At 36.4% G+C, this 51,846-nt stretch overlaps 4 protein-coding genes, 1 long non-coding RNA gene and 1 pseudogene across 7 annotated transcripts; 2 read left to right on the top strand and 4 right to left on the bottom strand.

The window, feature by feature from the left end:
- Positions 1-8,320: 8,320 nt before the first annotated feature.
- On the bottom strand, positions 8,321-9,857 carry LOC148689994 (glutamate dehydrogenase 1-like). Its single transcript, XM_088687154.1, has 5 exons — positions 9,735-9,857; positions 9,473-9,559; positions 9,141-9,356; positions 8,934-9,008; positions 8,321-8,781 (listed from the first exon to the last, which is right to left on the bottom strand). Exons 1-5 carry the CDS (start codon positions 9,855-9,857, stop codon positions 8,650-8,652), a joined length of 633 nt encoding a protein of 210 aa, XP_088543280.1. The 3' UTR covers positions 8,321-8,649.
- A 26-nt stretch (positions 9,858-9,883) lies between these two features.
- On the bottom strand, positions 9,884-10,368 carry LOC148689993 (uncharacterized). The gene is made up of 2 exons (XR_015957591.1): positions 10,046-10,368; positions 9,884-9,956 (listed from the first exon to the last, which is right to left on the bottom strand). It is a non-coding gene; the product is annotated as an uncharacterized LOC148689993 (long non-coding RNA).
- Positions 10,369-14,636: 4,268 nt separating this feature from the next.
- Positions 14,637-20,590, top strand: LOC137732304 (Protein kinase superfamily protein). Of its 2 annotated transcripts, XR_011068324.2 has the most exons (7): positions 14,666-15,916; positions 16,772-16,893; positions 17,129-17,337; positions 17,426-17,600; positions 19,045-19,179; positions 19,371-19,664; positions 20,214-20,590. XR_011068324.2 is itself a non-coding variant. In XM_068471610.2 (6 exons), exons 1-6 carry the CDS (start codon positions 15,544-15,546, stop codon positions 19,575-19,577), a joined length of 1,221 nt encoding a protein of 406 aa, XP_068327711.2. In that variant the 5' UTR covers positions 14,637-15,543; the 3' UTR covers positions 19,578-19,761. The 2 variants fall into 2 exon arrangements, 1 of the variants encoding a protein (XP_068327711.2); XM_068471610.2 differs by lacking the exon at positions 20,214-20,590 and having other exon boundaries at positions 14,637-15,916; positions 19,371-19,761.
- Positions 20,591-22,167: 1,577 nt separating this feature from the next.
- On the top strand, positions 22,168-25,095 carry LOC137731417 (LOW protein: PPR containing-like protein). Of its 2 annotated transcripts, none has more exons than XM_088687741.1 (2): positions 22,168-24,862; positions 24,962-25,095. In XM_088687741.1, the coding sequence occupies exon 1, from the start codon at positions 22,307-22,309 to the stop codon at positions 24,839-24,841; it is 2,535 nt and encodes an 844-aa protein (XP_088543867.1). In that variant the 5' UTR covers positions 22,168-22,306; the 3' UTR covers positions 24,842-24,862; positions 24,962-25,095. The 2 variants fall into 2 exon arrangements, with proteins under 2 accessions (XP_088543867.1, XP_088543868.1); XM_088687742.1 differs by having other exon boundaries at positions 24,958-25,080.
- Positions 25,096-25,346: 251 nt separating this feature from the next.
- On the bottom strand, positions 25,347-27,695 carry RDM1 (RNA-DIRECTED DNA METHYLATION 1). Its single transcript, XM_068470525.2, has 3 exons — positions 27,560-27,695; positions 26,490-26,668; positions 25,347-25,851 (listed from the first exon to the last, which is right to left on the bottom strand). The coding sequence occupies exons 2-3, from the start codon at positions 26,647-26,649 to the stop codon at positions 25,472-25,474; spliced, it is 540 nt and encodes a 179-aa protein (XP_068326626.1). The 5' UTR covers positions 26,650-26,668; positions 27,560-27,695; the 3' UTR covers positions 25,347-25,471.
- Positions 27,696-31,758: 4,063 nt separating this feature from the next.
- LOC137730669 (DExH-box ATP-dependent RNA helicase DExH16, mitochondrial-like) lies at positions 31,759-38,610 on the bottom strand (annotated as a pseudogene).
- Between the last annotated feature and the right edge of the window lie 13,236 nt (positions 38,611-51,846).

The following is a 51,846-nucleotide window of genomic DNA, read 5'->3' as shown; positions in this document are numbered from 1 at the left end:
TTAAGAAAAGCATTGTACATTTTGTTTGAGTATTATGGCCATTAATAAAAATTAAAAATTAAAAAAAAAAAAATCATCTCTACTATTGGTTTCCCAATGGTTATAAAAAAAAAAGGGAAGCTGCAGGAATGGCTACCAGGATTCAAGTGGGTGGGTTAAAAAAAAAACAAAAAAGAGAAGTTGTTGTGTAGCATTCCTGTGTGGGTGGCGTTTGTTTCCACTTAAAATCAATAGCGGGTAAGTTCTTATATATTGAGATACTTTGAAAACTTTTATTCCGACCCATTGGAAGCCTTTTGTCCCTATATTTAAGGATCATACTGTTGTAGGGACTCCATTTAAGATCTTCATTCAAGATGCTCTTATTTTTAGCTCAAAGTATAAGTGGATTGATTTTACCTTCATGAAACACACAAAGAACATGCCCATACACTGATCATTTCCATTGAGCACTTGCTTCTTCGCACTTAAAGTTTTGTTTAGCTCAAATCACCATTTCATATAGTTACGTACGCCTTTGTGTAGGCATGCATTGATCACTTGCTTCTTCGTGCTACAAGTTTTTGTTTTTCCTTTTGACTTGAGAGGAAGCACGGATTGTAGCCCTAAATGTAAGGACAAGTGCTTTACCACTAAAATTACAAGCATCCACTTTCAATTTATAGCTTAAAACCCATAAAAATTTGGACCCAGAATCCGGGCTAGCCTAAGCCAAATTACAATAGTAAACTTTGTTACAAAATTAGCTTATGGTTTATGAGATCAATGTTTGTTTTCTATTTTTTATTCTAAGGTTCTTTTTCTTACACTGTTGATGCATGTCTCTGGTCACCACCAACGAAGTCCAAACAACCTCGAGCACGGTTTGGTTCTATTACCCTTGTAACATGCACAAAGAAATACTGTTCACTAAGGTAATAATTGCCAATTGCCCAATAGTCCAGACAATTATCACCCTAAGGGGTGAGTTGCTTTTATGTTTACAAAATATTTTGGGGACAAGGAGTCATTGCTATATTAAGCATAATATTGGTCCAATCACATTTTTCTTATTGTGTTCCGAGTCTTCTGACTTCTGTGTGTGCTTCCCAATCTTTGTCATAGTTTCTTGTGGTTAATTAAGTCTTGAGCAATTTCATGCACCCAGAGCCAACATGAAATATAATACATTACTTGGTACTTTGCAGGCAATTGGTTTCAAGAGTCCAATGCATCACGTAGCAGTTGAACTTAGGACAACCATCAACCAACCGGTTTCTCACTTGGCTCTTATGAGTTTTCTGACAAAGTTTGCCAAAGATGCATTGGTTTGCTCTTAATATTTTGACATGTACACATTTGTTTTTCAACTAGTTCTTTATGTACTGTTGACATGTTGTTATAATGTTGTTTCTACATATGCCATTCTTGTAAGCATCCCATTGCATTATTTTAATCACCCGGTTTTCATTTGGGGATGGCATTGTAAGTTGATTCAGTACAAGTCATCAAGGATATGAAGCGAGTCTACATCGAAGAAGTACAACAATAGTTCAAGGTCTAAATGTATGTGATGATCCATATGACTGCGTCAAGAAGTTTTAAGATAAGACCTCATATTTCAGTTATATTGACTTAATACCACTGAGTGTATTGGGTTTGGATGGTTAAGAGGGGGACAATGTTGGTACATTGCTGGATATATATGTTTACACTCATGAAGCCCTTGATACAACGCTTAATGTGCATAAAATTAAGGTGGATGTCACATAGTTAAGAAGACTCCGACCCTCAATAGCAACTCAATTAAATTCCTAGACCAAAGGAAGAAAAATGTTGGGCTTGATACCATCCAAGATACTGAATTTAGATGATTAAACCTAAAACAACATCACAGCACGGTTAAATTTAGTGAGGAACACTTGTGGGCCTGTGCTGTGGCACAACAAAGTGCTTGATAAGGTTTAAGTTATAGTATTTTGGGCTTGGATGTCGCCGAGTGCAATGCACGTGACCTCAAGGCCAGGCCTTGACTGCCGCGCATATACACTGAAAATTTGAAAGCGGCAGGGGCTGTGCAAAGTAGCCCACCTACTTGGGGTTAGTAAGCTTATAGCTAAATTTATTTCTTAAGAAATACACATTAACAATTCATTAGTAAATTTCATTCCATTCCCAAAGCCACAATCTTTGGTCCGAGAAGGACTTTTATGAAACAGGTTCATCGTCATTTTAATATTTGATCTAATTACAATGTTTCGTTAAAGTCTTATTCCATATGACATTGTATTATTGAATTAGAATGCTACTGTAGCGGTGAACTCGTCTCATATAAATAGCTTTCATTGAGCCCACCCAAAGCCATTCAGACTCTCAATCTCATCCTCACTTGTGCTCATATATGCAATCAATTCATTCAAACATTTTAAGAACAATTTAGATACGTTTTTGCATGCGAATCCTTCACAGATCATAAATATCTGTATACTGCAAAAGTAACGAAAAAGTTTCATACTTTTACACAAAAAACTTCCTTTTACAGGTCCTCTTAAAATTGCTCCAGATTTGGTTATCATAAAGATTAACAACTTTCTTGTTACACACCATGCACGTATCAGTATAAAATCCAGACCACAACCTAGATTTTCAACATTCAACCTTCTCTCGTCACAATGAAAGGAAAAAAGAAGAAGCCTTCAAAACTCAAGGATAATAACATGAAGACCACATCCTACTACAATTTCATGCCAACCAAAGCTGAAGAGGATGAGGCAAGGCCCAGCGATTGCAAGCATCAAGTAAGAAGCACTCGTGTTCAAATCAAAGAGCTTTCACCGCAGCTAATAATTTTAGAGTCAAGCGATCCACATAACCTAAGAATGCCATCACAAACGAAGGACCTTCTTCCTTCTTAGAAGTTGAAGAGTATGAGTGCTGGTCTTTAACATGTTCAGCTAGTGGAGTTGAACTTTTATTTCTAGTTTTATATCGTTTGAGTTTCATGGATATTGGAATGTTTTCTCTTATATGAATAAAAAGTACTATTTTATGTTGTGTTTTTACTTAATTAATCAAACTTGACAAAACTTATCAGTAAAGACAAATTGAGCTGTTGTTGACACTCTTAAAAGAATTATCCTATATATACACAAACACACAGGTGCACTAATTACCTAATAAGATGGGTGCAAATTGACTATTTTGAGGTGCCAATAACACAACTCAAAAAGGATTATCTTATATATATATACGCGCACGCACACGCTAATTACTTATACAATTTTTTGGGAGATATTACTTATATATGGTGTGCCCTGTTTCTTTCGTAAGTCTCAAAAGATGTTTAACGAAGGACTTATAACTTAATTGGTCATGAGTATACACCATTGCATCGCAGGTACCGAGTGCGATCTCCCCTACTTGTTCGAATTAAAAAAAGTCCCCAAAGATTGTGTAATGGTTGTATATAAATCGTTGGCTTTGTTATTCAATAAATTATATGCCCCGTACATTTTATTAAAGGTAAAAGTAAACGTAGCAAGTGATGAATTATCTTGGTAGAAGTGGATTTTTTTTTTTTTTTTTTAACTCACTATGTCATGACTTTAAACCCTTCTCTTCCTTTTAGTGTAACGTAAAAAAAAATATATATATATATATATATGTATATATAAATATCGTTTGTAATAAAATAAGAGTGGTGCTATTCACATATTTATTTTTACCTCTCACACATGTAATGACCCGTCCCCAAAACTTACAGTCTTTATAATTTTTAAATGTGAATTTACGGAAATGCCCTTCGAGGCAAAGACGTTGACTTTTGTTGACCATATTGTCATGTCATGTAAGGTTCGTTTTCTTGGCGTATCCTAGTAGTATTCATCGCTACGAACGCGTGGGTGCAAACAGAATGCAATTTGGAGTTATAACGAAGAAATTATTAACGAATTAAGTCGAGAGCAAAATTGTAAATTTATTATTTCTGGATTGCTCCAGAATTTTGGAGCAAACTCTGGAAAGTCACGTGTGTGGCCCACATCAATACACTTTATGGCTTCATCACCTTTCAGGTGTCAACCAACACAGCTCGATTTGGAGTCCTAGTAGACATCCCAAGTCGGGGTGTGTCACACACATTTCTCAATTTACAGTTGTCGGATTAAATGAATTAAAGAAGATTAATTGACAAAAATTAACAAGGGTTGTGGGAAGTAAAAATAGGGGTGTGAATAGCACTACCCTAAAATAACACAAAAGATTTTTTTTTTTTGCTTAAGGTTATTTTAATTAAATTTCTTACTTATTTTAAGTCATTACTAGTTTATGCACACACACAAAAAAGTTTTATTTTTGTTTTAAAATTGAAGGAGAGAGGAAGCGATTAGAGAGAACGTGAGACTGAGGAGTAAGGGAGAGAGGTTTTATTTTTTTTTTTAATTTTTTAAAATTAAAGATGTTAAAATCACCTGTAGGTGATGCTTAAACAAAAACCATCAAAAATTTATTTGTAAAATTACGTTACTACCCTTTACTTTTTTGTTGTGATAGAAGATTAAATAAACTTTTCACCCTCTTTTGATTGACAAAGAGAATTCTATTAATATGTAGTTTGATTACATGATATACGTGTATTCGTAAACTTACCAATTAATCTTTTTTATATGCAATGATATTTTACACTAACAAGTGAAGCATATCAAATTCTCTATTAGTGGGTTTCAGAATCTAAGATGTTTCACTTGTAAGTGAAAAGAAATATCATTAAAATGTGCCATAGTGGCAAACATAAGATTTTAATATGCTATGTTTTAGTGAAATTTTGCAAACCACATCATTTGGTTTGCAAATTTGGTCTTCCTAGCATTACCTTGTTATTTAAGCTTGAGTTTTTGTTTCTAAATTTGGTTTACTTGACATTACTCTAAATATTATCCTTAAAAAATGAGAAATTTTTCGGTAGACCAGGTACACACATAAGCATAATAATGATGTTCCCAACTAATTACTGACTGACACCTCTAAAATAACAATTACAACAGAGATAAATCCTTCAAAAATGAATTGTTTTGATAAAAATGATAAAAAAAGAAAGTCATTTGTAGATTCCCCAGATCGACCCACCACCATTTCTCGTCTTTCCCCAGCCGCACCGACGACCATTTCCACCATTCCTCCCGTGGAACCATCCATCTCATCTTTACATTCTTAATAATGCTTAATCATTTTGTAGATCAACCAAATATAAAAAAAAATCGAAATAAATAAGAAAAACATGATTAACTGATGGGGATTTCGCTGACCTCACAAACCCTTCCATCGGAGGCCGGCGATAGCAGATTTGAGGATGCCGCCGACTATTTTTGGGTTACATGTCAACATAAGAGTGGGAGAGAAAAGAGGGAAGAGGAGAAAGAAAAGGAGGAAGAGAGAAGGGATTGGGCATCGTCGGTAGAGTCATAGGCCGGCGATTGAGGTGGGTAGTTACTGGTGTTGTGGCGTGGAAGGGGTAAATTTGGAATTAGATAGGGGTAAATTTGGAGATCAATTGACAAAAAATTCTGGTTATTTAACAAAATTCACTTAAATGACTTAAATGACAATGTGACAGTTTTTTTAACTTCAAAGCTAAGATATCAAAGTGTTATGATTTTATTCATTGAGAACTCCATGTCATTTCATGTTCTAGGTGCTTAGAAAACTTTCTCCTTAAAAAACAAAAATTGTTATAAATATGTGAAAGTTAGAGAGATAACCTTTATTAGTGACAGGAGCGAAACATGTGTAAAATATCACACTGTAACTATAATATAAGGGGATGACAAATAAAAGAGGGACGGATAGATGATGATGTTATTTATCTTTCATTTTCTCTGTATTTTGATAGTACACGGAGCGCTCTATTTATATAGCAACTTCAGCACACACCTTTTGAAAATACGATCTCCTTCATTTCCAAAGTCCACATTACTGTGTGGGTATTGAAATCTGTGTGGGCATTCATTAATCTGCCAAATATTTTCAACATTGCCAATGTTTTCAACACTCCCCCTTGGATGCCCACATATCAACATTAGTTGCCTCGTTAAAACCTTACTCGGAAAAACCCAGTGAGAAAAAACCATAGCGAAAGAAAAAGAGTACAACTTTACCTGGATTGTTGATATAGTGTTAAATATGCTTATGTTGCCTCGTTAAAACTTTGATAGGAAAACCCCAATGGGAAAAATCATAATCGAAAGAAAAAGAGTACAACACGCATTTATCATGGGTGCTACCCCTGATATGTATCTCCTCCATATTCCGCATTTTCCAAATTTAGCTGATTGGTAAATCGACGTAATCTGATACTTTACAATAACTTCTGAAATGTGCACTTTGGTAGAGACTTGGTGAATAGGTCTGCCAGATTTTCATTGGAATGAATTTGTCTGACTTCAATAACTTTAGCCTTCTGAAACTCATGTGCACTGAAAAACTTTGGAGATATGTGTTTAGTCTTATCGCCCTTGATGAATCCTTCCTTCATTTGGCAACACATGCTGCATTATCTTCATGAATGATAGTTTGAGTGTATGTCTTTGAAGTTAGACCACATGAATTCCGGATATGATGGATCATTGATCTTAACCAAGAACATTCACGACTTACTTCATGTAAAGCAAGTATTTCTGAGTGATTTGAAGATGTAGCAACTAATGTTTGCTTTGTTGAGCGCCATGAGATTGATGTATCTCCATTCTTGAACACATATCCAATTTGTGAGCTGACTTTATTCAGATTAGATAGAAAACCAACATTTGTATATCCAACAAGGACCTGGTCATTTGTGGATTTCTTTGAGTAGAAGAGACCCATGTATGTTGTCCCATGAAGGTATCGCAATATATCTTTGATTCCTTTCCAATGACAAATTGTTGGAGTAGAGCTATACCTTGCTAACAAGTTGACTGAAAAAACTATATCTGGTCTAGTACATTGTGCTAAATACAAAAAACACATATTGCACTCAGATATGGTACTTCTGGACCAAGGACCACTTCATCATCTTTTTTTGGACCAAATGGATCTCTCTTAATGTCTAGAGAACGAACGACCATTGGCGTGCTGAGTGGATAAGCCTTGTCCATGGTAAATTGCTTTGAGATTTTTTTCAATATATCTGCAAGATGAGACAATATTTTGTTTTTCCCAGGTTTTTCATTTCAAATTCGCTTTTCATATATTCTGCAGTTTTATTGAGCTCTTCAGGAGTTCCAACTAAGTTCATATCATCAACATATACTGCCACTATAGCAAATCCAGAGTTGGATTTCTTAATGAGCACACAAGGGTAAATGACATTGTTGATATATCCTTTTTTGATCAAATACTAACTGAGACGATTATACCGCATTCGTCCAGATTATTTCAGCCCATACAATGATCGCCTTAATTTTGATTGAGAGCATACCTCATGGTTTGTTAGTTGTTTCAGGCAATTTAAGTCATTCTGGAACTTTCATGTATATGTCAGTATCTAATTCTCCATATAAATACTCAGTGATGACATCCATAAGTTACATGTCAAGTTTTTCTGAACCACTAAACTTATTAAGTAACGGAACGTAATTGTGTCTATTACAGGAGAGTATGTCTCATCATAATCAATTCCAGGTTTTTGAGAAAAGTCTTGTACAACGAGTCGTGCTTTATATCTTGCAATCTCGCTTTTCTCATTTCGCTTTCTTATGAATACACATTTGTAACCCACAGGGTTTATACAAGAAGGGGTTTGGACTATTGCTCCAAAACCTTTTCGCCTTTCAAAGGAATTTAATTATGCTTGGATTCACTTAGGCCAATCCTGCATTTGTTTGCATTCATCGATAGAGCGGGGCTCAATATCATCACTTAATATGATTTCGGTGGCTACTGCGAATGCGAACATGTCGTCGATGATTATTTCATTATGATCCCACAATTCATTAGTACAAGCATAATTTATGAACATTTCTTTGCTTTCATGTACATCTATTTCTTCAGGTACATATGTCTTATCAAGGACATTGTCTTTTTTAGAAAGTACATAATCATGAATTGTGGATTTGTCATTCATTTTTTCTTCTTGAATGATTTCATTTGGATTCAGTTGTGCCTAGGGCTGGGCACGGGCCGGGCCGGGCCCAAATTTGGAAGAACCGAACCTACCCGTTTTAAAATGTAACGGGCCGAGCCGGGCCGGGTGTAGGGATTTTAAGTTTGGGAACCGGACCTAACCCGGCCCGTATCAAACGGGCCGGTTCGAGACGGGTCCACGGGTCCAATAACTTTTTTTTTTTTTTTTTTTTTAAATCTGGTTATGGGCATACTAAGATTGAAGCAGAATGAGGTGTGGTTCCAGTGCTGACGAAAAGGAAGAAGCTGGTAGAACCAAATAGCAGAATGAGGTTATGTGCTAAAGTAGAATTGCTTATACGGTTCACAAAAACTGAAATAGAACGAGCAAATATTCGACAGACCCTGATGAGTACTGCATTGTTGCGCCGGATACTGATGAGTACTGCATTCATTGGCAATTGCCTTGGCGAGAAGGGTTTTCCCACAGCCAGGTGGTCCATAAAAGAGAACGCCTTTAGAAGGTGACATCCCAAATTTCTCAAACATCTCAACCATATAAACTTTTTGTGTTCAGTAAAAGTCCACCTGTATAACAAACTGTTGTCTGGAGATGCTCTTTCCATACTCATTGAGTAATGCCTCTGTTGCAAAAAGTACTCCTCTTCCCGTTGCTGCATCTCTTCCTAGTGATCCACCAAGATCCTGATTAACAAAAAAAAATTACAGAATGTTACGCAATAAAAACAAACAAAATTTGTAGCACATGTATGAACTATTGCAAGACAAGACTGCCATGAATCGAATAAAGGAGGACAATTTAACTGAAGTAACTTTTTTTATTATGATTTACTTACAATAGGCTTTCCAGTCACTACTGCAGGTGAGTAGCCATGAAACTTTGAGTACTCATCTAGTATCCATGCCATGGTCTGTTTAAACCAAAAAAAAAAAAAAGGAAAAAGATTGAGAGAAAAAAATGCTAAAATTCAGTCCAAAGTTTAGAAGACAGCTAGTGATCAAATCTCATGTAAAGAATTAATGAAAAATGTGCCATGCTCAACCTGTGGACCTGTCCCCATATCTGGTGCGGGAACATCGGTGTGGATTCCGATAAGATCGTGTATCTTTTGTGTGAATACTCTGGTAAGTCGTTCAAAAATACTCAACTTCCCTGGATCACATCCTATACCCCATTTGGCACCATCATACGGGATGTTGGCTACCGCAGTCTTCCATGTCATGAGCTGTGCTAAAGCATTCACCTCATCTGGATCAACCTACATTTTCCGTAGATGGATCCATAACAGTTAGAGACACTTTTATGGCAACGAGTCTTGATACATGACAACCATTTGCATTTGTCGAAGTGAAATGTAACAAAGTATGCATATACCTCTGGGTGATATCTGATTCCTCCCTTCATAGGGCCTCTAGTATGCATAACAGTTAGATTGTGATGCTCCACGGGGAGTTTAATAGTCTGCCAGAGGTAAAGTAATTAGTATAAATTTGGTCCAAAAATATTACGTATTGAAGAGGAAGATGAATCGAATCACAAAGATATTCTAACTCTCTGAATAGCAACTTCTAAAAAACAAGTAAAGCTTGCTACCCCAAAACTTCAAAAAAAAAAAAAAAAAAAAGTTAAAACTTACAGTTTCGCGCAAGGCAGAAGGATTTGTAGAGGACAGTGCGGTCTGGAAGTGTTCATTCGTCACAGCCATCGAATTCAACACCTCAGCATCAATCGTATCGTCTTCCAAGTCAATAACGTCCATTTTTTCACAGATGCACTGGAGCGCAGCCTCTGTGGAGAGAGCGGCAAGATCTGCACCAACAAAACCATGGGTATCTTTTGCAACTCGTTCGAGATCAACCTGTAATAGTAGCAAAACACCAAGTAATTAACATAATTTATCGCAATGCAGGATAAACGATATGAAAATTTGAGGATAGAAGATCTTACATCATCTGAGAGAATGAGTAGCAGGGTGCGTGTGCTTGTCTGTGTGTGTGGCTTGCTTGTGGCTGGCCGGAGTCGTGTCGGAGAAGGTGGACGGAGGAGCGGCGCCGCGAATTTGAGAAAGGGTTGGAGTGTTGGAGAGATTGAGATTTGAGACTGAACACTGAAGTCTGAATTCTGAAACTGATTTGGAAACCTAGGTTACAAATTAACGGTTCAGATTGAATGATAGGTTATCATTCAATCTCAACCGTTGATTATAATATGAAACGGGCCGGTCCGGGGCCCCGTTTTTCTAAGGTGTAGGAACCGGCCCGCCCCGTAAATAACCATGCCCCGGCCCGCCCCGCCCCGTTTGTTCCCAAAAAAAAAGGGACCCGGCCCGTACCCGCCCTGAACCTACATTACCCGCCCCTACCCGCGGTTCCTTTACCCGTTTGCCCACCCCTAGTTGTGCCCTCATCTTTCTTTTTCTAGGGGTTGAATCTTTTGAACTAGAGGTCTACCACACTTTAGGCGTGAACCAGATGAATCATTTGCTGCCACATTATTTTGTCCAACAGGGATATCAATTCTTGCATGTGCATTTGCAGCTGGTATATATGATTTTGTCACTTTCATACCATCATTAAATGCATCTGGCATTTGATTGGCAATACTTTGAAGATGAACGATCATTTTCATGTCATTTTCACATTGAATGCTACGTGGATCGAAATGAGATATGGGAACAACCCAAGTCAGCTATTGCCGTTCTTCTGGAACAATCTTTTCTCCTCAAAACGATGGGAATATTGTCTCATCAAAGTGACAATCAGCAAAAACGAGCTGTAAATATATCACATGTCAAGGGTTCCAAATATCTAATGATAGATGGTGAATCAAAACCCACATAAATTACCAGTTTGCGCTGAGGTCCAATTTTAGTGCGTTGTGGTGGTGTAATAGGTACATAAACAGCACAACTAAAAACTCGTAAATGTGAAATGTTTGGCTGATGCTCAAACACGAGTTGTATTGAGCAGTATTGGTGGTTGGTTATAGGTCTCAATCGAACCAATGATGCAGCATGTAAGATGGCATGTCCCATGTAGGAATTGGCAATTTTGTTTTCATGAGCAGAGTGTGAGCTATTAATTGAAGCCGCTTGATAAATGCCTTTGTTTAGACCATTTTAAGTATGTACATGAGAAACATGGTGTTCAACATCAATGCCCAATGTCATGCAGTAATCATCAAAAGTTTGAGATGTAAATTCACCAGCGTTATCAAGTCGGATTGACTTAATGGGGTAATCTAGGAAATGTGCTCGCAACTTAATTATCTAAGCAAGAAGTCTCGTTAAAGCTACATTACGAGTAGACAAGAGACAAACATGTGAACATCGGGTAGATGCATCAACCAAAACCATAAAATATCGAAATGGTCCACATGATGGTTGAATAGGACCACAAATATCCCCTTGAATTCTTTGCAGAAATGATGGGGATTTAGCATCAACTTTAGTTGTGATGGTCTAATTACCAACTTTCCTTGAGAACAAGCCTTACAAGGGTTATCATTTGAGATAGCAATGTGTTTGCTCAATAATGGATGTTCATTAGAGTTGGTAATGATCTTACGCATCATGGTACATCCTGGGTGACCCAGACAGTCATGCCAAAGCATGTAAACTTTTGAATCAATGAACTTCTGGTTCATGACAGTATGTGATTCAACTGTCTTTATGTATGTATAATACAAACCACTCGTCAAACCACGCAACTTCTTCAATATACGCTTCTGTGTATCATTAGAGGTAATGCATAGATACTCCACATTTTATGCACTTTTCGTTTCAATGTGGTATCCATTTAAATGTATATCTTTGAAACTCAACAAATTTCGAGTAGATCGAGTAGCGTATAACGCATTCTGTATGGACAATATTATTCCATTTGGTAACATAATCTGGGCTTTCCCTGAGCCTTCAATTACATCTAATTGGCGTGATATTGTTGTTACCCTTACTTTTGTAAGCATCAATCTTGAGAAATACTTTCGATCTCGAAGTATTGTATGCGTAGTTGCGCTGTCTACAAGACAAATATCTCCGCCATTGCTCTTATTTTGAGAATGACCATAGTGCTTATCCATGCTTTCTGAGTAAGGGGATCCCGGTTAAAAACAATTTATAACAGGAAATTTAAATGCCATTTTTATTGAATTTGAAATGCTAGTTTCAAACTACAAGTTTAGTACATTAAACATGAATGATTCAGTCGGACTGGTATACTTCATTCCCCATTTCCACAATAAAGTCCGAGACATTTAGGTGTGTTGTGTTCAACTGCCCTAATAAGTCGCACACTAGATCAGGTATATCCATTGATTTAGCTTGGCCGAGAAAATTGATCTCAACACCATTCTCCTTGATAGAGGTTTGATATAGATCCACCAAATGTTTTGGGGTACGACAAGTACGCGCCTAGTGCCCATTACCACCACACCTATGACAAGCTCATTCAGAGTTTTTGGGAGCATTGTTCATATGAGCTTTGCCTTTGTGGCGATTCACATTTTTGAAGTTTGGGCCTGAATTATGCTTTGGAACCTGGTTGCGAAATTGGACACCATGATTCTTGCCTTTCTCGTTCCACCGTCCTCGCTTATGCCCACGTCATCGTTCATGATTATTGCCACAGAGGATGTGGCGTTCACTTCGAGGGAAGCAGCATTCACTTCTGATAATAGTGCAGATCTAGTAGGTCGGGACTGATGATTTTTCATCAGGAGCTCATTGTTTTGTTCAGAGACCAAGATCACAAATATCAGCTGGTTGTATTAAGTAAAACCTCACTCTCTATATTGCTGCTGCAGGAGCATGTTTGAGGCATGAAAGGTGCTGAAAGTCTTTTCTAGCATATTTTCCTTAGTGATGGTTTCCCCACAAAGTTTCATCTGGGAGCTAATTTTGAAAATCGCAGAATTGTACTCAGCCACTGACTTGAAATCTTGGATCCTTAAGTGAGTCCACTCATAACGAGCTCTTAGAAGAATCACCATTTTCTGGTGATTGTATCTATTTCTCAATGCCTTCCAAAGAGCTAACGGATCTTCAATCATTAGGTACTCGTTTTTTAGTCCTTCATCAAGGTGGTGACGGATAAAGATCATGGTCTTCGCCATATCTTGAGAAGATGCACTGTTCTCCTCCTTGATTGTTTCTCTAAGATTCCTTGCCTTCAAATGGATTTTGGTATCCACTACCCACGTAAGATAGTTCTTCCCAGTAATGTCCAGAGCAACAAAATCAAGTTTTGCCAAGTTCGCCATTTTCTTTTCTGAAAGAAAACTGAGATGTGTAAGAACTTGCAATAATATGTATTATGGAGGTATGTAGTGTTAGAACTTCTGATTCTTACAAATTTTTCATTTTGATATTTATGCCAAAATGATAAGCACTTGAAACTTCAGGCTTGAGATTATTTAGATGAATGAGGAGGGCGATTGTACCGCACCATTCTCATTGAAATAACATAACATAGGATGAACGATTATTCCGCACAACTCAAGCAACAAGAAAATTTAAATACGTAGAGCAGGGTGGGCGATTATACCGCACCACCTAAAATTGCAATAAAATTAAACAGTAGATAAATTAAATATGCAGGGTAGGGTGGGCGATTATACCGCACCATCCTAGATTGCAGTAAGATTAAATTTGCAGTTCAAGATGGGCAATTGTACCGCACCATCTTGGATTGCAGTAAGATTAAATTTGCAGTTCAAGATGGGCGATTGTACTGCATTATCTTGGATTGCAGTAAAATTAACATACATAAACACTGGGTTAGTAATGAAGATCTACACCAAACAAGAAATCAAATATATATGTAACTGTTAGGTTGAGAACTAGAAGCAGGCATGGTGCAAACAGTTACTCGCGAGGGTATATCCAGCAGTTGAGGCAGAGGAAGAAGATGAACAGTAAAATCCTTAGAGGAAACATTTTTTTTTTTTCTTTCAACGAAGAGAAATGAGAAATGATTGGAGAGTCGTATTGATAACGTGATATAAATAGGTAAAAGTTAGAAAGATAACATTTACTAATGACCGAAGTGAAGAATATCACATTGTACTATAACACAATGGGATGACAAATAAAAGAGGGACATATAGATGCTGATGTTATTTATTTTTCTTTTTCTCTGTATTTTGATAGTACACGGAGCGCTCTATTTATAGAGTAACTCCAGTACACACGTTTTGAAAATACGATCTCCTTCATCCACATTACTGTGTGAGTATTGAAAATCTGTGTCGACATTCATTAATCTGCCAAATATTTTCAACACTTCCAATGTTTTCAACAAAAACCAAAAAAAGATTGAGTTTTTGTACAACTAATTTGTCGCCGCTTTTCCCGTATCCGTCTGTACCTCTCAATTGTACCTCTCGTCCTTTTTCTTTTCCTTAATTTTTGAAACAGCCTGTCTCTCTCCTCTAAAGCCGTACATTAGGCAAACCCGCGCTTTTCTCTCGCTCCTCTCCCCTTTTTCTCTCTCCTCCCCCCTCTCTCTCTCTCCCTCTCCCTCTCCCTCTCTCTCTCTCTAAAACTCTCATTCATTCGCTTCTGCCTTCTGGCTGTGGCTGCCTGTTCTGGTTTTTGGTTAATCCTCTCGCGAAATCTCATCCGCAAAGGAAAAACCAAACAGAAACGATAGACAACCTATTAGCCCCAACCTGCCAAAACACCCCAAAAACGTTGTCTTTCTGTTTGTTTATTGTTGTTAAGACAACTTTGTCTTTCTTCTATTCTGTAGTGTTCAAGGGCCAACCTTTTCGCCTATCTCTATAAATTATTCATCTTTTGGGATCGATTGGGATTTTTTTTGCACGCGTGAAATCCTTCTGGTGCTTGTCCGTGGGTTTGATTTGTACCTGAAGGGTTTGTTTTGTTTGAATCTTATATATCTGGTTGTGGAAATTGAGTCGTTTTCTTAGAGTTTATTGCCATTTTTTGATTTATTTATTTTTTGGAAAAAAGAAAAATGAAAAGGAAGTCGTTGGTGACGAGGTACTTGGGATTTTGAAGATTGTTTTTGAACTGGGAATATAAAAGAAGGGAAGCTGTTATCGATTTTTCTCTTTGGCGCATGATTATCAATACTGGAGGCAATTTGGTGGTTGTGATTGAGTTTCAATTGGATCATATTTTTCTGTTCGTTGAATTTAAGGATACCTTTGTTGGTTAAATCGATTTGTTAACCCGAAAGGCTCTTCGAATTTATCTGTTTTGAGCATTTGTCATTGATGGGATTCATCCGAATCTGGCAAAGATGATGATGAGATGACGACGAAAATTTGAAGCTTTGTTGATCATGTCTCTCTAAGACAGCAGTTTGACACAGATTCGTTTTTGGGATTTGCTTGTTTTCTTTTGATTGTTTTTCGTTGTTTCGATTACTATTTGGTAGTTGGTGTTCTGTGTTTCGGTTGTGCTGCATTGATTGTTGGCAATGGATTCAAGGACAAGTGAGAACGTTGAAGTTGCGGATGTACCAAACATGGTGGATCACTTGAAAGGTAATATGAAGTCAAAACTTAGAAGTGCAGGGAGTGTGAGTTTCAAAGAGGTGGAACCAAATATTACGGGCACAGGAAGTATTAGTAACAAAGAGATGATCTTCCGAGCGGATAAAATCGATTTGAAGAACTTAGATATACAGCTTGAGAAGCATTTGAGCCGGGTTTGGTCCAAAAACATTGAGAGAACCAGGCCCAAGGAAGAATGGGAGATTGATTTAGCTAAATTGGAAATAAGATACATTGTAGCTCGGGGGACCTATGGTACCATATTCAGGGGTACCTATGATGATCAAGATGTTGCAGGTAATCACTAATACTGCCATTTCCATTGTAATTTTGATTTTGATTGGTCCTATAGGATATCGTGTTTTTGTTTTGATTACGTATTCTCCTTGTATCTCTGATGTTAATTTGGGATCTCATCACTAATTTCAATTTGGATTGGAGTGTAACGATAACGATGTAATATTAGAATTTGAATAATGGTGATGTTAAAGCACTAATTTGGAATATATCAAGTTTTTAGGCATAAACTGGATTACGTGTTACATGTTCACATTTGAGCCATGACATGTGAGTTTTATATGGTCATGGTATGCATGCTAATTTATCTTTAGATATTCACCTTATCTTGACGTAGTGATGTATTAGAAGGTTGTGATTGCAGGGCTTAAGTCGAATTTTGATCGATACATCAAAACCACATAATTCTGATATGATACTGCAGCAACTCTCTAATAATATGAATTGTATTTACACTTTTTGGCTTCCGTTATTGAAAGTACCATTGCATGTATGGTCAATTGTGTACTGATGTTTATCGAACTTTCTGTCTAAAGGCGAATATGTGACATAAATCCTGTTGTTTCACTCTTTTCTCGCTAAGTGTTTATCAGTCATGTAAGTAGGTGTTGAACCTCATATATGCTCTCTTGGATGCTTCCGACAATGTAAACTTATCTGGAATCCAGTGGAGTTTGATCCTTTTTCATGGTATCATTATGATTGAATCTTGGCTTTTTGATATTGTATAACACTAGCGATTTAAATTTGGACTACGACTAACAAACTGAGGTCAAATAAGAGCAACAAAATTGTTTGCTTCTTTGTTTGCGTGTATATCGAATTCTAATTGCAATCTCATGCTAAATATTATAGTGAAGCTGTTGGACTGGGGGGAGGATGGCTATGCCACAGTTGCTGAAACTGCTGCTCTGCGGGCATCGTTTCAAAAAGAAGTTGCTGTTTGGCACAAGCTTGACCATCCTAATGTTACAAAGGTACATACCAATTCTTCTTTATATCTTGTGTTCAGTTTGAAATCTGCACCATTAATGTTCAATATATTGTCAGCTGTGGAGTGATTATCATTTCCATTTTGTGCTGGTGATCTTGATAGTTATTTTACTAAATGATTTGGTAAAATAGTAGTGTCTCAGTTCCTCAGTGTGGTTCTTTGTTTATTATAATCCTTTGGGTTTTAACGATTCTCTCCACTCCCCTCTTTTATCACAGTTCATTGGAGCTTCAATGGGAACTTCAGATCTTAAGATTCCTACAAAAGGCTCTTCAAGTGACGGTGTAATTTCACATCCTGCTAGAGCATGTTGTGTTATTGTGGAGTATGTCGCTGGTGGGACACTAAAGCAGTACTTGATAAGAAATAGGCATAAGAAACTTGCCTTTAAGGTTGTGGTCCAACTTGCTTTGGACCTTTCTAGAGGGTGAGTTCGATTGTTCTCTACATTTCAGGGCCATATGCTTTTCCAGTAAATTTTTGTTGATCTGGGTTTTTTACCTTTCCCCTTGCAGTCTTAGCTATCTGCATTCTCAGAAGATTGTACACCGTGATGTCAAAACAGAGAATATGCTACTTGATACTCGCATAAACCTTAAAATAGCTGATTTTGGTGTTGCTCGTGTTGAAGCTCAGAATCCAAGGGACATGACTGGTGAAACTGGTACCCTTGGATACATGGCTCCAGAGGTATTCACGCTAGTTAATATCTTTACATGTTTTGTTAACCTTAAAAGCTATTTCTTTAGTTGTGCTCTATGAACTTGGAATACAAGAACAAAAAGAAAAGAGAAATACGACAAACCTCGCTACACTTTTAATGTCATCAATTAACTCCTATAATTATGCATAGTTTCTAAATGCATCTTTTTGTTTGGTATTGCCCTTTAAAATGGGTGGAAATAACATGTGGCTTTTACATGTGAGCAAGCGTGTGCCTTTCATGTGAGAAAAGCCTAAACTACCTGCCCAAACCTTACCCACATATTTTCCAAGGAGACCAAAATGCCATAAGCCTGTTGTGGGGCAAATGCAAAGGTAACTGGGCTCAGGAAAACGGTATGAAGGAAAGCTCTGACAGGGTCTCAACATCCCTATTGAAATGTTGGGGATTGCTTGTTGTAGCTGGTATTCATAGTAGTAAAGATAGTATTACAAAGCCACCTTCCTTTTACTTTTGCCTGGACAAATCGACACTTATTTGCACTAACTACTTCTCCATCCCACCTTATGACCCCTTACTCTTAACCCCACCAAATTTGCAAGTGAAGGCGATGAACACAAGGACTCAAATGAGAACTTTTTTAGCATCCAAACTTGATTATGAATTCAATGTCCTCCTGATCGTCTCCCTTGGCATTCTTGCAATCCCCAGGCATCAGGACCCAACAAGTAATACGTTGAGGTTGAGTCTAATAACCTCTTATTAAATACATGAGCAACACCACTGAGCATTTAACTAGTTTCATGACCTTTTCGTGTTACTAAAAATTAGCTTGACTGATTAAGTTGAATCGAGCTTTAGATGAAAGAGAGAGAAGGGGAAGGTGATAGGGTTTAGTTGAAGAGTTGCGGATTGCAGGATCATAATTGTAGATCATACTGAAGTCATTGTTACTGATGGTACAGATTAAGGATTCCAGGCCCTCGCCTGAACTAATACTTGGCACATAAGGGGCCAACCTTTTGAGAAGGTTGTTAGAGAGTGGATAGAGAGAGAAGGCATTATGGCTATGATATCAAGAAAAAAAGGGATGTGTGCCGGTTGAGGGTTGTGATCGGGGTTTGGACAAAAGGGTCTAACTATTAAGTGTAGAATTAGAAGTTATCATTGGAACGAGCCTAGAGTTTACGGGGGTTAATTGCTTTTTGTTCCTCCTTGATGAGGTAAAACCATCACTTGTGCTGTTAGTTACAAATATCTACAGGCTGCGTAATTTTTTTTCTTTCCAATTTTATGTACATTATTGGTTTTGAAATGAATGTCAATGAACAAAAATTAAACTTACCACATTCTCTCCTCTCCTTACATCTCTCATTGCATGTTTGAACACACGGTTCAGTACAGTAGCTCATGTGGTAGCATGTAGGGTTTTCAATAGTAAACCATTAAGCTGACAAGATATTTATATAGGTTCTGGATGGTAAGCCTTACAATAGAAGATGTGATGTCTATAGCTTTGGCATATGTCTATGGGAAATTTATTGCTGTGACATGCCCTACCCGGATCTTAGCTTTGCTGATGTATCATCTGCGGTTGTTCGGCAGGTAAGTTTGTTCTATGAATAGATGGCTTTTTTTTACATAAGGACGTAGAGTTTACATTTCTCTGTTGGTTCAGTCTGAATGAACTTTCGTGGTTGTCTTAGTAAAGATTTTAATTTTTTGTTCTGTTAAAGATTTGACATATAACTTTCTATGAGCGTTTCATTGTGCATATTATATGATTTTGTTATCAGAATCTACGGCCAGAAATCCCCAAATGTTGTCCAAGTTCTTTGGCAAACATCATGCGCATGTGCTGGGATGGAAATGCAGATAAACGTCCTGAAATGGGTGAGGTGGTGAAAATGTTGGAAGCAATTGATACGAGCAAAGGAGGCGGAATGATACCTGAAGACCGTTCTCCGGGCTGTTTTTGTTTTGCTCCCACTCGCGGTCCATGAGCTTATTACCCTTTATTTGTACCAACCACCAAAGAAAATTGATCGGGCTGTTTTCTTGCCAGAAATAAGATAAAAACAGAAAGAGTGGTAAGGTTTTCTCTGATATGCAGTTGCAGACTCTCTTAAGATTGTGAACTTGTTTTTTATTGAATCAACAAAGAAAGGTTTATGATTTTCCCATCAATCTCTATTCCATCTTGTGTTTGTGATGTGGTTCTGTGTCAATACTGCGTCATGCCATATCAACTGGTCCGAGTGTAAGGCTCATAATGTAAAGCTATGAATGCCATGTGTTAGAATCGTAGACTATAGGAAGATGAACGGCTGAGATCGCTTTGATGAATGTGTGAGCTCCAGCTACGTAACTGACATTGGCAGTGCGCGATTTCTTTGTGTGAGAGTGAGAAGGAATATGAACATTCCTCTGTGGTTTACAGAGGCTGAAGCATTCAACCATTCTGAGCATTTTCCATTGTTCCATTGTACAATAATATCATCACCTGATAAGAGATAAAGAATGTGACATGCACATGTTATAATTAAGTTTCTCTATTATGGATGTAACACAAAACCAACAACTTACCTTTCCTCAAATATCTCATATTATTGTAGCTAACAAAACGTAACGACATGCAGAGCGGATTCATTATAGAACTTGGGTGGTCACCGGACCACCCAAAAGCCCGGAGAGTGGCTCTGAGGATCTCGGAGGACCACCCAAGTCTAGCTGAGGTGGAGGAGAAGAGCAGCAGCTGCTGTAGGAAGTTCTGCAAGCAGTTTTTTGAGTCATTGTTTTGATTCCAGATAAGTTTGGAGCTACCTTTGCACCTATGAAATCTGGTGTTGGTAACAACATGTCGGTATCGAAAAATTAGGGAAAGGATGTTTGTTTGTTTTTTCGTTTTTGGAAATTGCAATTTTTATTTAATTATAAGTTAAAAAATAAAATAAAATATGAGGGGTGAAGCAGTACCTACTGAGACACTTTTTATACGATGAATCGCCTTCTGAGATTTTTTAGATGCAGCCTAAGTGCCTAACATGTTTGGGTTGTCCAACACGTCTCCACGGGTCAAAGGCAAAGCCATAAAAAACAAAAGACTTCAAATGTTATTATTTTACTCAAATTATAATACGTAAATTTGTTTTGATTAAAATATTTTATGTTTTGGGACACATTGTGTGACATCTCACATTGTCTAGGGAAATAATCCTTATATTTATATTCTCATCTCTACCTAGCACGAGGCCTTTTGGGAGCTCACTGACTTCGGGTTCCATGGGAGCTCCGAAGTTAAACGAGTAGCGCGCGAGAGTACTCCCATGATGGGTGACCCACTGGGAAGTTCTCGTGTGAATTCCCAGAAACAAAACTGTGAGGGTGTGGTCGGGACCCAAAGCGGACAATATCGTGCTACAGTGGTGGAGCGGGCCCGAGAAATGGTTCCTCCGGGCCGGGATGTGACAATTTGGTATCAGAGCCTAACCCTGGTCGTGGTGTGTCAACGAGGACGTCGGGCCCCTAAAGGGGGTGGATTGTGACATCCCACATCGTCCAGGGGAGTGATCCTTATATGTATATTCCCATCTCTACCTAGCACGAGGCCTTTTGGGAGCTCACTGATTTCGGGTTCCATGGGAACTCCAAAGTTAAGCAAGTAGCACGCAAGAGCACTCCCATGATGGGTGACCCACTGGAAAGTTCTCGTGTGAGTTCCCAGAAACAAAACCGTGAGAACGTGATTGGGGCCCAAAGCGATCAATATCATGCTACGGTGGTGGAGTGGGCCCAGGAAGTGCCCCCCCCCCCCCCCCGGACGGGGATGTGACACATTGACTTCTAGGTCATTCTCATCATAATACTTGAAATAATACACTAGGTGACTTGTGTTTTCGATACTCTAAAAATAATATGGAATAAAAAATGCACCGAGTATTTCAATATGTGTATTTACTTATTGAATTTACTTTAATTTTATTGATTACAATTGCCTCAGTGAGCAGAACTTTTTTTGTCATGAATATCGTAAAAAAGTTTACTCCGCAACATAATGAGAGAACAATAGTTAATTATAACTTAATTGTCTACATTGAGAACAATGTTTTCTTGTATTGACAATGAAACTATCGTGACACGTTTTCAGAGTATGAAACCTTGTCGCAGATATATTTACCTTTATAGCTTGTACTCTTGTTTGGATAAAGACTTTGGAAAAAAATTGCAGTTTATCGTTTAATTTTTTAATGTTATTTTTGGAAAGAAATGAATGTCATGCAACTTAAATACCGCTGATGAAAAAAAAAAAAAAAAAAAACTTTTGCAAATTGTAACTTAAAATCCTACATACGTTCTCAAATACAGTAGGTGAATGCACCTAAGTTTCAATTTTGAAAGTTGATTTCCAAACGAGTTTATTTAAATATAAAGAAAACGAAATACATAATTAGACACCATAATTAAACAATGGTGTGCACCAGAAAAAAAAGAAAATAAAAAAGAAAAAGAGGTGATTATCATTTTCTAATATTTTCTCTAAATTTTGAAGAAATTGTCATCTCAAAAAATAAAAAATAAAAATATCCGCTCAATTGGAAAACAGAGGGAAAAAATTTCTACAAAACAGTATGATGAAATCCAATACGATTCAAGAGTCCAATCCCAACGCAGAACGAAGCAATTGAAACATTTCAGTTAAGTTAGTTGGCACAGTTGGTGCAAACCCCAAACAATGGCTGCGACGCTCCAACTGAGCCCCCTGGTCTCCGCCGCCCCAAGCTTCGCAGCTCCCACCACCCAAAACGAACCCAAAACCGCAGCCATGGAAACTTCCCCAACTGGGTCACTCAGAAACTGCAAAACCATGAACGAAGTAAAGCAGCTCCACTGTCACATCACCAAAACCGGCCATGGCAGCAAACCATCCACTGTCACCAGGCTAATTTCTACATGCGCCGAAATGGGCACCTCCGAAAGCTTGGAGTACGCCCGAAAAGCCTTCGACTTGTTCCTTGGGGACCAAGAAACAAAGGGTGTGTTGTTCATGTGCAATTCTCTGATAAGGGGTTATGCAAGTGCAGGGCTCAGTGATGAGGCTATCTTGCTTTATGTTCAGATGACAGTGAGGGGGATTTTGCCCGATAAGTTCACGTTTCCGTTCGCGCTGAGCTCTTGCTCGAAGGTTGTGGCTTTCTGTGAGGGGGTTCAGCTCCATGGAGCGCTTGTGAAGATGGGATTGGAGGGAGATGCATTTATTGAGAATTCTTTGATCCATTTTTATGCCGAGTGTGGGGAGTTGGATTATGGACGCAAGGTGTTTGATGGAATGTCTGAGAGAAATATGGTGTCGTGGACTAGTTTGATTTGTGGTTATGCTAGGAGGAACTTCCCAAGGGAGGCTGTTTCTTTGTTTTTTGAGATGGTGGCAGAGGGTTTTGAACCTAATTCAGTTACCATGGTGTGTGTCATTTCTGCTTGTGCAAAGTTGAAGGATCTTAAATTGAGTGAGAGGGTGTGTGCTTACCTTGGAGAGTCGGGAGTGAAAGTGAATACGCTTATGGTGAATGCACTTGTTGATATGTATATGAAATGTGGAGAAACGGATGCTGCAAAGCAGATTTTTGACGAATGTGTGGATAAGAATTTGGTTCTTTACAATACAATTTTGTCAAATTATGTGCGTCAGGGACTGGCTAGGGAGGCACTTTCTGTCTTGGATGAAATGATGCAACAGGGTCCAAGAGCCGACAGGGTTACATTGTTATCTGCAATCTCAGCATGTGCACAACTAGGCGATTCTTTATCTGGAAAGTGCTGCCATGGTTATGTTATAAGGAATGGACTAGAAGGTTGGGATGCTATCTGTAATGCCATGATTGACATGTACATGAAGTGTGGAAAACAAGAGATGGCCTGCAGAATTTTTGATAATATGTTGAATAGGACTGTAGTTTCATGGAACTCGGTGATTGCTGGTTTTGTAAGAAGTGGTGCCGTGAAGTCAGCGTGGCAAATGTTCAATGAGATGCCAACGAGTGATCTTGTCTCTTGGAACACCATGATTGGTGCCTTGGTCCAAGAAAGTATGTTTGAGGAAGCAATTGAGCTTTTTCGGGTGATGCAGGCTGAGGGAATAAAAGGAGATAGGGTGACCATGGTGGAAGTGGCATCTGCCTGTGGATATCTAGGAGCTCTTGATCTTGCAAAGTGGACCCATGCTTATATTGAGAAGAATAAAATCGACTGTGATATGCGGCTTGGCACAGCCTTAGTTGACATGTTCGCTAGATGTGGCGATCCTCAGAGTGCAATGAAGGTGTTCGATAAAATGAGGAGAAGAGATGTTTCTGCATGGACCGCAGCCATTGGAGCAATGGCCATGGAGGGAAATGGGGAACGGGCTCTAGAGCTTTTCGATGAGATGATTAGGCAAGGAGTGAAACCAGATGAAGTTGTCTTTGTGGCACTACTAACGGCATGCAGCCATGTTGGATTTGTGGAACAAGGATGGAACATTTTCAGGTCAATGAAGTCTGTTCATGGCATTTCCCCACACATTGTTCATTATGGTTGCATGGTTGATCTGCTAGGCCGAGCGCGGCTCTTGGAAGAAGCTGTTGATCTGGTAAAGAGTATGCCAATGGACCCCAATGATGTCATTTGGGGGACTCTCTTGGCTGCTTGCCGAACTTATAAGAATGTTAAAATTGCATCATACGTGGCCGAACAGATGTCCACACTATCTACTCAAGGGACCGGGATTCATGTGCTTCTATCAAACATATACGCATCTGCTGGGAAATGGGATGACGTTGCAAAAGTGAGGCTGCATTTGAAGGAGAAAGGCGTCCACAAGGTACCCGGATCAAGTTCCATAGAGGTTAATGGAATGATCCATGAGTTTACGTCTGGTGGTGATACAAACACAGAGAAGAGCCAGACTGCATCGATGCTACAAGAAATAAATTTCAGACTGAGAGAAGTTGGTCATGTTCCGGATTTGGACAATGTACTGCTTGATGTTGATGAGAAGGAAAAGGAGTACTTGCTCAGTCGTCACAGTGAGAAACTGGCCATTGCTTTCGGGCTCATTGGAACAGGACAACGAATGCCGATTCGTGTGGTTAAGAATCTCAGAATGTGCTCTGATTGTCACTCCTTTGCCAAGTTTGTGTCAAAAATATACAACCGGGAAATTACCGTTCGAGATAACAACAGGTTCCATTTTTTCCGTCAGGGGCTTTGCTCTTGTGGTGATTACTGGTGATAGAAATATAATTGAAGAAAGGTTTCTTTTCTCGAACCCTTGTTATTCTCGTTGCTCAGGCCTTCCGTCAGTAATGCATGTTTAAATCGTACTTACGAGTTTTCTTCTTGTTCAAGAAAGACGTCTACTCATCTATGGATCAAGCATATTCCACCTTGGACTGGGATTGAGGCACAGATCTTGGAAACCCAGGCTCGGTTTCGCCCTCATCCGTCGATAATACTAACGTCGGACATCATCAAGAAGCCTCAGTTCTCATGAAACAGGATGATACCAACGTCCATCAAGCGCAAGCATATCCGGAGAAAAGGAAGACATTTGAGGAACCAATGCATCGTCGAAAAAGAAGCGTGCGGAGCAGCCGGCTACTTCAACTTCGCCAATGATTAAGCGACGACTAGCAACCTTTCGTGGTGGTTTGTCCCTCTCAGAATGAAGGCCTACTGAATTCAAATGCGATCAACATTTTTTGTTTTCAGGATCTTAACAACCGACATTCTAAAGCTTGAGCGTTAACAAAGTTTTTATTTCATCAGGATACAAAAGAGAGCAAGTCTACAAAATTTAACCAACATTTTACATGACAAAATAACCAAGCATCATAAAACAGTCCTAAATGCCTTTAGGCTATCACGATTTGCTTCGTAGCTGGGGAAATATGGCGTCAATGGAGGCATGGTGCATCGGATCTTTGAGCCAGAGATTTGCTACATGATGATGAGATGAGGTGTGCCGGTGGACTTCTTCAACGAGCCAGATGGTGGCTTCAGCTTTACAAGGATGAATGATGGTATCCAAGGGCCTGTACTCCGCCTCACTGCCGATCCTCAGCTGATCCCACTGTTTTAGGAGAAGATTGGTGAGGTAATGCAAAGGTTGTCCATACAATTGCTTAATGGACTTGCCTAAACCCGTCCATGAGGTAAATGGAATAACAGAGCCACGGTTTGATGGGATCGGGATCTGCTTCATGTAGTCTTGATACATCTCTGCCCTTCGTGCCAAAGCACCTACAATTACAAACACGTTTAGAGGATAAAAAGCTATCTAACGATTCAAGAGCATTGGATTCATCAAGGGTGTTAACGTACACTTCATTAGGTGTGAAACATACATTTCAAACGACAAGAATAACAATAGTGAGTCCACATTTTATTCAGCTTAGTTAACAAGTTAATCGCATCGTCATACTGGCATTTAATATAGCCAACTATGTAGCCAGCCACTGCACCGCAATAAAAGGAAAAACAAAACTTTCTGGCCGATTATCTTAGCCAAGGAGCGTTTTCGGTAATAAAATGGAAAAATGTTAATCCATTTACCGGAACAAACAGCATTGCATGGCTTGGAACAGAAATTTTTACAGATGAATAACATCTTGATGGAATTAGTCACTGTAATCTAAACATGATACGGGTCTATACAAGGTTGATAATAAGCATCTACGATGATAACTTCCTCAAAACTTGAATGTAAGGTATTTTAAAAGCATGTTTAAAGTGCTAGCAATTTCAACTGGAATTCGTACTTCTTTATAGTTAGAAAAAACCTAGCAATAAATCTTAAATGATAGTAACAATACGATTTCAGCATAAATCGGTTCACCAGTTTCAGCAAAACAAGGCTCCAATAGCTTGACTGCACGTACCTTCTGGTGTTATTTCTTTGTCAGGTTGATCAAATGTGATATTAGTGTCTGACTGCTTGCTATCGCACTCATTAACGGATTCCATCTCCATTTCCGGGGAAGAAGAGTCATCTGATGAAATAACATCCACCTGCTCATCCCAGGGAGCTGCCCTCTTCATAGTCACTCACTCAGCAAACCTGCACACAACATCACTCACTCAGCATTCTCAGGGAGTACAAGATTAAAGAGCTAGCTGAAATAAAAAACGCGAAAAAGTTAAGGTCCCAAAAGAACCATAAGTTACTCAATTTCTGCAGCATACACACCACCCACCACCATAAAGCATCATTTCGATAAGTTTGCTACACGGAAGGTTTCAGAGAAAATTACAGATTCTGGTGGCATTTGAAACATAATCATCCTATCATCGGGTTTTTCGCTAATCTTCAAATACAAATTGTCGAAAACAATGGCGTTCCGAGGAAACTAGATGCATGACAATACCTGCTGCTAAATTCAAAACCATGGCTGCCCACATGGGAACAACAACTGTCACAAAAATTCTCTATTCCTAATTCCCAAAGGCAAAAATTAAAACCTAAACAGATAAATTAGGTTATGAATTATGGATAAAAGGCATGCAATAAACAGGCACAGTCTAAGCTAATCTAATCTGGACTACCAAAATCATGAATCATCAATTTTTAATCTTTTCAATTTCTACCGGGAACCCATTTCCTTCTGCCAAATGGGTTTTCAAATTTTCGCTCGATTCTATCAACTTTGTCAGAATTAACAATTCTACAAAGCATTCTTGCAGTGAATTTCCATGAACCATTTTTGCCTAATTAGTTTTCAATTGCATCGTATTTCAAAAAAAAAAAAAAAAAAAAAAAAAATCCTAAAAACATTCTTGATTCTTCAAAATTTCCCAAAAGTGGCAGAACTGAATCACCCAATTTGTCAAATTAGAAGACCCAATAAATAAGAGGTACGAGAGTTTACTGAATTGCACAGAGAGAGAGAGAGAGAGAGAGAGAGAGAGAGAGAGAGAGAGAGAGAGCAGCGGAGGACTGGAAGTGACTGACCTGTAAACAGCAAAGGAGAAACGAATTTTTGTGGTGACGTCAACTTTTCTCAGTCAGTTGTACCAATTCGGTCTAATTTGTAATAGAATAAGTAAGCAGAGGTGACTGAGGAGAGTTCCACTCTGGGCTCCATCACTGGCCCGTCCGTATGTGCTCACCATATGGGTCGCCCCGACCCAACCCTTTTACGTGTGAGATCCATTGTAAACTAAGGGTGCGTTTGTTGCGCCGGACTATCTCGGACTAGATTAGCTTCAAGGACTAAGCTGGGCTGGCTTAGACTAGACTAAACTTGACTAACTTAGTGAAGCGTTTGGTGCAGTATTGGACTAAGAAGCTGGATAATAACAAATTCTAATATTATATTATTTAATATATAAATTATTAATATTTTATTATGATCTTATCTTTTTCTTCATCTTTTCCTACCATTTCCGTCCCACTCTTTTCCTCTTCTCTCATCGTCCCACCCTCTCCCTCTTTTTTTCCTCTTAGACCTCTCAATTCATGTCTCTTTCTCATTCCTGGTCAAACTCCTTATTGATTCCAGTCTCTATTTCTCTGTCATCCCTCCCTCTCTAGCTATGCGTTGTTCGAATGGAACCTCACGGCTCCAATTTTCCCGACGAGTTGCAGGTTTCCCAATGTGTTTTTCGGCCAACCCTCGTTAAATTGGATGAAGTTAGCACCGCCAAAAAATTCATCACCATTCCTAGACCGAGATCTTAGCTTTGAATGCTCGAATTTGTCATGGATTTGAAGAAGCCCAAACAGGCCGAGACTTCCAGGCCATTTTCTGGCCACATTCGACCACATTTTGGCCTCGATTCAGGTAAAATCGTAATCTTGTCACTCCCAGCTTCAATTTGGTATATTTTATGTGAAAGTTGGTTGTGAAATGGATCTGAAAGAGAGTCGGAAAGTTAATGATTGATCTAGGTGATCGGAGATGACGAGGAGTTTGTCGGGAGTGGTCATTGAGCATGACGAGGATGAGAAAGAGAGGATAGTCTTAGCTAGTCCCATGGTTATTGGGGGGTCTCACTAAGACCTCTTAGTGAAGGGTTTTGTCCATGCTAGTCCCCTTTAGTCTCATTAATGTTAGTCCCAGCATGGAACAAACACAGTCTTGGACTAATAGCTAATCCAGTCCAGTCCAGTCCAACTTAGTGAGGGCAAACAAACGCCCCCTTAGGTAACAAACTAACAGTCACTTTTGAGTGCTTTGTATTAAAAACTAACGATTATAAAGGCCGACAATCACTTTTACGTGCCTATTATGAAGAGCCAATGACTTTGCAAGAAGAACTAACGATTATAAAGGCCGACAATCACTTTTACATGCTTAGTATGAAAAACCAACGATTATAAAGGTTGATTATCAATTTTGCATAATTAGCGTGCATGAGAGACGTTAGCATTTGACCTCTCTTTTAGTGTATAATTCAAAATTATTGTTGTTTTGTTTCTAACTTTAACTTTTCTTTTATTTTTCAAAGAAAACATCACTCGCATCACGTGTTTTGGTATATACAATGACAATCAACTAGTAAGATTTGTTCATGAAAAGGAGTGGATTTAGCTTGTGGGTTTAATGGTAACAATGACTGACAATCAACTTTGCGTACTTAGCGTGTATGAGAGTCAAATGTTAGCATTTTACCCTTCCATTATATTGGTAAAAGATTTTGTTCTTTTGTTCCTAGTTTTAATCTTTTTCCTTTTTAATTCACAACAAGAACTACCAATTAAATAATAATTAAATTGTAACAATTCTTTCAAATGCATGAAATATATGCAAATGAGATGGATGAATGTACTCACTCCCTTCTAATCCCGCTAACACATACCTAAGGCATACAAGCATGTACGTCCCATACCATGCTTATACCACTTGGCTCCAAATACTTTAGAATATGAGTTAACTCCCGTTCATCCCTTAAGCCCAATTTTTAGAATTAAATTCTCAATTTCCAACTTCTCCCAACGTTCAATTGTATATTCAAGCCTTTCCCCCGACGCCTGACATATACAAGATTTCATTATTTATATTCAAGGCAAGCTTTAGCCCTTGAATATCCTCACAACTCAAACACAACTTAACTCTTTTTCTTACTTTACAAGAATGCTTATGTATATGCCATGTAACAAGGATATCAATAATCATATGCTCTAAAACATCTGCAACACTAATCAAATTGTTAGTAACCAAAATTGTATTATATTATCAATAATATAGTATTGATAACACACAACAATCTAATTGAGAAATATTGCTTTACCATTTTACTCCATCTCTCTCTAGGTGATATTGATGCATAACCCCATCTGAGTTCCATAGAGCAATTCTGTTGAGTAAGCTCTCATGCATTTTTTGGGATTTGCCTCTCTTATTTTACAACATTCTCAAGGAAAGTAAATGGAGATTTTTGATGGTTTAGTGGGAGTGCTCTCATGACAATGATCTCAAAATGTAAATGCATAAACAACACAATATTTAAATGGTTAACCAAATCGATTACATTCGCAGGGGTTTGTTTTCATTGTGTTTCACTATATATAAGAGACTTACAAATACAATGAAAGATGGCTTCAAACCTTAACAGTATGTAAACGAAAGGTAAAGAGGTAATATGAAAGGGATGATGGCTTTTTGTTGGAGTTGTTTTTCTTCTCTCCATGTCCCTTGTGTTGGTTCTTTCTCCTTCCTTTATAGAGATTGCATGACAACTTCCTCTCCAAAAAATCTCCCAAGTGTGCCAATAGAAAAAAACCAAGTGTGGTGCCAATCATTACCATAAATTGTGTTCCAATAACAAAACAACAAGTGTTGTCCTAATCATTAAGAATGAAATGTGGTCCAATAGAAAAACAACAAATGGTAAACTAATCATTAGTCCTAATATGTGTTCCAATAGAAACACACCAAATGTGAAGTTAATCATTGGGAATGGTATGAGTTCAAATGGCAAGGAGACATGTGTTAAGTTAATCATGAACTAATGAATATCATGCAAGATGGATGCAAGCATCAAAGGCCACATTAAGATTTATCTTAAGGTAAGTTTGATAGAGTTGCATTGGAGTGAGAATATTGCCCAAATGATTAAGAGTCCTTTAGATTGATGAGTAAGCACTTCTAATACCACAAACATTGCCTCATGCATACTAAGAAGCCAATGTATACATGCTATAGACTTCCCACCTCCACATTTAGAGTGGAGAATAATCACCAAATCATTAACACCTCATCTTTGAGAGAATATCAAGACAAAACTACTCATTTAGTCCAACCATAAACTCTCAGCCCTTTTTTGAGAAAAATCAAGCCAAACTCATCATAATCCCCTTCTCCAATTCAAGCTAAAAATATCTCTAAGTACATATGAACATGAAATAATACTAGCTGTTTTTTTTTTTTTTTAATGAAATAATTTTGTAGCATAAAGGATTTTACATTGAGACAATTTTACATTTCGAAAGTAGGTTCTTGCATAAAAGAAATCTAATAAAATCATTACGTAAAAATAATTACCCACATACACACATACATATAACTTTTTTATTTTTTTAAATATGGGTATTACATAGCTCCCCTAAAGATGTTTTTGGTTAGTTGTTGTTTATTGTAATTGTCAAGAGAGAGACTTTTTATTATCATGCACGTCTTTAAGAATTTGTCAAAATTTTTTTTTTTCACTTTGCGTAAAGTAATGTTTTATATACGTTCATCATTTTGAGATCAAGGCTATACGCCCCCATTTTGAACTATCTTGATCTTAAAAATTCTAGCAAGGCTTTTTTTTTTTTAATTACGGAAGAGACTTTTTCTTTTATATGCATGCCTCTTTTTCTCCAAAGATCAGTTTCGAAAGCTTTCATTGTCATTGATCTGAGCCAATTTAAAAGACAATGTATTCAGATTTCGTTTAGAGCTTTGGAGTTTCGCTTTAACCAAGGTATATTTACTTGATGTAATGTAGAGCATTGTATCCATCAATTTGACTGCCATTATTTTCATCCATGTTGCATACACCACAAGAATAATCCAATGATTTGATTTCCATTGCTAAATAATGACAAATTGAAACTATTTTTCAAGTTGTTAAAAATTAGAAAGCAAACAACTTTTCTTCAAAGATTGAAGCTCAATGTTTTGTCTGAGAAGTTGATGTATGAAAGGTTCAACTGATCGCCGATGAGAAGGAATAAGACACATTGAAAGACAACAAATATGTCATAAGTTGGGTCTGGCTATCTGGGATAATAGTGAAGTTGAAGAAGTACGCGAGACTAATCTCTTGGTTTTCGGCTTCTGCCATCCTAACCTCTCCAAAAAGTCTTTGATCAACCTACAATTTTGAAGTAGAACAAATTAGAGGTGCCAAGCAATTGAAGATCAAGAAACCAATGCCACTTGCAAGTGAACTCACATGTTGTAGATAGACTTCTATGTGGATTCAAGCTCGTGGTCTGGGAATGATTCTTCCAACCGGAAACTCAACCAAACATAGAGATCCAAAACCTCCAATTTTGGCACCAACAGAGGAACTATCAGAAGCTCACCTCATAGAAAACTTGTATCATTTGGTTCTAATCCTTACTAACGAACAAATAGTACAAACCCATATATTATTAGGTAAAGTGAGATCTAAAGTGATTACCACAACTGAATCTTACGGGTTAGAATTTAGTAATTTCCATGGACTGGGAGTGAACATTCCACTGGTGAAATTTGAAAACTAAAATCCCATATTCCTCACAAAACAGGTAATCTAAGTAAAACTATATTACCTTGTGAATGGATTCAAGCTTCTTAAGTGCAGCTTCCGTTTTTGGTACCTCAAGTGACCATGGCGTGAATATTTCCCGGAGCCAAACATGCCCATTTGTGCATAATTCTGTGCAAACTATAACATGACATAATGGTTATAATGGTTTTCGATAAAGAATAAACAATATGCAACACTCGAGAACATTATTTTAGTGTTACCTGCATAAAGCCCCGGGACAAAAAAATCTACCAACCATGCATGATGAATTAAATTCTTTAAACCAATCAGATAACCTAGCAATAAGGGCATTCTAAACTTACAAAGTTAAACTCAAGCAGAAGTTTTTACCTTATGTAGAAAAGGTACTTATCATGCAACCTAAGAGGCAACGCATCGATAACTGTAGCAGCTTTCTGATCAAGGTGAAGGTGGAAGCAACGGAGGGAGAAAAACAATTTACCAAAGTTAATTATCATAAGTGATCGTTAAGAAGAAATATTACATTGAGGTTGACAAGCATACCAATACTTCACAGTCGGCAATAAAATAATTGGTTGATAATTTGGCATTCTGTAAAAAATGTTTATGCGAACACGTAGGAGAGAAAAAGGAAATGTAAATATATATATATATATATATATATATATATATATCATTAAACAAGTGGATTAAAATTCAGTAAAATAGACTGTCAACAATCAAATTAATTCTTCATCAGATGATAATTTTAGTTTTGTTTGAAGTTATCATATACTCATAGCAAACACAAAAAGAAGAGTCTTGGATTTAAATCAAAATATATCACCTAAAATGTTCAAATCGACTTAGATTGACCCTGCCATTCTGAAATCATTTATATCTTGTTTGCAACGAGCAGCCAGAACCAAATTGTTATCGATGTGAATTACAAGCGAAACATAATCACATAGTAGCTTTAATAATTTCCCACTAGTCTACTTTAGAATTAGCTCCAACAGTACACAATATTCACCTAAGACCACATGTGACAGATCCGTGTGCCTCACCCACTCTCACTGAGCCTCAGTTGGTTGTAAGCAAGTATTTAAGATATATAGCCCATGATAAACACATATGGCAATATATAAAGGATCAAATGAAAACCAACCAGTATTTGGTAGATGCCGCACTATGGGTGTAAACGTAAATACATATACATAAGATCAAGGGTAGGAAATAATCCAACACTCTGCAATATAGCAACTGCACCCAGTTAGAAGACAAACAACATCATACTAAACCACAAACTGATGTCTATGCAATGAACATTTTCATTATAGTATAATCACCTCAAGAGTTGGAGATTGGGATTCTAGCGATGAATGAAGCAAGGACAAATCATCTGCATTTAAACAAGTCACTTCACCAACAGGAAATTTTGATCCATACCTGCCAGCTCTTCCTACCATAAAAACAATATGTCCGTCCTTATATACAGAATGCATCATTTCCATGTAAGAGAATAACAAGTTACCACTTGCACCAAATAAATGTATGTTTGTGCAAATTACAAAGTTTACGACATAACACACAACAGTACCTGCAATTTGTTTGACCTCTGGTACAGTGAGCTCTCTCATCTCAAAACCATCAAATTTCATCTTTGTTGAGAATATGATCCGTGAAATGTTCACATTAAGACCCATCCCCCATCCCAATGGCATACCTAGCCACGAGAACATCAAACTCACTGCTTGCATCATTAATCATGGTTGCCTGCAGTCCTAAAGGGTATATTAACTCATAAAATGTGGTGATATCAAAAGGTTGAAATTATAAATCAATAATCACGACCACAAATCCACAATTAAGTAGAAATCTGAATTTTACTTTTTCTCATAACATGAGTGTAGCATGACAGTAAAACGCCTGTAACTAAAGGAAATCATTTGTAGTTTAGCAAGATGAGCTTTAAATACACAAAAGGAAACTAGTACCTATCTTGTTCGAGTCTTAGGTGGAAGGGAACCATAAACAACCAAACAAAGATGTTTTCCCACAGTTTCAGTTTCTTTCTAGCAATACAATAGACGATATAAATTCACTTTGACAATTTAGTACAAAATAATTTGGTCAATAAATAGAATAAAAAAAGAAAAAGAGTATCAACACGAGTTGAAATAGCATCGGCACTAAAACATTAAAAGAATTTCCTTTCTAAAAGCTGAGAAATAAAAGTGAATGTTAAAATATTAGAGATGCACAATCTATTGAGAAAATTGGGGTTGACACTTTTAAGAATAGCATGGTGCTTTATCAATCAATGACTAGTTTGGACTCACGACTGTCCTTTAATTGCCAATTTCTTTCAAGCATCTCTCTTCCCAGCCTCATCTCCCATGCACCTCAAAGTATAGAATCTTATCATTATCAAGATGCTTCAAAGCTTATTCTGAGATAAAATTTTTATTTTTCTCAACCAACAAACATAAGTCATGCAATTCTCATACCCAGTCAATCAATCTAACAACATCTATTCTTTAGGTTAACCCAGCTTGTTAGAAACTTGGATGTTACAACATCTATTTCACCCTCCAGAGAGGATCTTATAACAAATATAAGTTCTAGAAACTCTTCTACCTAAATATAGTTATCCATGAAGTATGCCTAGAATGCTAAAGAGTTCACATCATATATAGATAACCTCACAACTGAAGGACAAACCATCAAGCAGGAGAAAGCTAAGGTAAGAACATGGACGGCCAGAAAAAAAATGTTGAAAAGATATCTTGGATTAAACATAAACCGCACACACATGCACCAATATATTTCATGGCATACCAAACAAATACAAGAGATTGCCATCACTACCTTTAATTTGTATATTTTATGGCGTGAAAAAGTTACAATGCAGTCACCTGTCTTTATATTAGAAAAAGAACCGAGAGAAACCTTCATTGGAACAAGAGGAGAAAGTCTCTCATAGAAGTGAACCTAAATCAAAGCCACAAACAAGAATGCTTCGAGAGAACAAAGAGAATAACATGAGACACCAGCATAACATTGAACAATTAGACTCATAAAAGCACTTAACCAGTAAAATATCATTCATATATCAAAACCATGAAATTTAAGATAAATCAACGATACTATACTTTGTTGAATAATCTACGGAAAACATGTGGACATTCTCAAAATTTCTCGGATTAACATTCAAACTCTTTTGTTCCCTTCCTCTCAAGCATACAACTAAATTTTCCTAAGTGAAAACCAGAATAAATAAAAAGGATAATACCCTGCATACACTTCGCTTCTGACTAAAACACTTGTAGATGTATTACTGATATCGCAGAAGGCTTCTAATTATTGTCAGTCTTTTTGAATTAAAGTGAAATGAACTTACAGTTTGGATATAATATGGGATTAGTAAATACATACAACTTTATTAATAGTTGAAAATTGAAATGAATAAAATCCATGCACAACAAAAAAAAATCATTAATAAAGAATTATTTAGCATCCTTATCACTCTAGTCTACAACCAACTAAATTACTAAACAAGAAAATACATGAGACAATCTAGTTGCAAAAATATCCTATTACCTCAAAATGATCACCAGTCACTTTTAATATTTCCTGAATAAGAGGAATAAAAGCTGCATCTCCACAAAGGTGAAGTTCATCGGCAGATATTCCTAATAGAGCTCGTGTGAAAGAAAAACCCCTCGTCTTACAACTCAACATCTGGTCCAAAACAAAAAAGAAGGAACACTAATCAATTAAAAAGCAATGTTCAGGACAATAGTATTTCGCTATGTGGCAGAATGTATGTTGACTTGCAACCGTAAGGAAATCAGCTACCTCAACACAGACCTCACTTAGATGGTAGTATTTCTCTATGTTTAGGACAATGTATTTTTCATATACCTCAATAATTATGCATTTCCACATAACACGACAATCTCAATTTGAACAACACAAACTGATCTTTAAAATCTTTTTGAAATATGGTAGAAAGCAAATCTCTAGAGTCTACATAATAAAACCAACTTGCCTGAATTTTTCATCAACAATTTTGCAGTGGTAGCTGGAAGTTACATCAGCCATTTCAACTGTCACAACCTTGTGTTTTGCACCATTAACCTCGTCTCTCTCTTGTCCTATAATAAGATCACAAGGAACTTTTGCCTTGTTCAACCGTTTTGTAACCTCCCAAGCCAGCAATCTCAGAGGACCACAATATATTCCTACAGAGAAGGAAAAGGAATGAAATATGTTCACAGATGTGTTTGCATTATCATAGCAGCTTCCCATTAATAACTAGGTAAACTAAATAATCAATATCACTGCAAGTTTAGCCTCACAACATACCAGATGGACTTGATTCCAGTCGCTTCAAAGCATTGTACGTCTTACCACTATCTGTGGTACCCATGTGCAGAATAACCTTGCACTGCTTACTTCGAGCCTTTGTATACCATGTATGAGGAGAACTGAAATATGACCATATTCAATTATGAGGATATTATATGTGCACGAAAGTAAGAATTTTATCATTAAAAAAGAATACAAAGAGGAAAATGATACATCGTTGGATCGTAAATTCTAAGCTTTTAGCTACAGCTTTTATGTAAACTCAAGCTTTGCCTCCATTTATCCATATACCATACAAAATGACTGACCCAAAATTAGAGAGATCCACTAAAAGATTGAGAACTCACATTATATAAAGTCCTAAAATTTTCATCCTACATACTACAAACAACATTATTAAAGAATGACTGTTTAATGTAGCCAAATTAACGTGCAAAATCTAAAAGAAAAAGATTACCAAAGTGAAAACACAAAAGAAATAGAAAAAAGAGCAACTCATCTAGAAGACTAGAACACTATGCAAGAGAATAGGAAATTGGTAGTTATACTTTGATTCTTATAAGTCTTACATAATTTGCAATTGCATATCCAAGGAAAACCTAGTTTCAATTTTCAACAGTTGTGGGGAACAAAATTCTTATGTCAGGTCAGTGAAATCACGATGTGTTGTACCACTGGAGCTGCTATACTATTTTCTTTTTATCAACAACATTAATCAAAGCCGTGACCTTCAATTCCAAGTGCAGGCAAGAAGGCCCCACATTACCTGCGAGGCATGTGGAATTAGAACAGTAAGAAACAACATGAAATATCAAACTAGTTGTCAAATGATAGACTCACAAATGAGTCCATCTGGAAATTTTGCTAAGATAAATACTAATAAGTCATAATATTCTGTACAAATACTACAAGTAAAAACATGTTGGCTATAACAGCTACTGACATCTAAAAGTTTTGGTCAAAAACATTTTTGGTCTGTTGAATGGGTAAACAACAGCTATCTCACATTCTCTTCAAATCTCTTCGCTATTTTGGAGAGAGAGAAGTATGGCAATTGAGAAAGTGATGCTCTGAGTCTGTGACCTCCTTTCTCTCAATCCAAACAAGGGTTGTACTCATCTCTATAAATGGTAAAAAGATAAAATCGGACTGAAAGACAATATACCAACCTATTAGTATAAGCCATATAACTGAACTTGATTTTAATGCTTCACTTTCCCTCGTTGCTTAACAAAGTTGGTAAAACAAAACTACTAAAGTTTCCAGTAACCCACATGAATTGGTGAATGGCCACACGGGAATTGGAGAATGGGGACATATAAATGTTCCAATTTTCGCAATGAGTTCAAAGCATTTGGAAGCATTGACATATGAAACAGACTACAAATGGTAAATAATGTATCCCTCATATTGCAAAATAAGAAATTTAACTATTGGTACAATTAACATGATCAGATCACCTAAGTCAAATGGTTTCTTTAGCCTCACGAATGCAGGGATTAGAGATTTCTCAAGTTGCACGAATGAAGCATAACATTCAAAAATTGAACCTTTTTCTAAGCTAACATATCTCCATTTAGACTGAATGCATAATGCAAAGTTCAATACTTGTGCCCAATTTAATCCCAATACAATCAAATTTCTTTACCTTCATATCCTAAAAGAAGAACATTGCAAAACCAGGAAAACGAGAGAAAACAACAACTTCTTAGAGCTTGCCTTTTCCCCAACATTTTCTTAGCAAAAATAAAAAATCCCGTATTCTTGTAAAAGACAAGGTGGGTTTGGAAGAAGATACCCTGGAGAGTGCGAGAAACGTCCACAACTGAAACTCTTCGGGAAAGTATCAATGATGCCGCCATTGTTTCTGGGTAGAGAATTGAGATTTTTGCCAAAACAAAAGAAATTGATGCAAAAAAAACGCTTCTGTTATTGTTGTGTTTGTGAGAATTGTCAAACAAAAACTAGACGAAAAGCAACAATTAATAAAATCACAATTTGTTCTTGTCTCTCAAACACTCAATGTGCAAAACTTACGTTCTTCGGGTTCGCTGTGGGACTTGGTTTGGTTTTACTCACTCAACTCACAGTTTGGGTCCTAAAGTTAGAAATTTGTATGTATTATTGACTATTAAATGACTAACAGTACAAACCCTCACTATCATTGATGATGATATGGAGGTCAACGTGCCCAATGAAAAAGGGTTGAAGACTCCAAAATCTTGTATTGTACCCTATAAATATCCTTGTATTCAAGCATCATTTTGGACATCTAGGGTTAGGCACCGGTCGATTTTGTTCGATTCAGATCACGATTTGTTCAGCTTAATAATAAATTACAATTATAACAGAATTAAAATGACTTATTGAAGACCTGATTAAGAAGATTATGCTTATTTACAACATCTTTGAAACTCAACTCAAGTTGTTAGGAGAAATGATTGGTGGGAATCAAACCCCACGAGAGTGCATATGCATGATTGCTTTCTACCATAGCCGAAGTTCTAAAAACGCTAAGCATTAGTCGAGCGGCGGGTTGTGACCTAGTGCCTAGGCGGATTTAAGTAAATTTATTCTATATCGTATAAATAAGTGTCTGCTTACACTTAAAAAATACATAATTTTATTGGGATACATAAATTGTAAAACAAAATGACAAATACATAATAAAGTATTAGAACGTAATGAAAACATTGGGAACAATCATATAATGTGTATTCATTCAAGTATTTAATAAGTCTCTAAAAAAATGTAAAATGAAAGTTATTTAATTTCTGTCAAAATGAGAGTCGCGACCTAAGCGGTGCCTAGGTGGGTTTGGGCATGCTAGGCGGGCACCTAAGCAGATCTATGTACCCTTTCTTAATTTTACAAGCATAAATATGAATCAGGGCGGTAGTCAGCCGCCTAATGCTTAGGCGGAGCCTAAGTGACGCTAGATGAGAATTTTTAGAATAGCGACCACATCAGTAAAACACCATCCTTCAACTTTTATTAATTTTTTCATCCACATTCACTTGTGAAATCTTATCAATAATGTGTTTTATTGTTCCACTAACCAATTTTGAAAGACATATTCAAGGATTTTGAAGGTAGAAAGCAAAGTTAGACAAATTGAATTTCAAGGGTTAATTTGTTAGAAAGTTAGCCACAACTCAATACACTTCAATACCAATATCGCCGTTCACATCGTTGGTATCGTTCCATGTATGTCGTGTATTTGTACTTTGTTTATTTATCACCCGTTTGATGTCAATCAAATGACAATAACAACCTCTGCCAAATTCTTTCCACAATTTTGCAAATGTACAAAGCCTTAAAATTCAAACCTAACGATCCAACATGGCCGAAATGACAAGGATATGAAGGGGCTTGGATATATTGGACACGCACTAAAGGATCTTCTAAATTCACCCAACTGTTTACTTATATAGAACTGAATATACGTGATGACTTGTGCCTCTAGTGGTAGTGAGCATTTGCCCTACTCCTCCTCTAACCTCCCTTGTCGGTTGTCACAAAGTAAACAGAACAAATCGGATGTTCCAAGAGTGACAACTGATGGGGGCATTATAAGGCGGGGAGCAGAACCCTCCGGCCAACGGTCAATTTCTTTCTCTTCTTTCGATTTTTTTCAATTAACAGATAAATCACATTGAAGGTAAAATTTGAAAATTTTAGAAGAATAAATTTTGGAGGTCAAGTGTAATGATCAAATCCTTGAGAGCACAAGGAAATCCCTGGAAAAAGGATGAACAAACTGGCCCATTTCTTAGCTGAATGGTTTGTAGACAGTCCACTTCATCTCCAGGTGGGCTGCAAGAGTCTACATTCTAACTCATTGGAAATGAGCTTATTTCTTTGGTTTTGCAGTACCTTTATTCGGTACTCCAGCCATGAGGCAATTGTATATTGCTCGTTAAGGAAAACGATTTTTGCACACTTATATTTTTTTTTTTTTAAACTTATTTGAAGGCCATGAATAAACATGGAGTGGAAATTAAAATGTATGGCGGAAATCATTTTCCTTTCGTTAATGTATTATTGGGTAAAACTTAGTTTCATGTATTTTACCGACACGTGTCGTCACAATTATAGGACCATCCTAGTGTTCAATGTTTCGACATCAATCATATGCCCCTTCTCTCCTCTCCACAGGACCATATATATATATATATATATTTTTTTTTTTTTATCACAAGTGGTCTTTATGCTTTGACAAGCCTTAGCTTAGTTTTTTAATATTTCAAATTCATTAATTTCGTCTTTTATTTTGGAGAAGGCCATCAGTTTTGTGTTTGCCGTTAAATTCAGTTAAAATTTCTATTAATTTGCTTATGTGGCACATGTATAGAACGCCAACAACCAATCACATTACGCCACATAATTATAGAAAAATGCGAGTTTTTTCATTTAAGTTTGTGTAAATCTTGTTATTGTTATTTTTTAATGTTATGTCAAAGTCCAATTGGATTGACCCTTCATTCAAAGAGAAGGAGATAACAGAGAGGAAGGGGTAAAATATGGGGGTGGGGCGGTGGGGTGATGGCTGGCCGCTGAGCTTTTTTTTTTTTCGTTTTTCTTAATTGGTTTTCCAAATTTGAAATCTTTTAAAAATTAATTGTTTATATAATACATGTGACGTAATTTGATTGGTCATTGTAGTCCCATGTTTGACGTGCTTCTCCAAAGATAGATGACAAAATTGATGAGTTTGAAATGAAAAGATCAAACTGATGACTCCTTGAAAAATTAAAACACCATTTGTAATAAAAACCTTTGTATGTGTATATATTTCAATTTCATGGCCTAAACGCAGAGAGCCATCCCATCCATATACCAACTATTAGCTGGGCCAAATCATATTGAATGCTCATGTTAGGGAGCTTAATGGGATGACAAGACTAATGAAATGGTCAGAACCTCATGATTTGATACACATTTTGGAGGAGGAAGAGATGACCGGCTACCACAAATGTCAATGTAATGCAAGTGGGTGCTTCAGCCAGCCAATTTATAATTTTATTCTACCGTACGATTGAACTATATATCTCTTCGCATTTATGTTCAGATTTACTCAACATTATTAATACTAATGGATTGGTCCAATTCGGATATACTATTTTGAGTTTGAGGCTTAAACAGTTAAACTGAATGCGATGTTTCTTCGGCTTGGTGTGCAATTTTAAGCTTAAATTAAAATCGCACGCTAAACCAAGTTAAATAGTATATATCCAATCGTATTAACTTGTTATTTTGTGTCAAAGTAATGTTTTATACTTATTTACTTCTAAAAAATTAGTAGTGCTTCGAACCCTATATTTATAAATGAAAAACTCAAGCTTGCTTAATGGGAGAGGTGCTCGATCTAAAAGAGTTCCATAATTATGAATCAATTAGAGTATTACAGGTGAAATAGTAGACAGAAGAGAGTTTTTACTTCAATGAGTTATTGAATCATTCTGTAAAAAAATATTAGGTTGTCTGATTTTTTTTCCCCTTTGCTTTTCGAATTTAGTAAAAAAATTAAATGGCACCGTAACAAGTGTACATAGTTGTCGTCTCTAATATTCTTTTGTATGTAAGGTCTAGAAATCAAGTATGTAATGATGCACTTGGTTGTCAATTACAGCCAAGTCCCCACTGATCGAAATTGGCATGCACATTATGAATTATGATGAATGATCAGCGTCACACTAATTATAGAGAGTATAATTCCAGAAAATGATTTTATTAGATTAGGTCAAATGATTTCTTTCTATTCAAAACCCTAAAAACAGTGGTCCTGATGTATATATTTATGTAGCCTGGACCATGCCCTAGTTTTTGACATAAATCTCGTGAAAGGTATATATTACCAATCAGGATACAGTTACAGAAATAATGAACAATCGGATCTGGGAATGTACAAAAGGAAACTCTGGAAAACTGGGGGAGAGAGAGAAAAGAACAATATCGCAAAGATAGTCCAGAATAACTATCCAATTATTCATGGACGTGAAGTAAAAATAGCCAGAAGAAATTTCATGTTTCCATGCATATAGTTAAGAGTAAAACTAATAAGTAAAGAAAACACCAACAGAAAGTTCAGATATTCCACCATGTACACCAATTCTTATGTATGATTAATATAAACCTTTTATGAGATTTACGTGCACACATTATGAGGATTATGAATCCGAGTTCCTACAGAATTTAAGTGAAATAGTTTGTGTACTGCAATAAGAAAATGATTAATTCTTTATGATGGATCCCACATTTTGTGGGTGAGAGAGCCTGACTTAATGCACTACACGTATACGTATTTCTCCTCGATTGATTTACTTTTAAAAATACTAACATTCTTAAGAAATATTTTTGCTCACCACACTTAAGGTGTTCCCGGCCATCCTCTTGATTGTTGTCAAAAGATTAAATTTCGAGATTTTTGCAATAGATGGATTAAATCAAACTCATCAAATATTACTCAATGAGATAGAAAGCCTCACCACCACCTAAGGGTGATAAGCAAAAATGCACTCCCGTCCCTATGTAGGCATGACTGGCTTGTAAGCAACCATCTTATAATTAAATATCCCATTTTGATTCTCATATATCATATCTCATTCAAAATAAAAGAAAATACATACATACATACACATATACATACATATATATATATATATATATATATATATATATATATGTGGAGAGGGATCCGTTCTTAATATAAATAGACATGGATCTTGGACACCATTTTTTTACATTACTTTTGATACACGTTTTTGTGTGTCCCACTTCGTAATGTATTTCAACGATCCAAACCGTCTATCTTTTAAGTCTTTTGTCGAAGATCATGCTACCAAAAAACACCAAAATTTGAAACATATGAACGTTAGATTATGGGTTTATGATTTCTTTGTATAACCATATTCATACATTTTCTTTACTACAAATGAAAGTCTTAATGATTTCGGATTTGTCTAATTTTTTGTAAAAATAGTCTATGAATGATGTTCTAAAACATAAATGATTCGAATTGTTAAAATATATTACGTAGTGAGGCCCACAAAACGTGTGTAAAAAATTGTGTAAAAAAATGGTGACACGCACCCCATACCAGTATAAATTCCTTTAATCAGGGATAAAAACGTATGCGAGGTCTACATCTGATGGTTATATATAATATTTGGTACAAACACAGAGGTAAAATGAACTTTGTTTCTGTGATGAGAGAATCTGCCAAAGATAATGACATGTGAGAAAGCTTTGTCACATTTTGAAAACAAAGAACAAAACCATGTCTTTAAAACGGATACAAATCTCATGAAAGAAAAAGAAGGAAGAGGAATGGGCCAAAAGAAAGGCAATGAAGAATCTTGGAAAAAAATTCAATTGCTGCATACTTTGACTGCCTCGTAAATCTGCATTATTTGGCCTTAAGATTCAAGGGCATGGCAAAGAGGGTGATTTGGGAAACAAAAAAGAAAAAGCAGGCTGCAGCAGTACTAAATATTCTCTCGAGTTTCTTTATGTTTTATTGACCTATTTTTGCATGAACCTGATTTTATTGGGAGAGTAAATTGTAGTTATAGTTCTTTAACTTTAAATCAATTGGAGTAATGGTCCCTTAACTAAAAATTCATTACCATTGGTCTATCAACTCATCAAAACGTGCAGCTATGGTTCCTCAACTAAAAATTCATTACTATTGGTCCCTCAACTTTAATTCAACTAGAGAAATGATCCCTTAACTTTAACTCAATTGTAGAAATGGTCTTTCCAACATAACTCGTTTTGACAAAAATTTTGACGTAATTGACGAAAAGAACCATAATTACACACTTTGATGAGTTGAGGGACCCTAATTATATAAATGGTTATTTCAACATAACATATTTTGACAAAATTTTGACGAAATTGATGAAAATGACTATAGCCACATATTTTGATAAGTTGAGAGACCAATGGTAATGGATTTTTAGTTGAGAGACCATTGTTCTAATTTGATTAAAATTGAAGGATCATTACTATAGTTTACTCTTACTGAGATAATGCAATGCAAATCTCCTCTCATAGTCATAGTCATACAATTTTGTGGACATCTATCACCTTTAATATTTACTCTTCAGAAGACAAGTAATCATAATGTTATGTTCCATTTTTAATCAGGTAGAAAGCTTCAAGGTTAATTTTATAACCATTTTGTTTTGACTAAGTTTTAATTGTGTCTAATTTAATCTGCATTTTTTGTTACGTGTGAATGATTGTCAACCATTGCGAGCATATTGTCGATTTCATGACGAATTTGAACACATCAATGATAATTGGGGATTCTTCCTTAAATAGAAATGCTTTTCACTTGTCAAGCATATAACATCAGAGTGAATGGAGCTAATTGAAATATAATCAATTCATCACTTATTTTTCTCAGCAGTTGCTTTCAGTGGAACTATGAAAGGGATTTGCCAAGGGTCTATGGCCACTCCCTTTGCTCTCATAGACAATGAGTGGGACTAAGATGCAATCAACTCCCAGATACCATTCTTTTTATTCAGAATCATGGATTCATAGTGCCTCGTCTGAATCCATGAACGTGGTGCTCCCTTGATACCACTTCACGAACTTCTTGTGTTCTATATAAGCATCGATCAACATTTTGATTTTAAGGTGTAGAGTGGGACCTTTTCTGTTGCAATTTGGATGCCATATACAACATATTTTCCTTCGTTTATCATCTTGACAACCAGCAAAAACAAAGAAAAATTGGGCAAACTAATCAGAAATTAAATCATGGTTGTCAAAATGATGGGAAAAAAATTGCCAAAACAATAAATAAAAAAGCATAAAATTACAAAAATGCCCTTCACATATATCGAGACATCAATAGCTTATGGTTATGGCGTTGGTAGATCATCGCTATAGAATATAACACATGTATGCCTTCCGTGGTGGGGAATGACTACAATAACTACATGTAATTTAGTACAATCGCAGTCCGATGGTTAGATGTAATTCACGTGAATATATGTATTTGATCAAATCACCATCTAACCGTTGAGATGACAATTACATTAAATACATGGAAGTATTGTAGCCAAATACCAATATATAGATCTTTATTATCAAATTCACAAAACTGAAAAGTTTCTTGACCATTTCAATTCATGAACATCAAAGTGCTCATTGCAAATAAGGAAATTTTATTTGAACCCATATAACCTTTCGTTGTATTGCACTTGTTAGATGAGAAATTTGGAAAATTAGCTAAAATTTGGACCATGATAGAATTTTAACCACCATTATAAATTTGGACCATGATCAAACAACTTTCAAGTAAATATGATATAAAAAAACCACGAAAGCTTTTAGATGGCCTCCCAACCATGGAAAACATATAGTTTTGTAAGAATTTTAGTTAAGAAAGGTATTGCAGTATTTTTCATGTCATATTTTGATTATAATTATGAATAGTTATGATGGTTATTCATGGTCCAAATTTTAGCTAATTTTCCAAATTTCCCTTATTAGACGTCTCTGCGGCCGCCAAAAGCCTACCCTCTCTCGGATATTGAGTGGGTTGACCCGGGAAGAGATCCGAGTCGAAGACAAACGACGGCGACGAGAATCTGTCAGCGATCCCAAGAAACAATGCCCCATTCTGCTCCCCCTTCGTACTACCAAAAAATGAGATTCTTGCCTGGCTTTCTTTCGGCTTAAGAAGGATTAGCACGACCCGGCGATCAAATTCTTGGTGGTAATCATCAACTTTATAATGTTTTAATAACGGCTCACGCTTTTTTAATGATCTTTTTTATGGTTATGCCGGCGATGATAGGCGGATCTGGTAATTGGTCTGTTCCGATTCTGATAGGTGCACCTGAGTCCAACCAAGAAAGGCACGGGAGTCTTTGGGCATTGCTTGGACTAAGTACAGCTTGAGTCGAGGTAAGGGGCTCACTGCACACACACGGCTAGTTGAAATGTGTAATGACAACGAGAAGACTGAAAGCGAAAAACTGGAGCACAGCTATACTTTCATCGCTTTCACTAAAACCAGAGTCATAGGGGCACTTTTTGTTTTCTTTCATTGATTTATTTTTTGAGATTTTTTACGGTACCCTGGAATATAGGATACTCAAGATGTTTTAGTCATTAAATATTTGTTTAAAATATAAAAATGAAGATCTAACAGTTAGAAAACTCAAAGTATCCTATACTACAGAGAATCATAGAACTTTTGTTGTGTTGTGGCCTGTATTTAACTGAGAGGTGCGGCATGGAGAGAAAGAGAGTGGAGAATAGGCTTGAAGAATTGTGTATTAATTTCTCAATCCTTGTACCTTTATTTATAGTAATAAGGAGGAAATAAACTTGCTATCCAAGTAATACAAAGTCTATTAGGAAAGATCTTCTAGATCTCAAAGGATTCCTAATCTATCTCTTACACAATCACAATATGTATTAGAACATATGTGTTGTCTTTTTTTATTTTTTATTTTTTATGGGGTCCTAAAAATGAAGGATTTTGATCGGATTATCATATTACATTGAGGGTTGAGCCCAGAGATAGATCCATTCATGGATTTGGGTGATCCCGAGACCACCCGAAAGTCTGAAGAAGCGCTTGTGAGGACCTCTGAGGATCACCCAATGGTCTGGGCATGTGATGGAAGAGAGAAGACCACCTGGTTGTGTAACATAAGCTTTGAACTAAGAAGAAAGATTTAATTTTAGACGAAGAGGAATACAGAGAAGACTACCATGGCTATACTGCTCTTGGACCTTAGTTCCAACAAAGAAGAAAGACTTTCTCTCTCCACTTCCCATGTGACGAACTCCCCATTTTTCTTTTTCTTTTTTAATTGTTATCCATTCAGATTGTGCTACTTATCATTTAATTAATAAAGGAATGGTGTAATATTCAACCAATACTTTTTTATACCATATGTTTGACACCGTTATTTATTTAATTTTTTTTTAAATTCACTATAAATTCATACGTCCTTTGAATACTATTTCGTAAAGTACTACGAACTCGTAATCACTTGAAGTTTCATCTCATACTGTCAAATTCATTAGAATATTAAACCAAAATTTATGAGATTGTTGCATGTTATATATTAAATAATAAACCTAGTTTACCAAGGCCTCTACTTAAGCGCATAAATGCTAAACCCCAGTTCGTCACCTGACTAACGTCTACTGTATCATGATTACGACTTCCCAATATTAGAATGCTAAATCCACTACTGACTGAGTTCACAGACTATCATCTTATCAAAAAGAGGTCCCTCTCAAATGAGTTTCCAACAAATACAAGCATTGAAGTTGAGATAGTAGTGGAAGAAAGCTTTTAGAATGTGAGAATTTTTTCATTATTAATTTTTTTAGTTTTAAGCAATTGATATTTTTCTATAAATAAAAAAGAAATTAATTTTGTTGTGGTTTGAGATAAATACTCATGATTTAGTAATTATCTTTTTTTGCTCATTTATGTATAAAAGGTTAAAATTGTATTTTAAAGAATTTTTGTTGACAATGAAGTTGGCTTAATAAATAATATAAATATATACAAGTAAATAACTATTGCATCATTTATTTGCACACAAGCAACCAAATGTATGGACAAAAAGACATTGTATACTAGCTAGCATCCTTTTCTCTTCTTGTAATGGCGCATATTTGATGAGTATGCATTTCCAAATTTCCCTTTTCATAACGTCCTCATTGAATCAAAACAATATGATTTTTGTTAGATACCATTTCATGAGATTCTTCGTGAATCGTCAAGGTTGTCAAAGTGTACAAAAATGGAGTATGTTTGGAATTCTAGTAGGGTCACTTGTCAAGTTTTTGTTTCTCCCTTTAGATATCGGCCAATTGCAAAGGATGGCCCCATTGCTCTTTGTCTTTGATACAATCCTTCTCACTTTCACAAATTTCTTTGCACTATTCAATATTCACTTTGTTCTTGTTATTGCTTCAAATCATTTCATAGGACCCACATTAGCCTAAGCAAACCAAAAACAATAACAATGTCGTCCTAACTTCCATACAAAAGCAAAAGCACATAATTCACCAAATACAACACTTCATCAAGATTGATGATTTAATGCTGATTAGATAATTAACCTTGATGAACAAAATGGAAGTCCACTCATTATTTCATGTTTTAAAACTTGGTAGGGAGTGTATAATGGTGGAAACAGAAAATCTAGGTATTAAGGTTATTTTCTCTCAAAAGAAAAAAATATTGTCTAAACTTTCTCAAATAATGCTACGTAGACACGCAAAAACTAATGGCACTCTTTGTTAGAGTTGAGTTGAATTTGGTGGCACACTTTTGTTGCTGATATTGAGCATATTATTTACCACCAGCTTAAAACTTGACAAATTATTTCTGTCAAATGTCGAACTTGGAACGAGCATGAAGAAATTAACGATACTTCTTTATCTTTTCAGTTCTTCTGCCGGATCGGTCACCTATGAAAAAAATAGGATCACTTCTTATGGACTTGTTGAGAATGATTTTAATATAGTTCATGGCCTATTACAAGCAGATTCTTTAATTTTGATGATGTTGTAATTTCTTTCCCACCGCTACATGATGTAACAATTCAACACATGTTAAATGTGTATTTATTTTGATGATATACTCTGAGTTAGGATTGTACCAACTCTTTCGTTCACACGCATATTATAACAGTATGGCAGACACTTAAAATTTTCTCTTTTTTATAAGCTTTTAACCAAAAAAGGGATAAACAATCCAACTTAAATTTCTTCAAAGGGTCATAACAAAAGTGCTTCAGTTTCTTCTCCCCCCCCAGGTGTTCTCGAAGAAAATTGAGGTTTCACCATAAAATCAATTGGTTATATCGGAAGTAACCCAACTTACTTATGAACTCATACAAAAACTTTTCTCTCATCAATATAGGATTCCTTCTCAACATTCCCAGTTAGAGTTGAAATCTTGAAAGGTTGTAGCTTAAAGCACACTATTATGGGACTTCAAAGGAGACAATGCATTTGTGTGCAAGTTCCAATCTTGCATATGTATTTGGGAATTGGGACCAAATTGTCATCATAAAAACTGAATTTAGTCAGTGGAGGCTAATGAAGTGATTAAGGACTACCCATCGAAACGTGAGTGGATGTGATTTTATACCATTGTGGTACCCCCAACAACAATTATTCCGCCGTTTCCTCACTAGATCTTGTCTTGTAACATTAAAAAGTAAGCCCCTCAACAATGGCTTAAGACACAATTACAATCATGAGGATTTGCAGCAACGAATACAAAATATAAGAGACAGTCTTGCTCTTTGCCTTTGGATGTTTATGGAGTCATGGGTACTAAGAGTTAAATAACCAATTAAGACTTCAAACTTTGAGAAGACCTTGTTTTTGTTCAAATACGGCTTTCAAACATGGTTCGTTGAATCCTCAAGAAGAGCTGGAGCTTGGCGTGGGCGGCGGGCACATCAAGCTAGAAGTCCACTTTGTGTGACCACATTTGCTCAAAATCCCTATTCATATGCTACTTAATTGGTGTAGCCCTGTTAAATGTTTCTTAGGCACTTTGGACGTTTTCTACATCTTTCTTAATGAATATCGTACTTTTTAAAAAACTATCTACGCTTTCTACTTTATTCTACTTCATTTTTATAGTTCCATCGTATCCCGAAATGGCAAGAGTGTACCAATTAGGGTTTGAATAAAAAATAAAAAAAAACTAGAAACTAATAAATGGCATTTAATTTGATTAAATACAATAATGACATTTACAAAAATTTAAATTTAAAAATATGGATGAGTATAAAAATCAAAGACAAAATTTAAAAAATCATACATATGTAATAGTAAAATACTAAAACATGCTAGAGGAGGGATCTCTTCAAAGTCTCTAATCAAAGAAGTCCTCGCTTATCACGTGTTAATGCTAGATCCAACAACATGGGTCCTATGTTATGATGTCTCTCGTTTGCTAATTTTCATGCGGAGATCATTTTTCAATTACATGTTGATATGTTTGGTGTAAAGATTCGTCGTGGATTTTATTTGTAACTTATTTCTTGTTTAAAGGAAATATAGGTTCAAGTTTGTTTTCCCTCGAAACGAAAATTTAAGGGTCTGTTTGATATTCTATTTGAAATTTTTTATCATTTCTCAAAACATTTCTTAAGAGCATTTCTTGAAAACAATTATCTTTAAGACTCAAAAACTTGATTGGTTTGTGATTTAAATTTTTTAAATCTTAAGACTTAAACTAGACAAAGAGATCTAAAAAAAGGAAGCTGCAGGAGAGGGAGAAAAATGAGAGAGGAGGAAAGAAAGTAATAGATGATTGAAGGAAAGAGAAAGAAGAGAGATGATCGGATGAGATAGAAAGGAAGAGGAGTGAGAGAATGAAGAGAGCGGATTGGAGGAGAAACGAAAAAGGTATAAAAAAAGAAAGAGAAAGAAGAAAAGAGGGAGAGATAGATTTGGAGTGAGGGAGGAGGAGGGGGAGAAAATAAAGGAATGAGTTTAAATTTAAAAACTCTAAAAACTCATTTTTTATGTTTTTAGAGAATATACTTTATTTTTGAGTTCAGTTTTTTAAAATTGTTTTTGAGTTTAAAAAGTTGAATTCAAGTAGAATATCAAACAGACCCTAATATTCTTAACTATACAGTAGAGTCTTCAACATTTATAAATCTAATAGTTATTAGGAAGCACATTTCATGTGGAAAGCTCCCCACGCAAATGAAAAAACCAAAGTGAAAAATATTGCTTAGAGAAACTCACCAACCTCTTCTAAAAAATTAAAAAGGGAACCCCAACATCCATTGTGGCACACAAAAAAGGGCACCCCCAACACCTTATATTTGGGACACCCGCATATGTTTCCAAGGACACAGAACCTAGTTTGAGCTAAGAAACCCCCAAAATTGGTCATCAACATTCTCCCAAACCAACATCCACAATCATTCCATATATAATAACATAGAGAATCCCACATATGACAAATGCATATTGCTCCAAAAATTAAACATTGGAACTTCAGAAATAAAAACCTATAGAGGACAAGAAATGAAGTTGTCGTGGAGATTTTATGCATTTGCTAAAGTTGAATGCCTCCAAAACCTCCAAAACCCAACAGTTTCACCAAAACAAAAAACCATGTAGGAACTACCAATATCATCAATACAATAT

The sequence above is a fragment of the Pyrus communis genome, chromosome 16 (genome assembly GCF_041283825.1).
Source record: "Pyrus communis isolate YQ-2024b chromosome 16, ASM4128382v1, whole genome shotgun sequence".
NCBI lineage: Eukaryota > Viridiplantae > Streptophyta > Magnoliopsida > Rosales > Rosaceae > Pyrus > Pyrus communis.
This window is presented reverse-complemented; position numbering and strand designations above follow the sequence as displayed.

Excerpts from the sequence above, each read along its gene's own strand:
- LOC148689994 (XM_088687154.1), bottom strand. The coding sequence starts at position 9,857 with ATGGACGTTATTGACTTGGAAGACGATACGATTGATGCTGAGGTGTTG. Across the intron at positions 9,357-9,472 it reads GAATCAGATATCACCCAGAG|GTTGATCCAGATGAGGTGAA; the intron begins GTATATGCATAC and ends CGGAAAATGTAG. Across the intron at positions 8,782-8,933 it reads TAGTGACTGGAAAGCCTATT|GATCTTGGTGGATCACTAGG; the intron begins GTAAGTAAATCA and ends TTTGTTAATCAG.
- LOC137732304 (XM_068471610.2), top strand. The coding sequence starts at position 15,544 with ATGGATTCAAGGACAAGTGAGAACGTTGAAGTTGCGGATGTACCAAAC. Across the intron at positions 17,338-17,425 it reads GCTTTGGACCTTTCTAGAGG|TCTTAGCTATCTGCATTCTC; the intron begins GTGAGTTCGATT and ends TTCCCCTTGCAG. Across the intron at positions 19,180-19,370 it reads CATCTGCGGTTGTTCGGCAG|AATCTACGGCCAGAAATCCC; the intron begins GTAAGTTTGTTC and ends TTTTGTTATCAG.
- LOC137731417 (XM_088687741.1), top strand. The coding sequence starts at position 22,307 with ATGGCTGCGACGCTCCAACTGAGCCCCCTGGTCTCCGCCGCCCCAAGC.
- RDM1 (XM_068470525.2), bottom strand. The coding sequence starts at position 26,649 with ATGAAGAGGGCAGCTCCCTGGGATGAGCAGGTGGATGTTATTTCATCA. Across the intron at positions 25,852-26,489 it reads CAAAGAAATAACACCAGAAG|GTGCTTTGGCACGAAGGGCA; the intron begins GTACGTGCAGTC and ends TTGTAATTGTAG.